General features: G+C 44.2%; 1 protein-coding gene across 1 annotated transcript; it reads right to left on the reverse strand.

The window, feature by feature from the left end:
• Positions 1-493: 493 nt before the first annotated feature.
• On the reverse strand, positions 494-27,460 carry Micos10 (mitochondrial contact site and cristae organizing system subunit 10). Its single transcript, XM_090335695.1, has 4 exons — positions 27,302-27,460; positions 4,038-4,085; positions 3,209-3,318; positions 494-740 (listed from the first exon to the last, which is right to left on the reverse strand). The coding sequence occupies exons 1-4, from the start codon at positions 27,363-27,365 to the stop codon at positions 726-728; spliced, it is 237 nt and encodes a 78-aa protein (XP_090191821.1). The 5' UTR covers positions 27,366-27,460; the 3' UTR covers positions 494-725.
• Between the last annotated feature and the right edge of the window lie 44,433 nt (positions 27,461-71,893).

A 71,893-nucleotide genomic window follows, 5' to 3' on the forward strand; every position in this document is an offset into this window, starting at 1 on the left:
GGTACAGGCCTGAACCCACAAGAGGGGTATCACAAACGGCCCAGTCTTTAAGCCTCAGCTACTACATGCAGATACAACTACTCTGAAATGTGGCCTTCATTAGAGTAGGTAGGCCACATGCTTTCCCCATCACCAAGAGATCCACCCGACCCCTGCCCTGAGCTGGTGCTCACCCCCTGGGACTGTGCCAAGCCCCCATGAGAGTTAGGGCTCAACATCAGTGTTTCAGGAGCACACAGCTGCGTGAGCCCAATGTGACAGGCCTGCCCTGCCAGGTCTGCCAGAGGAAAGACAGTGAAATAGAGGCTCCAGGTGCTAGCCATTGCCATCAGACACCAGTAGCAGCTGGTGACCTCTGGAGCCATGCTAGGAACTGAGAGTTAGGAGTGGGGCTGAGAGGAGGGAATAGCTGAGGAGACTGTGACCGGTCTGTGCCGACAGGGTCCTGCCGAGGTTCAGATATGACAGGAAGGAAACAAAGGCAATGCCGGGCTTCCCATTTTTGCTTAGTTTATTTCTCTGAAGACCACCTCCTTACAATTTCCAGAGATAAAATACAAAACGAGAAACAGACTTGGTTTCAAATACACAAATGGTGTGCTGGAGTTAAAACATAGCCAACAGCATGATGACAGAGGGATGTCAGCTCGCTCCGGGGCACTTCAGTATTCCTGAGGAACAAACTCAACTCTTCCTCCTGCGAGGGTGTTCTCTTCTCCGTGCAGTCACTGCTCCTGCTCCTGAGAGGCAAGGGTACCCGGGTTAGAGAGGCTCCTGGAGCCCAGCCTGACCGCACCTCCTGCTGTGAAGTGCCTCACCAGTGGACAGCGTCTACCCACCTAGCTCCCCAGTTTCCAGGGAGAGGGTGGGAAAGGCTCCCAAGCAGGTCAAGCAGTCCCCACAGCCATATTCCTGAAACCAGCTAAGATCACAGGCGAGGACAGAGCCTCCCTTGACCCAGCAACCCACTAACCACATCGCCTCCCTCCTAATCACATCGCCTCCACAAGTCTCTCAGCAATTCAGTTTTCTCACTGCTGAATGAGGACAAGCAGGCCTCTCACACTGGGCTGGAGGGCCGGAGGGAGAAGCTGAAGCCCCTAGGATGTTCATTAGGACACAGCAGCTACCCTGAGGCTGGTGAAGCCTAGCGTGTGGTTTTCTCCCCCTCAGAGTAGAGATGACAACATCCCGGCACAGACTCAAGTTCAAATGAAGTTACAAGGCCATTCTGGAGCAATGTGCACAAGGCTGTAAAAAAAATGTAACAATATTTTCCACAGCAACTCCCAGCTATTAAATACATAATATGCACATAATCACCTCTGAGCCATTATCCATGACAACTCAGCACAGAACAATGGAAACACACTCAACAGAGAAAAGACCCCAGGGCTCTCTCCGAGCTCCTTTCTGTTCTCCTCAGGATTTGCCAGGAAAGAGTCGGGGTGAACTCCCAGCAGCCTGGTGCCATGCAGTCACTCCTGTCCCCACACTGCCCCACTGCTCACCTCAGCCCTGCCTCAGCACCGTCACCAGTGTCAATGTCTCCACACCCACGCTTCCAGCACATACACTGACTGGGTGCTGGGCAGCAGATTCTAAAGTAGAGGCTGTGCAGCTGTGGTGGGACATGTCTCTTGAGAGTTGGTGACCCTGTGGCTATAGCTCTTGACCAAATTAGGGCATGCATTTGTGCTACATTTTCTGCTCTACTTGTTACTATGATAGAACAATGGACAGACAAGTCAATCACTTTTTTTTTTGGGGGGGGGGGGGGCTGGTCAACTATAATAACCAATGTCTCTACTCACACAGCACCTTACAATTTAAACACATTTTTACATCGAGTCCTGACCACAACCTTACAGGGAGGCGTTGTCAATGTAGCTGAGGGTACAGCAGGTGGTCAACATGCCCAATAACCTGGCTACAATGCCCACATTCCTACCCCACAACAACAACAACCCATAGGAGAAATTACTGCCCTCAGTTTATGGACAGGAAAAGGAAGCACGAAGCAAAATAATCCTGGTGCCATAGGAAGCAAGTGGCAGGGCCTCCAGGCCCAGCTGGTAGAGATTCTAGCTCAAGGGAAACCTGGGAGTAGAATAGACTATGCATATAGTGACTGGAGTTCATGGGCTGCTATAAAGATTAGGCCTGACCAAGCCCAAGCCTCTACCACTCACACATAATGTATTACTCAATTCACTTTCTCACTCTGTTCTACAATGTCTTTTTTATTTTTTATTTTTTATTTATTTTTTTATTTTTTTGCCAGTCCTGGGCTTGGGCTCAGGGCTTGAGCACTGTCCTTGGACTCTCCCGGCCTATGTTCTACAATGTCTTAAGCCCAGGAATAGAGCAACAAATGTCACCTCAGTCCCTGAGCACCAGCCTCCCTTGAAGTGTCACTTAAGCCCATGGCAGCCAATAATGTCAAGCAAGGGAAAGGCTGCCACACATGGAAAGTTCAGGAAGAATGCAACACTCAGCAGTCCTTTTTCAACTAGTTTGCCTCATCAAAAATCTACCCATAGGGCTGGGAGTTTGGCCTAGAGGTAGAGTGCTTGCCTAGCATGTACGAAGACCCGGGTTCGATTCCTTGGTACCACATACATAGAAAAAAGCCGGAAATGATGCTGAGGCTCAAGTGGTAGAGCTCTAGCCTTGAGAAAGTCCAAGAACAGTGCTCAGGCCCTGAGCTCAAGCCCAGGACTGGCAAAAAAAAAAAAAATCTACCCATAGCCAAGGACATCGGCATAATCACACAGGACTTAACACTACCTTCTTCAGTTAAAGGGGGGCGGGGGTATAGAAGCATGGCTCAGTTAGTAGAGCACCAGCCAATGAGCAAAGCATCAGGTACCAGGTTCTAGCCCTTGTCTCACAACCACTTAAAAGGGCAAAATAAAGAATAACCATTGCATTCTAGCAGTCTTCAGGTTTAGCCTCAGTACATGAGCAACATTTACAGGACACTCTGAGGTCTGAAGCTAGAAATGCTTCTAGGATATTTCTACTACTTGGCTTGGTCTGTGCAGAAAATGTAATTCCAGCAGGCTGACACGTGTGGATGACTGCAGGCACAAAAACAATTCTATGAGCAGCTTCAATTCTTTGCACTCAGTTCTATATGTTACTCTAAACAATTTTTTAGGACCTTAGGAACGTTTTTCTCCTACAAGAGAGATTCTGTACGTACCTTGACATATTTTCCATGTAGAAGATATGGAGACTGGAAATCGTGCTGACAGTTGGAGTAGGCCATCCCAAATCCCATGCCAGAACCAAAGGCTAATGGCCACGTTCTTCCTGTGGACAAAATAACAAAGACGCGATAGGGAGGAATTAGAGGACCCTTAAGTATGTTTCCACAGAAGTCACTAGGCAGTGCTGCAAACTTCACTTGGCAACTGCTTATTAAGTGTCTCCATACTAAGTCTGAGGAAATGGTGCTTCAATTTAGTCTCTACCACTTTTAACCATCCTCTCAGCTAAACTATTTCTTAATTTTGCAGTAAGCTACTTGAATCTCAACCATTGTTATGAATGTCCTCAATATTTACATACTTTGGTTATTGCAAATCATGGGGTTTACAGCTCTCTAATCATGGAGCCTTTATCAGGTCCTTATGGCAACAGGTCAAAATGACCCCTTCAGTTCCTTCTCAATACACAAACTTTAGAAGTTTTTCTGCAAAATAAGAGACTGCCTGCTCTTTGATTAAAATAGCCAACTGGTCAAGAAGTATGTGTTTTTCTGACATACTTGTTTTTATTATCAGGAAGGCTCTAATTTTCAAGTTCCTTAGGGAAAAAAAAGGATAATTAATTAGAAATAGTTAAGCATGCAGCCTGTGCACAATGAATCATTGGAATAACGTCATATTTAAGGTACTGGGTACCGACTCAGTGCCCAGGGGAAACAATGAAGATACCCACCCCATTTTCTAGTGGTTGACTGAACCCCACGGTTCAGTCTAGAGGCGCCTAGCACAGACATTAGGCTAAAAAGTGGCAATGACACTTACTTTTAAAGAAGGTAAGTGAGAAAACAACTCCTAGTCCCAAACCAGTACCTGCAAAAACAGAGAAGAAATGCTAAGTTGCATAATTGTAATCTGACAAAAAGATAAAGTTAATATTTCTTAAGTGTGAACAGATGATTCCCCCTCGCCCACACACCCCAATAATCTGGCAGCTGACTTTTCCACTTCTTACCTTTCACATTGGAGCAGGCTTTGTACTTGTCTTTGGTCCCCCCACCCACAAAGGAAATAAGAGCTTCATTCTCTATCATTCTGTCTAGACAAGTCATAGGGTGCAAGGGTAGGGGTTAGAGAGCAAGCCAGGAACCTGTTCTAAACCCTCCTGCACTTTTGGCAAAGAGCTTTCTGCCTGCCCATCTCACGTAAGAATACCATGGCCCAAGCAGCAAGAAAATGACAGCAGACCTTCTTGTGCCACTCTGTGCTTTCAGTGCTAACCACCATTTGCAAGGAGATACAAAGGAGTGTTCCAAAACAGTTTTCAAGGCTGCACTATCACACACATCACTGTGAGTAGACAGTGTAAACAACACTCAAAAGCCCCAAATGTGGAAAGTAATCCCTTACCTGCCTCCACTACCTGTCACAGTACGTTGGGTCCTCCACTAAGGGCCTTCTATATGCTAGGCAAGTACTTTACCCTTGCTCTTCAGTCCTACCAACACCTCATTTTAAAACAAAGTTTACATAAAGTGTGGAGAAAGGACTAGTTTTTGTTGTAGGTGTTGCTTTAAAGACCAAATTCTCATTTTTATCAAGATGACAAGCCGTGGTATTTGACATGCTAACTCACAATTTCTACTAAGTTCATACACCACCTGCATTATCATTTAATTTTATTTTATTGTCAGGATGGTGTATAGATAGGTTACAGGTACAGCTGTAAGACAGTGAGTATCTTTTTTGGGGAGGGGGCAGGGTGGTCATGGAGCTTGAACTCTGGCCTGGGCGCTGTCCCTGAGCTCTTCAGCTCAAGGCTATCGCCCTAACCTTGAGCCACAATCCCACTTCCTGTTTTCTAGTGATTAATTAGATAAGAGTCTCTGGGCAGCTTTGTATTGTCCAGCTCGCTTTGAACCATGATCCCCAGATCTCAGCCTCCTGAGTAGCTAGGATTACAGGCATGAGCCACTGCACCCGCTGAGTACATTACTTCTTGAGCATCCTATTACCATGTCTTTCTCCTACTTTCCCTCTCCCCATACCTTCCCAAGCTGTAAAGTTCATTTCCAACATACTGTCTTGTGAATATTGATACTACATTGGTCATTCTTTGTCCTTTGTCTCATCTTGTTTTCCCCCATTTTATCATTTTCTTTGTGAGATTTTTGTCGTTGTTGTTGTTGTTATTGAGACCTGGTCCTTACCATATAGTCTAGGCTAGACTCAACTTTATTTTCCTGCCTCAACCACCTAAATGCTGGGATTTTAAAAAGGGGGTTCAAATTTGTGCTAATGAAACTTTAAGTTTCTTCTTGCTGGGCTGAGGATGTAGGAATAATTAGTAGCACCTGCCTACTGTGTGAATCCCTGGGGTTTGCTCCCTAGCAGTAAAAAAAAAAAAAAAAAAAAAAAGTAAATCTGGGAAGAAGGAGAGAAAGAGAGGGGGAGAAAGGAGGAAAGAGTGGGGGAAAGTAGGAAAGAGGGAGAAAGGAGGAGACAGAAGGAAGGGAGGGAGGGAGAGAGGGGGAGGGGGAGGGAGAGGGAGAGAGGGAGGGAGGGAGGGAGGGAGGGAGGGAGGGAGGGGGAGAGAGAGAGAGAGACAGACAGACAGACAGACAGAGAGAGAGAGAGACAGAGAGACAGAGAGAGACAGAGAGAGGTTCTTCTCTTTCTAAACATGGTTTCAGGATAACGCCCTGTAGAACTTCAACATACTCTTCAACTCCTCAATCAAGGTGACCTGTCAGCTAAAGAAAACTGCACCATGAACAAGCAAGCTAATCGACATTTTAATTGTTATTGTAAATGTGATATACACTGGAACTACTGTTACATTTTTCCCCCCCCTTTTTTTTTTTTTGGTGGTCCTGGGTCTTGAACTCTGAGCCTGAGCATTGTCCCAGAGCTCTTCAGCTTAAAGCTACCACCCTACTCCTTGAGCCACAATGCCACTTCTGGTTTTCTGGTGGTTAATTGGAGATAAGAGTCTCACTTGACTTTTTTAGTGGCCAGGCTGGCTTTGAACCTTGATTCTCAGCCTCCTGAGTAGCTGGGATTACAAGCATGAGCCAGTGCACGCCTGGCTTCCCCCCCACCCTCCGACTCCGGTGCTGGAGGTTGAATTCGGGGACTGGGCACTGTCCTTGAGCTTTCTCAAGGCTAATGCTTTACCACTTGAGCCATAGGTACCACTTTTGACCTTTTCTGTGTATGTGGTACTGAGGAATGGAATCCAGAAATTTGTACATGCTAGACTCTACCACTAAGCCACATTACCAGCCTCTAATCTACATTTTTTGATTCCAACAATCTATGTATAATACAGTTGGTATCAGTCTATAGAAAGTAGTAATGCTATTTACACCAATGATTTCTGATTTCACTTGTACCATACATATGTGGCCCTAGTAAGTACAAGTTTGTGTGTGTGAGGTAACACCAGTCAATGAGAGACCCAATAGCATCTCAATGTCTTAACAGCAAGGAAGCAGGACCAGGGTGGGAAAGCACATGGAGGAGTGGGGTGTGTGAAGGGGTGGGAGGGAAAGCACCCCAGCAAAGTCACAGCACCCAGCAGAGGCTTCTGTAGACTCAACAAGCAGCTGCAGAAAGACCAAAAACATGTGGTCCCTCCTCCCCAAACACCAAAAGGTTTTCATTAACACAGAGGAATGTTCATGGTACAGTATCTGCTTACAAGAAAAGCTCTGATAAAAAGAGAAACAAAGTAAGCAATCTACCCTGGGCATGTTTCTGGAAAGAATGCCCCTCCCTTGAGAAGAACTGAGGGGGTGCAGGGTTCAGGGGGTACTGTTATCAGGGGAGGAAACTGCTTCAGCTTTGTTTCCCTGGGGACCTGCCAGTGGAGAAGGCATACCAGTATGACTTTGTGCAGCCTAGGTTAACGCGTGCGTGCGTGCGTGCGTATCTTAGCTTTCATTTTTATATTTTTGGCAATACTGTGGTTTGAACTCAGGGCAGATGCTCTACTGCTTTGCCCCATACCTCTAACCTTTCGCCAAGGTCAGCCTGGAAGGTGTCGTGTCCCTATTTATACTTCCCACATAACTAGGATGATAGGTGTACCAATATGTCCAGGTTGTTATTGGTTGAAATGAGCTCTCAAAAACTTTTGGTTGGGCTGGGATTTTGGCCTAGTGGTGGAGTGCTTGCCTAGCATGCACAAAGACCAGGGTTCAATTCCTTGGTACCACATACATAGAAAAAAAAAAAAAAAAAAGCTGGAAGTAGTGCTGTTGCTCAAAGTGTAAGTATTAGAACTCTAGCCTTGAGAAAGCCCAAGGACAGCACTCAAACCCTGAGTTCAAATCCCAGGACAAAACAACAACAACAACAACAACAACAAAAATGTTTGGTCTAATCCTGGTGCAGTGGCTAACGCCTATAATCCTAGTTACTCAGGAGGCTTAGATCTGAAGATCACAGTTCAAAGCCAGCCCAAGCAATACAAAGCTATGAGACTCTTATCTCCAATTAATCATTGGAAAACAGAAGTGGGGCTGTGGCTCAGGGGTAGGGTGATGGCACTAAGGTCAGAGTTCAAGCCTCCATGACACCCCCCCCCCCAAAAAAAAATTGGTCTAGCCAGACACAACTGTAATCCTCCCTACTCAGGAGGCTGAGATCTAATGATAGTGGATCAAATCCAGTCCAGGAGAGAAATCTCCAACAGATTCTTATCTCTAATTAAAAAGATATGGAGCAGGCAAGGAGTCTGGCCTAGTGGTAGAGTGTTAGCACATGCACAGAGACCCAGGTTCAATTCTTCGGTACCACATACATAGAAAAAAAGCCAGAAGTGGTGCTGTGGTAGAGTTCTAGCCTCGAGAAAGCCCAAAGACAGTGCTCAGGCCCTGAGCTCAAGGCCCAGGACTGGCAAAAAAAAAAAAAAAAAAAAAACTATGGAGCTATGACTCAAGTGATAAGAGGATAGCCTAACTAGGGCTTAGTGGTACAGTGTTGCCTAGCATGCACAAAGCCCTGAGTTCAATTCTTCAGTACCAATAAACAGAAAAAGCTGGAAATGAAGCTTTGGCTCTAGTGGTAGAGTGCTAGCCTTGAGCAAAAGAAACTCAGTGCCCAGGCCCTGGGTTTAATCCCCAGGACTGGCACAAACCAAAAAAATCCTTCGGGCCCAAGCTGGCCTCAGACAATAGACAATCCTTCTAATCTCCACCTCCTGAGTAGCTAGAATTTCAAATGTAAGCCACCATGCTCAGTTCTCACCTGAGTTATTAACAGAAAATGTATTCTGGAATAGGAAAAAAAAAAATGTTAGGAGGCTGAATGTAGGGCTTAGCCATAGAAAACTTACCCGGTAAGCACTAGCCCTGAGTTCAAATCCCAGCACTGACAAAACAAAAATAAACTTTAGTATAGCTATATACAAATGTTTATATTTTATTTTTTGTTCATCATGGGGCTGGAACTCCAGGCGAGGGCACTGTCTCTAAGCTCTTCAGCTTAAGGCTACTACTGCCCTACCCCTGGAGCCACAGCCCCACTTCTCAAGTTTCCTAGTGGTTAATTGGAGATAAGAGTCACACAGATTTTCATATCAGGCTGGCTTTGAACTGTGATCCTCAGACTCAGCCTCCTGAGTAGCTAGGATTACTGGCATGAGTTACTGTACCCAGCCAATGTGTTTGTATTTTAAGCTAAGTATAATTTCAAGAGTCCAAAAGTTAAAATAAGATTAATTTATCTTATCTGTGTGTGTACGTACACACACTGGTATTGGGGCTTGAACTCAGGACCTAGGTGGTTTTTTTTTTTTGCCAGTCCTGGGCTTGGGCTCAGGGCCTGGGCACTGTCCCTGGATTTTCTCAAGGCTAGGGCTCTACCACTTGAGCCACAGCACCACTTCTGGCTTTTTGCTACGTATGTGGTACCGAGGAATCAAACCTGGGTCTTCATGCATGCTAGGCAAGCACTCTACCACTAGGCCAAACTCCCCGCCCCCCTAGGTGGTTTTTGATCAAGGCTAGATAGTACTTGACCACTTGAACTATACCGCCTCTTTGGACTTTGTGCTGGTGCACTGGCAATAAGAGTCTCAAAGCCTCCTAAGTAACTAAGATTACAAGTGTGAACCACTGGTGTCCAGGAAACATGGCAGTCTTATATTTGACTGTACTTCTACTCCTGGCAAGGTTAATTTATTAATAGAGAATAAAAATAAATTCAGGGCCAGGAGTCTGGCCAAGTGGTAAAGTGTTTGCCTCGCATGCATAAAGCCCTGGATTCAATTCTCCGGAACCTCATACACAGAAAAAGCTGTAAGTGGCGCCGTGGCTCAAGTGGTGGAGCACTAATCTTGAGCAAAAAGTGTCTAAGGACAGTGCCTAGGCCTTGAGTTCAAGCTCCAATAATGGCAAAACGAATAAATCAATAAAATAAACAAATTCAGTGTAGCCTGTGTGCAGTGTTCATGAAATCTGCAGAGGTGCCCCAAACCACCCAGACCAGCACACTCACCCCCACCTTGTAGACTCCCACAGGGGCAACCTACAGTCCTGTATTCTATTCTTGCTAAATGCCCTAGAGAGGAATATGCCTTTTACCTTTCATGCTGTATTTTTACTGGTACTTCTTTGTGTATAGATATTTAGATACTAAATAACTACTTGTCATGTGTTATACTATTTGTAGTATTCAATACAGTACCATGTTGTCCAGGTTTGTAGTTGGCAACAGTATACACTCAGTATTCCAGGTGTGCATTAGCACACCATCTTGGATTGTGTGGGTACTCTAACACTCACACTATGATGAAACAGCCTGAAGAGGAATTTCTGGGAAGATATTCCCTAATTACATGACATAGTTATGTGTATCCTATATAAACAGGAATTTTATTTAAAATTCATTACTTGACCTGGCGTGTAGCCTAGTGATAGAGTGAGTGCTTACCTAGCATGCACAAAGCCCTGGGTTCAATTCCTCAGTCCAGGTGTAGGGCACTAGCCTTGAGAAAGCTTAAGGACAGTGCCCAAGCCTTGAGTTCATGTCCCAGGACTGGCAAAAAAATAATAATAAAACATTACTTCATCAAGTATCACATACTGCTTTTGTTTTGCCAATCCTGGGGCTTGGACTCAGGGCCTAAGCACTGTCCTTGGACATTCCTCAAGGAATACTGAGGAAATGAAACCGGGTCTTCGTGCATGCTAAGCAAGCACTCTACTAGAAACCCATGCTCCCAGCCCCTCACATAATGTTTTGATGCCAAACTTTAAAATGGGGTATCTGAGGGGCTGGGAGTTTGGTAGAGTGCTTGTCTAGCATGCATAAAAACCTGGGTTCAATTTTTTGGTACCACATACACAGACTAAGCCAGAAGTGGTGCTGTGGCTCAAGTGGCAGAGCGCTAGCCTTGAGAAAATCCCAAGTATAGTGCAGTGTTCACGCCCTGAATTCAAGCTCCCAGACTGGCCAAAAAAAGGGGGGGATCTGAAAATCACTAGGTATCCCCATCCAATAATTTCCACTAAAAAAATCTTTTAAATTAGGGCCAGGAGTTTGGCCTAGTGGTAGAGTGTTTGCCTAGCAGGCATGAGGACCCGGGTTCGATTCCTCAGTACCACATACATAGAAAAAGCCAGAAATGGTGCTGAGGCTCTTGTGGTAGAGTTCTAACCTTGAGAAAGTCCAAAGACAGTGCTCAGGCCCTGAGCTCAAGCCCACAACTGGCAAAAAAAAAAAAAAAAAAAATCTTTTAAATCAAACCACCTTCTACGGAATCACACTTGCCCAAGCACAAATGCATATGACTTATAGGGAATAAGGTGGACTTAAGCCGATGGCTCACACTTGTACTCCTAGCTACTCAGGAGGCTGAGATCTGAGGATAGAGGTTCAAAGCCAGCCTGGGAACTAAAGACCATACAACTCTTATCTCAAATTATTGACTTCCTAGAAAACTGAAAGTGGAGCTGTGACTCAAGAGGTAAGTAAGTAGCCTTGAACTAAAGAGCTCAGGGACAACGCCCAGGCACAGAGTTCAAGCCCCAGGACCAACAACAACAAAAAAGGTGGGCTCAAGCCTGCCAGGCTTCTACAGCACTGTTTCCACAGCAACCACACAAGTTTAGCACCTATTCCTCGGAGGGTACTGACCTCTGGCGGGAATTATCCCTCCACTCCCAATCCTACCTGCGACTACCTCCCAAGAGAAATGAAGGAGGCAGTAAAGTAAGGTGCCCTCAAAACACGAACTGTGCTCCCTGTCAAACAGCCCACAATGTTCAGCAACCAGTGTGTTAACAAGTCTCCACAAAACCTACATGGCTTGTTCACATTCTCTTCCAGATTATTCCTACTACACACATCACAGGAACAGTTCTACTTAGTCCGAATGACTCAAGAACTCAGAAACCAGAGCCAATGCTATTGATCCTCCATGGCTAAGGATCTGCTATTGCTCAGTTTATAAAATGGCAGAGGGCTCAATTTCAAGGCAACTTGCCTCGCCCCTTGCAGCTGGAAGATGAGTAAGTCAGTAAATTGGTACTAGAAAATGAGGTAAAGGATTTGGACTGGCTTTCAGATTCCAAACCAGGCAACGGGATGAGGAGGCAGGCCAGTAAAAACATAATGGCTTACAATCAGAGCTTTTGCTCTTCTCCATCTGGAGGCAATTTTTTTGGCAACAAAATCAAAAGCCCAAAAGGAAAATATTTCAGCATTTTTCTTGTTACTCTGACTCCATGCTTGTCTCTTCTATTTTCCCCCAAGGACAGAGAGCTCTCTGATGCTCAGCTTTTCCTTGTAGGAGACCAAAACTGATGCTAAGCCTGCTAAGCCCATGGTTACAGCCTCACTCAATCAAAAAGATCATCTCTAGTGTTCAGATATATGCTCACTCACACCTACTAATGGCATGTATCTGCAACATAAAATTATAATCCATACCAACCATAGTCAAGAAATGTGCCCTGTGCTCTTCATTAGATGGTACTCTTATACCTTCAAGTCTTAGGAGTGTTTTTGTTATTTCCATGTTTTTAAGACACAACAAGACACTCTCTTCAGAAAAGAGTAATTCAGGGCCAGGAGTATAGCCTAGTGGTAGAGTGTTCGCCTAACATGCACAAAGCCCTGGGTTCAATTCTTCGGTACTACATACTCAGAAAAAGCCGAAAGTTACATATTGTGTATCCAAGGCACTGTGCCTGGCCCTGAATTTCAGTCCCCAGGACTGGCAAAAGAGAAGAAGAAAGGAACAGAGAAAGAAAGAAGTAATTCAAAAGATGATGTTTAGTTGCAATGTTTTACTTAAAGTTAGTTATCTCAGTTACTTAAGACAGATGCACAATGGGAGCCCTGATTAGTTTTACAGATTCAAGTTGTCACACGCTCAATTCTCTTTTAACAGGCAACATGTTGCTTCAAAGAAAGTCCCACCTGACCAGAGACATCAATTCTGCAGCTGTTTCCACTAAAGACTGGCACCTCTAGGCCAGTTTTAAACTTTATAACAATGAAACATGAAAGGTTTGTCTTACAGTAAAAACAAACCAACGTGGAAAGAGGAGTTTTCACTGCCTGTGGCCACTTTTTCTTGTTGTTGCACGACAAGCTCTTCTGGAGGAAAAAGCCAAAGGAAAAAGTACAAAGGATTTTTCACCTTCCCCTGGAAGCAAATATTTAACTATGAATACAGTTTATATAACTTTGCCTTCCCTATATCAAGCATGTTCTCAGAAATCCATGCTGTCTGCAATGACAAATACCCCTAAAGAAATGCCTGATTACAAGTCCATGTCTTCCTAATGGCAAAGTCTAGCTGTCAGGGGCAGGAGGGTAAAGAAAATCTACAACAGAGGACCATATGGAATTGACATCAGGCACAGGGCCCACTCTCTGTAGCCATCTCTTTTGGAAAAAAAAAGAGTATTGGCACAAATTCATACACACGCGTGTGCGCGCACGCGCGCGCGCACACACACACACACACACACACACACACACACACACACACACACACACACACACACACACACACACACACGCGCTCCCCTTTTCCTTCTTGGCAGTCCTGGGCTTGAACTCAGAGCCTGGGCACTGTCCCTGAGTTTCTTTTGCTCAAGACTAGCACTCTGCCACTTGAGCCACAGTGCCACTTCTGGCCTGTTTATGTGGTAGTAAGGAATCAAACCCAGGACTTTATGCATGCCAGGCAAGTTCCCTACCACTAAGCCACATTCCCAGCCTTTTTCTTTTTATTTTTCATTCTTTTTCTCTTCTTCTTTCCTCCTCCTCCTCCTCCTCCTCCTCCTCCTCCTCCTCCTCCTCCTCCTTCTTCTGGGCCAGGGCATTGTCCCTGAGCTTTTCAGTTCAAGGCTAGTGCTCCACTGCTTGAGACACACTACAACTTCCAGTTTTCTGGTGATTAACTGGAGATAAGAGTTTGTGGGGGGCGGGAGTTTGGCCTAGTAGTAGAGTGCTTGCCTAGCATGCACGAAGACCTGGGTTCGATTCCTCGGTACCCCACATATATAGCAAAAAGCCAGAAGTGGTGCTGAAGCTCAAGTGGTAGAGTGCTAGGGTTGAGAAAGTCCAAGGACAGTGCTCAGGCCACAAGCCCAAGCCCGGCAAAAAAAAAAAAAAGAGTCTCGTGGAATTTAGTGCCTGGGCTGGTTTTGAACCACAATCCTCAATCCTCAGATCTCAGCCTCCTGAGTAGCTAGGATTACAAAAGTAAGAAACCAGCAGCAGGTGACACAAATTCGTTCAAAAAGAAATGATCCCTGTCGGGAGTTTGGCCTAGTGGTAGAGTGCTTGCCTAGCATGCACAAAGACCTGGGTTCAATTCCTCAGTACCACATACATAGAAAAAGCCAGAAGTGTGCTGTGGCTCAAGTGGTAGAGCCCTAGCCTTGAGAAAGTCCAAGGACAGTGCTCAGGCCCTGAGCTCAAGCCCAGGACTGGCAAAAAAAAAAAAAAAAAAAAGGTTCAATACATCACTACCACATACACAGAAAAAGCTGGAAGTAGTACTGTGGCTCAAGTGGTAGAGCTCTATCCTTGAGAAAATCCAAGGACAGTGCTAGAAAACAGAAAGTGGCACTGTGGGTCCAAGGGTAGAGTGCTAGCCTTGAGCTGAAGAGTAAAGGGACAGCACCCAAGCCCAGAGTGCAAGCCCCACAACCAGAAGGAAAAACAGAAACAGAAAAAAAGAAGACCCTTCAATTTACCAACAACTTTTTTTTTTGGCTTGAACTCTGTCCTTGAGCTTTTGTGCTCAAAGCTAGCATGCTCTTCCACTTGAGCCATAGATCCACTTCTGGTGATCTTAGTAGTTAGAGATAAGAGTGACAGCTTTTCCTGCACACATCGCTTTGAACGGTGATCCTCAGATCTCAGTCTCCTGAGTAGCTAGGATTATAGGCATGAAGGCACTGGCACCCAACTCCCAACAATTTGCTATACAGTCATTATTAATTATATATACATGTGCTGAGTTTGCTTTTTTTTTTTTTACTGTGACTTTTGGAATTTTAATGAATTTGTTAAGGTGGGTGGCACTGGAGTTTGAACTCAGGGCTTCAAAATTACTATGCAGGTGGGCTATTGCACCAGCCACACTCATATTGTACCAGGGCTAAATTTTAATCCAAAAATTAACTCATGAGTTAACAGCAATTCTATTTTATTCTGTATAACACATCAAATATGCTTAAATAGCATACTGATGATCTGCCAATTTGTAAATGAGAAGTTGCAGGAATTTCTATGAAGTCTTTTAAAATATTAGTCTTGGGTAACATAAGCTTCTTCATTGTTAAATGAATCCTAGCTACTCTGGAGGCTGAGATCTGAGGATTGTAGTTCAAAGCCAGCCTGGGCACTAAAGTCAATGAGACTCTTATTTCCAATTAACCACTAGAAAACCAGAAGTGGCACTGTGGCTCCAGGGGTAGGGACTTGAGCTGAAGAACTCGGGGACAATGTCCAGGCCTAGAGTTCAAGCCCCAAGACTGACCAAAAATAAAGAAAAAAGAAACAAAGCTTACAAAACCCAGTGGAAAAGCTTCAGTATACATACCAGCAAGAAGACCCTGGGGGCCACCCTGGCTCCAGCCTTAAGCAGCAGGCTTTGAGACCCAGAGCAAGTCATCCTGAGCAGCTGGCTTTCTGACCCCTAGCCAATTATTTAACCTGGTCCACTTCAACCTGCTCAGACACACAGTGAACACAACTTTACATCATCCCTGTTTTAAGGAAATGTTAAGGCTCTAGTGCTCTAGTTCAATATTAAGTTCTGTCATTTCCCTGACAGAACTCCAAAAGCATCAAATGTACAATAGTTAATCCTGTCTTAAAAGCACAACTTACTGGCTTGAATAGGGGATCACAATGTGGGTGAGCCACAGCCAAATCCAAAACCCCATTCCCCTGCTCTGAGCAGTCAGCTGTATTTCACTGTTGTTAAGCATCTGTTTATTGGAATAAATCAGGTATAGAGGGGTGTGTGTGTGTGTGTTAAAAATAGGCGATTTCAGCGGGGCTAAATCCCGGGTGGCTCTCGCCTGTAATCCTAACTACTCAGGATTCTGAGTTCTGAGGATCATGGCTCAAAGCTAACCTGGGCACTAAAGTCCATGAGACCCCTCCCCCTCCCCCATTCCCACCCCCCAGTCCTGGGCTTTAACTCAGGGCCTGAGCAGTGTCCCTGGACTTTCTGAAGACTAGAGCTCTACCACTTGAGCCTCAGCACCACTTCGGGTGGTGCTGAGGAATCGAACCCAGGTCTTCGTGCATGCTAGACAAGCACTCTACCACTAGGCCAAACTCCCGGCCCCAGTCCATGAGACTCTTATCTCCAATTAACCACCAGAAAACTGAAGTGGCACTGCAGCCCAAGGAGTAGGGTGGTAGCCTTGAGCTGAAGAGCTGATGATGCCTAGGCCCAGAGTTCAAGTCCCATAACCGACAAAATAAATATTAATTTAAAAATTTGGGATTCTAGACCACTGTTGTAAATGCAATAAAGGTTTCCCTAGGGTTGTCTTATGTTTAATAGAGCTGTACTTATGCTTTGAAATAGATCAAATCTAATTGACCTCTCAATAACAAGACTGCTTTCCTGTTTAATCCTGTTTCTATCAATGCAATTACAACCATCAAATGCATCCATTATGACAGAACAAACAAGAATGTGCTTTTATAGAAAAATACACTTGGGACTGAGTTTAGTGAGAATTACATTTCCAAGAAACATTCCTGATTTATGAAAGATGCTCAGGGCCCAACTTATGAGGAAAAAAAAAAGTTACAAGTCAGTTCCAAAGTATGTTACTTAATCCTTTGAGGCAAAGACAGATTACTCCAGGTGTCTGGGCCGAGATGCCAAGTCATGTGAATTAACCAGGAAAGTGTGCCAGACCAAAGATCTGGGGATGGCAAATATAGCTGGCTAGTCAGCTTCTCAAAAGTCAATATTGCTGCAGGGCCTGTAGGAAACAGACTAAGAAGGTGGCTATTTTACAAGACCTTAACCTTCCTGTGGCCATCCAGACTTGACAGAGGCTGGAACATCTGTAGAAATTTCTGGGGTGACCATCAATTACCAGTATTCTGATCAGAACAAGCAAACCAGTCAGCAGAAGGAAGATAGGGCAGGCGAATGTGGAAGTCATTACTGGTGTACTGTGCTTCAAGTAAGGCTGGGCTCACAGAAGGGGCATTTTAAATGAGGGTGTACAGACATGACTCCACATTCAGAATCCTGACAGCCATACAACTTGCAAGAATGCATAAAACAAGAAACATGGATGTGGACATTTTACTGAAAATAACTAATTCCCATGTGGGCATAGTATGTAGGAAAATGAGAAGAAGCTTGAAGATTAGTTACTAAAGAGAGGTTGGAAAAGAAAGAGGCGGAATAAACACAATTAAAGGCTCACATGACATTTTGGGTAGCACCATTTATGGGTTTATTATGATTCTATCCCAGAGTTAAGTGATTTACAGCATACACATGCAGGACAGCACTCAAACCTTGGCTGACAGCAAAGTTATCACTATGTCCTATGCCAAGGGCTAAGCCTGGAGGCCAGCAAGGCAGGGGTTTTCCTGCAAAGCAGGACACCCTATCTTTCTGAAGTATCTCCCTATGCTGTGGGTACTTTGTAATAATGCAGCCCACATGGTTATTGATCAGCAATGGTAACAAAAGCCTGACATTACTTAGCATCAATGAGAAATCAATAAAGCAAGCCAAAAAATATTTCTGTATACTGGCTAAGGCCTAACTTCTACTCAAAATGGTATTTTCCAGCAACTTCCTTCAGTCTACACATCTCCACCATCTCTAGCTCCTCCTTATCCTGTCAGTAGCCAGATTTGCCTTCTTACAAAGGTTAAAGCACCTCTTAATACAATACTGTAGTTATCTACCCATCCTCTGATTCAAATGAAAAGTTTAATGGAAACAAACACTAAGAAATTTCATCTTTACACATATTAGCTTGATCATCATTTGTCAGCCTTGATTAAGTAGAAAGCACTAGGGAATTTTTCCTTGAGCATGGTACTGAGCAGTGGCACATGTAATGTTCACTTTGAAAACTGGGAAGAAGTGCGGCAGACGGGCTTGACTCCAGTGAAGAGGGCATGGTCATTCACCAGCTGTGCCCCAGTCCTAGGTAATTATATGCGTACAGTTCTTGTGGAAAAGAGGTGGAACTTTGAATGGAGGCCAGAGATAGAACACAGAGGAGGGGGCAAGGAAAACCTGTAATCCCACCCCTTGGGTGGTTTAGGCATAAGAATCGCTTAAGCCCATGTGTCCCAGGCCAGCCTGGGCAGTATAGTGAAACCCAACCTTAAAAAAATAAAAATAAAATAAAAGCAAGCATCCAGGTACAGTGGCTTCAACCTAAAATACTTGCTTCAAGTATTTTGGTCTAGTGGTAGACTAAAAAGGCAGGTGCTGGTGGGTTGGTGGTTCATGCCTGTAAATCCTAGCTACTCAGGAGGCTAAGATCTAAGAATCACAGTTTAAGCCAGACTGGGCTCAAAAGTCCATGAGATTTTTTTCCCCCCCCCAATTCTGGGGCTTGAACGCAGGGCTTGAGCAATGTCCTTGGGCTTTCTCAAAGCTAGAAGCTCTACCACTTGAGCCACAGCACCACTTCTGGATTTTTCTATGTATGTAGTACTAAGGAATCGAACCTGGGTCTTTGTGCATGCTAGGCAAGCACTCTAGCACTAGTCCAAACTACTGGGCCCCACCCCTGTGAGACTCTTATCTCTAATTAACCACCAGGAAACCAGAAGTGGTGCTATGGTTCAAGTGGTAGAGTACTGGCCTTGAGCTGAAGAGTCAGGGACAGAATCCAGACCTGAAGTTCAATCCCCACGACTGACAAAAAAAAAAAAGAGGAGCAGGAGAAGGAAAGAGCAAGAGCAAGCAAGCAAGCAAAAAGGAGGTGTGATTCAAACATAGAGCCCCTGCCTAGCAAGTTATGAGACCCTCAGTTCAAACCCTAGTTTCACACTTGGGTTGAGGTGGGACCATGAACAGATTAGCATCCCAGAGAAGAAACTGAGGGCCAGAGAGGCCAATAACTCATTTCCTTCCACTGTTGCACACTGGATTTCCAGCTAGAGGACATGACTACCCTACTTCCTTCATCCTTATAGCAGGAATTTGTTTCCACCCATCCAACTCAGCAGTGAAAACCTGTCCTCTATAGACACCTCTTACAGCAGTCCAGCACATCCAATCATCAGTTGCTATTTGAGGAGCCAAGTAGTATGTAGACCCTGCCTCCTGAACTGCATCCTACTTTATATACATATTCTAGAAACTCCCTCAAGTTACAGAGTACAAACTGTCATCTTTTAGTTAAGGATGGTCTCTGGAGCATACAGATAATCATTTCCATCTCCTCCTTCTCCTCTTCTTTCAGATGTGCTAGGGACGAAATCCCTAGCACCTAACCTCACCTAAAGCCTACCACGCCCCTAAGTAACAACCAGTGGTGTGGATGTCCAAGGCATGTGCTGAGTACATGAGATCCTGAGGAGTGAATAAACCCAGGAGGCAAAACAAAGAGGTCTAAAGAAATCCTCCTAAAGGAGGAGACCTCTCCAGGATCAGTTTCTAATGTACAGTGAGAATTCTGAGATAGATTAGTGCTCTTAGCTCTTCCCATCCCTACCCCTCACCCCCAAGGAATGAAAATTTACTTTCCAAATACAATTTTTCACAGAAAGCAAACATATAAAACATATCAATGTAGAGCTTCTCTTCTGGCTGGGGACTGGATCCCTGACTTTAAAAATCCATTTGCCCAGCCCTCCCTCTTGTTTTCCTCCATACCTTCTGCTGACTTCTAAAGGATCCTAAGGGACATGTGAAACCACACTCCACACCTTCTCAGAGCCTATTCAAATGGGCTGGCCAAGGGCCACAAAGATGGGACATTACATCTACCCTAGCAAGTCCTGATAACCTGTCCTATAGAAACTTCCTTTAATTCATGCCAATGCTTGAATTTTTTATTCCACAGCTGGTGGCAAGTTTGAAGAAACATCCACTTTATTGGCATGCTACATAACACAGCTGGATCAAAGTAATTTTTTAGCAGAAATTTCCCATTTGTGTATTATCTTCAATTAAGATCAAGGGCCAGAAGTTTGGCCTAGTGGAAGAATGCTTGCCTAGCATGCACAAAGACCCAGGTTTGATTCCTCCCTACCATATATGTAGAAAAAAGCTGGAAGTGGTGCTGTGGCTCAAGTGGTAGAGCTCTAGCCTTGAGAAAGCCAAGGACAGCATTCAAGCCCTGAGTTCATGCCCCAGGACTGGCAAGAAAAGAAAAGCTTGAGGTTAATAATGATGGGCCAGACCAGGCAGTGTTCTTCCCTAGAGTCGGTGTGATTTTGTTGTTTAGCACTCAGGTGTGCAAAAGGCATGGGCTTATCCATTACAGTGCTCTACAGCTGGATTCCTCGCCTTACAGTGACACCCCTGTCTGTGACAGGTGCAGGCCTTTTACAAACACTTCCCTCATACAGAAAATGAACCTCTCCATGTATTTCCACAAATCAGCACACCTGTGTTAAGAGCCTCCCTGAAACTCTCTACTTGTGCGTTGTAACAACATTGTTTGGCCAGTTCTCAACTTTCTGGAAAGGAGTCACAAGGTGCACACACTACTGGGAATAGTTTGTTAACACTATCATAATAAATGTCACTAAACAGAGACAACACCATTCACAAATCCATCCTAGTGACAAGCACTGGGCAGAGCCCAGCTAATGCCATCGTGAACAGTGCTTTGGGAGCTCTAGAGTCCCAGCATGCACCTCCACTGTGCATGGACTGGCTGGGCCCCAAGGTTCAGAGGAGGCTTTCTCTAGTATGCTGAGGCCAGTTCTCCAAGTATCGGCACTGCCACTTCTACATCCAGTGTTGGAGTTCTCCTTGTCCAGCATCCTTCTTAAAAAACAAGTTTTTAAAAAGTTCTTTGCTCACTTTTCATTCATTGTCTAATATATAAATACAAATATGATTTAAATAACTTTTGAGGCATAGTTTATGTGCAATAATAAACCCTACCATTTCAAGTATACGATTTGGCCTGGGGGGTCATGGCTCAGGTGGTAAGAATACTTCCAGGTTTTATGTTCAGGTCGATGATTCTTTCTGTGAGGTACATTTTGTCTCTACATGTATACCCAGTAATTCTATTAATTCTATTACACTTTCTTTTTCTTTCCTTTCCCTTTTTTTTTTTTTATGGGGAGGGGCTGTGGGGTGGGTCATTGGGCTTGAACTCTGGGCCTGGGCATTGTTCCTGAGGCTCTTCAGCTTAAGGCTACCGCCCCATGGCTAAGCCACAGCTCTACTTCCCCTTTTCTAGTCATTAACTGGAGATGAGTCTCAGGTTCTTTAGTGTCCAGGCTGGCTTTGAAACTCAATCCTCAGATCTCAGCCTCCTGAGTAGCTAAGATTACAGGTGTGAGCCATAACACCGGCTCTAGTACAATTTCTTGAAAAGATTTTTCTTATGCCATTAAATTACCTTTGCAGAACATAAATAGACTATATACTTATGGGACTATTTTCTGGATTATATAGTACTGATATATATATAATATATTGGGCTGGGAGTGTGGCCTAGTGGTAGAGTGCTTGCCTAGCATGCACAAAGACCTAGGTTCTATTCCTCAGTACCACATACATAGAAAAGCTGGAAGCGGTGCTGTGGCTCAAGTGATAGAGCTTTAGCATTGAGAAAGTCCAAGGATAGTGCTCAGGCCCTGAGTTCAAGCCCCAGAACTGGCAAAAATAAATAAATAATATATATAACATATATATAAATATTAATGTGTATATCCCTTCTACAATACCACATTATCTTGTAGCTTAAGTCTTAAAATTAGGTAATGTAAGTCCCCCAACTTAGGTTTTTTTTTTTTGGTTGGTTGGTTGTGGGATTTATACTTCCGGCCTGGACACTGTCTCTGAGTTCTTCAGCTCAAGGCTATCAATCTACCTCACTGAGACACAGCACCACTTCTCACTTTCTTGTGGTTATTTGGAGATAAGAGTCTCCTGTACCTTCAAGTCCAGGCTGGCTTTGAACCGAGATCCTCAGAGCTCAGTCTCCTGAGTAGCTAGGATTACAGGGGTGACCCACCAATGCCTGACCATATCTTTGTTCTTAAAAATACCTTTGACCAATGCTGGGCATGGTGGTTCACACCTGTAATCCTAGCTACTTAGGAGGCTGAGATCTGCGGACCAAGGTTCAAAGCCAGCCCCAGCAGTATAAACTGTGAGACTCTTATCTCCAATTAATCACTAGAAAAGGAGAAGTGGGGCTGTGGCTCCAGGGGTAGGGTGGTAGCTTTGAGCTGAAGAGCTCAGGGACAGCACTCTTGACTGGGGCTAGGAATTTGGCCTACTGTTGTGGTACAGTGCTTTTTAGCATATACGAAGGATGGGGTTCGATTTCTCCATATCACATACATAGAAAATAATACCATTGACTAAGCCAGGAGTGAGTGGCAGAGCAGAAGACCTGGGGTTCCTTCTGCATAAAAAAAGGTAATAGCTTCTCAATTTCTACATCTTTTTCTTGCTAGAAAAAAGATTCTAGAGCCATGCCCTGGTGGGTCATGCCTGTAATTCTACCTATTCAGGAGGCAGAGAGCTGAGATTGCAGTTCAAAGCTAGCCCAGGCAGCTAGAATTACAGAAGTGACCCGCTGACACCTGGCCCCACCTTTGTTCTTAAAAATACCTTCGACTGGGGCCTGGAGTTTGACCGAGTGGTAAAGTATTTGCCTAGCCTGCACAAAGACCCAGGTTTGATTCCTCAGTTACCACATACATAGAAAAAACTAGACGTGGTGCTGTGGCTCAAATGGTAGAGCTCTAGCCTGGAAAAAGCCCAAGGACAGTGCCCAGGCCCTGAGTTCATGTTCCAGGACTGGCAAAAAAAAAAAAAAAAGAGGTAAAGAAAACCTTTTGACCAATGCTGGGCCCATTGGCTCACACCTGTAATCCTAGCTGCTCAGGATGCTGAGATCTGAGGGATCACAGTTCAAAGCCAGCCCTGGCACTAACATCTGTGCAATTCTTATCTCCAATTAAACACCAGAAAACCAGAAGTGGTGATCTGGCTCAAATTGTAGAGCTCTAGCCTTGAGTTGAACATTCAGGGAAAGCACCCAGGCTCAGAGTTTAAGACTGCAACTGACCAAAAAAAAGTAGAGACAGAAGAGACAGACAGAGGGAGAGAGAGAAACAGACAGAGGGAGAGTAAGGGAAAGAGGGAGGGAGGGAGAGTGGGAGAGGGAGAGCGAGACAGAGAGGGAAAGAAAGACAGGACAGAGAGATTCTTGGGCTGGGAGCTTAGCCTAGTGGTAGAGTGCTTGCCCAGCATGCATAAAGCCCTGGGTTCAATTCTTCAGTACCACATACATGGAAAAAGCCACAAGTGCTGCTGTGACTCAAGTAGTAGAACAGTAGCTTTGAGAAAGCTCAAGGACAGTGACAGTGCCCAGACCCTGAGTTCAAGCCCCAGGGTTGGCAAAGAAAGAAAGAAAGAAAGAGAGAGAGAGAGAGAGAGAGAGAGAGAGAGAGAGAGAGAGAGAGAGAGAGAGAGCGAGAGAGACACAAAGAAAGAAAGAAAGAGAAAATCTATAAACTTCCTCATTGAGTTAAGGGATGATATATGCATGCATTAAACTTGGTGGTATAATAATGAGCATTCAATTAGCTTTCTGTTTTCCTCCGGCCTTTAAATAAACAGGATTCAATTTAGAAATGTACTACTATTTCACTAGGGGGTCAATGGCCCGCAGTAAAAATATTACTGCACCAAACAACTTTCATAAATATTTTCATTTTTACATAGAGTGAATACTGAAATTCACTTGCCAAAGAAAGCAAATCAGAATATTTACTAATAAACTGTTTTAGGCCACATTTTAGGAAAGCATAAAACCACAACCAGAACAAAAATCTAATGTTTTCAAATTCTGTATAGTGCCTAATTACATTATTCAGTAAGATTAACAGAAACTCCCTCTCCAGCAGGATCAGGGTTCAATTATTCATACTTCTGCCACAAATGGAGAACGATTTCCCACATTATTTAGAAATGGACAACACAAACCAAATATGGTTACCAACACAACAGAACATTTACTAACTTCAGGCTGGGAGTTGGGCCTAGTGATAGAGTGCTTGCCTAGCATGCATGAAGACCTAGATTGGATTCCTAGGTACCATACACATAGAAAAAGCCGGAAGTGGTGCTGTGGTTCAAGTGGTAGAGCATTAGCCTTAAGGAAAGCCCAAGGACAGTGTTCAGGCCCTGAGTTCAAGTCCAGGACTGGCCCAAAAAAAAAACAAACGACATTTATTAACTTCAAAGTCGAGCCAATAAACACCAAATCCTCTGAAGTGTTGCAGTTCTACCTGATGGGTATTGTGATGAAATGGAGCCAAATCAGTTCCAAGCAGGTACCAAGAGGCGATCATAGCCAGGCATGGTGGCTCAGGCCTGTAATCCTAGCTACTCAGGAGTCTGAGATCTAAGGATCACAGATCAAAATCCAGCCCTGTATGTGAGTCTCTAATCTCAAATTAACCAACAGAAAACCGGCAGAGGTGCTGTAGCTCCAGGGGTAGAGTGGTAGCCTTGAGCTGAAGAGCTCAGGGACAGGGATTAGGCCCTGAGTTCAAGCCCCAAAACCAGCAATGACAAAAAAGAGGCAATCATTGCTGAGCCATCAAGGCTCTGTGGTTAGGCATGTCTAACAGATGAACTGAGTCTTTAAAAAACAAATGCCACTGACATGCTCTCTTTTTCTGTCTTTGTCTGATGGCCTCTTTCACAATTTCAAGTAATGAGTACATTACATTTCTTTTTTGGAAACTGTCATCCCTTCCTTCAGTTTCCCTATCATGTCCACAATCAGACAAAATTTTTAATCAAAATGTGTGTGTGTGCACACAGCACATGTGGGCTTCAAGCAATGCCTCTTGCTACATTTGGATTCAAGTCCCACAAACGACCCCCACCCAAAAAAAGTGACTTATTCCTGACTGTAGGTACGACAGGACAGATTACCTTATACATAAAGAAAATAAACAGAGCTGGGGTTTGGCCTAGTGGTAGAGTGCTTGCCTAGCATACACAAAGACCTGGGTTTGATTCCTCAGTACCACATACATACAAAAAGCTAGAAGTGGTATTGTGGCTCAAGTGGTAGAGTGCTAGCCTGGAAAAAGCACAAGGGCAGTGCTCAGTCCCTGAATTCAAGCCCCAGGACTGGCAAAAAAAAAAAAAAAATAATAATAATAATAAACAGTACAGTCCTTTCTTTCAAATAAACAACACAGTTGTCCCCCCCCCCTCTCTTTTGTAGGTCACTGGCTTGAACTCTGGGCCTGGGCACTGTCCTTGAGCTCTTCAGCTCAAGGCTACCACCCTACCACTTGAACCACAGCACCGCTTCCAGTTTTCTCGTTGTCTCTCGAACTTTTGTGACTAGGTTAGCTTTGAACCATGATCCTCAGATCTCAGCCTCCTGAGTAGCTAGGATTACAAGCATGAGCCACTGGCGCCCAGCAGTATTTTCTTTCTGAAGAAAGAAAACCAGAATATTCCAAAAATCTGGTAAAAACTAAATAAATCCATGAAATTAGTAAAACCCATTAAATGACATACTCACATAAAGCTAATGGAACATGCCATTCATAAAATGTAATGTTCTTCATCCTTTTAATTTCCTGTAGTAAGGCTCTGGTACGAATGCTTAACCCAAACACCACCACTTGCTTAAATGCAGAAGTGTTCTTCATTTGATTACTTTAATACATTCCTAACACTACTTTATTAACATCTATTGACAGTAATTTATATCCCCCAATGAAATAAAATGCTGGTGGAAGGTCTGGTGCTGGAGGCTCAGGCCTGTCATCCTAGCTACTCAGGAGGCTGAGATCTGAGGATCAAAGTTCAAAGCCAGCCAGGGCACAAAAGGACCTGAGACTCTTATTGCCAATAAACTTCTAGAAAATGGGAAGTGGGGCTTGGCTCAAGGGGTAGGGTGGTAACCTTGAGCTGAAGAGCTCAGGGACAGTGCCCAGGCCCAGAGTTCAAGTCCCAAGATCCACCAAAAAAAAAAAAAGTCTCCCAGTCTTTAGTGCCTGGGCTGACTTTGAACTTTGAACCTCAATCCTCAGGTCTCTGCCTCCTGAATAGCTAGAATTACAGGACTGAGCTATTGTGCCCACTTCAATAAATTAATTTCATTTACTGATTTCACTCCAACAATTATACACTTCTAAAGGCTGAAAGTATAGCAATGAATAAATCAGAAAAAATTTCTGATTCATAGACCTTACAACTTTCTCAGTTATGTTTCATTCAAGGACATAATCCTATATCTTTTTTAAATATCCTAAAAACTATATGTATATATATATATATATATATATAAAATAGTTTTCTGACTGGGTGCCAGTGGTTCACAAATGTAATCCTAGCTACCAAGAGACTGAGAAGATCTGGGGATCACAGTTTAAAGACAGCCCTGGCAGGAAAGTTCATGAAACTCATCTTGTACTAACCACCAAAAAGCTGTGGCTCGATTGGCAGAACACTGGCCTTGAGCAAATAAGTTCAGGAACAGTACCCAAGCCGTAAGTGCAAGGCTTGATATATACCAAATTCAGGTAATCAAATTTAATACAGGAGAAAGAGCACAGGGCGTGGAGCCAGTAAACCTGGGTTAAATTCTTCACACTGTCATTTACTAGCAAGTGTGACCTGGGCAAATTCCTTCACCTGACTGTCCACAACGTGTAAAGGGATTATTAATGAGAAGCAGTTTATCAGGTAAGTAAGTTTCTCACACAGCCCAGACATTTAGAACAGGCTCAATAATTGAGTTTCCTCCTCTCTCCTCCACTCCTTACTGGAGCCCCAGGCAACCATAGAATGACTTCATAATGTGTCGCGTCACCCCCAAGACGTGTTTTAGGAAAAAAAAAAAAAAGACAACCTTAAATTACGATGAGAACTTTAAAGTAGCCGGGCTCTTCCTTCCCAGGGCCGATTCTCCCTGGAGATGGTCACCACTGTCTCCGATTTCAGGAGCCAGGCTACCCTGATTCCGACAGACGAGGTGACAAGTCCAGAATGACAGCACCTCACAGCGCAGCCCGGCAGGGGCCGCCTTACCGAGGTGGCTGTTTCAACTTGGGGGGGCAAAGTGACCTGCAGAGAAGGCGCCACGCTGCCCGCCCGGGGACGAGGAGGGTCCCGGGTGGCCCGGGGGCGGCGGCGGACATCCCTAGTGGGAGTCCGGGGGGCTGCGGCGGCGGCTCTCCCGTCACCGGCCACCCCGAGCCGCCTCCCCCGACAGCCGCCTCGGCGTCCCAGGGCCCTCGGGGCTCCGCGGCCCGGATCCCCACCACCCCTGTGACCTGTCGGCCAGGGGCGACGCGGCAGGCCGCAGGCTGACCCCGAGCGGGTCCCCGGCTCCGGACGCAGCGAGCCGAGGGTGAGAAGCCCCTACCTATCTTCACGACCGTATCCGCCAAGCACCGGTCCCACTTCTTGCCGAGGTCAGACTCCGACATGTTCCCCACCCGCAGCTCCAGCTCTTTTCCTCACGGCCGGCCCCCGCGCTTTGACTCCCGGCAAGTCTCGCGAGAGCCGGCCTTCCCTGCAGGCCCGGAAGGCCTGTTTCCTAGATCTCGCGAGATTACATGCTGGGCCCGTCCCTTCCGGTTTGGGTCGTCAAGGTGACAGGTTGCCTGGAGGCGCTTGGCGCCCCTGACCTTGAAGCTGCTTGCCAGCGGGGTAGGTGGAAGACACGAGATGTATTCATTCCTTCACTTCGTTATTCGCGTGTTGCCTCCTCATTCATTCCCTCATTCATTCCCTGGAGTTCCCGCCACAAATGGCAAAGCCATCAACGACCAAATCCAGTCGGTACCTTTTTTTCCCTCCGTCCTGGGGCCTGAGCTCAGGGACTGGGCACTGTCTCAAGGCTCGCACTCTTCCACTTGAGCCACAGGGCCACCTCTGGCTTCTTCTGTGTATGTGGTACTGGGGAATCGAACTAAGGGCTTCACGAAAGCCACATTCCCGGCCCCCAGCTCTTCATCTTAAAAGACAATGCCTTGGGTAGTGGATATGGCTGTGAGTGTTTGTTGAACTGACTTGAATCACTTTAAATCACTTAAACTGATCTTGTTGAATGAATGAGTGGATTGATTAGAAATCAGTTCCTGTTTCAGGGATACTGTCTGGTAGCAGTCTTGAGTGAAACGGAATGTTAACTTCACTAAATACCTATGACACATCACAATACCAAGCACTTCATATACTTGAAAGTCCTATTTTCATTTTCCCCAAGATTTGGAAACTGAGTCTCTGAGCAGGTAGGTAACATGGAAGATGTACAAAGCACTGCACTGTGTCGATTTAGACACTGACGGACAGAGGCATTTTTATTAGATTCAGGAGAGTTGTAAACTTTTGTAGGAGGTACAGAGCACATTATGAAAGCAATCAGAGGCAGATGGAATAGCATGAATCCTGGAGCCAAGCTGTCTGCATTCAGAGCTCAGCCTCCTCATTTCCTGGCCTGTATTATTTATGATGTTCTCATCATTGCTTTCCTAGTATAATGTTTTGGTTTTGCCCATCCTGGGTCTTGAACTCAGGGTTTGGGCTGTGGCCTTGAGCCTTTCAATGCTCGGAGCTAGAGCACAATGCTCTAAGCTAGCACTCTTCCACTTGAGCCACAATGCCACTTCCTGCTTTTTCTGTGTGTATGGTACTGAGGAATAGAACTCAAGGCGTTACCTAGGCTAGGCAAGTACCACTAAGCCACATTCTCAGCCCTTAATATAATATTTTGTTCTCTACTATATTCCAAGCTGTAAAGCATTATTTGACAGCACTTGCTTGATAAATATGTATCAGCTGAGCAGAAAAAAATCAACTAGGCACCAATGGTTCATGCTTACAGTTCAAAGTTATCCCAGGCAGAAAAGTCCATAAAACTTTTTTTTGGTGTGTGGGTCATGGGGATTGAACTCGGCCTGGGCGCTGTCCCTGAGCTCTTCAGCTCTAGACTACTGTCCTACCCTTTAGCCAAGCTCCACTTCCATTTTCTAGAGGTTAATTGGAGATAAGAGTCCCAGGTCCTTTTGTACCTAGGCTGACTATTGAACCTTGATCCTCAGATCTCAGTCTCCTGAGTAGCTAGGATTGCAGACATGAGCCACAGTGTCTGGCTTAAGTCCATGAAACTCTTATTTCCAGTTTAGCCATCTTGAGCTGTGGCTCAAGTAGTAAGAGTGCTAGACTTGAATAGAAAAGTTCACGACAGCATCTGGGCCCTGAGTTTAAGCCTCAGGCACACAATCAATCAATCAATCAATGAAAATGTTTAAATCGTTATCGTCTTTAGAGAACAAAATCAACACAAGTAAGGAAATACTGTTTTTTATTTTTTAAATCATTCATTAGTCAGGCACTGGTGGCTCAGGCCTGTATTCTAGCTACTAAGGAGGCTGACATCGAGGATCCTGGTTCAAAGCCAGCCTGGGCACTAAAGACTCCAAGAATCATCTCCAATAATCACTAGAGAAGGGAAAGTGGAGCTGTGGCTCCAGGGGTAGGGTGGTAGCCTTGAGCTAAAGAGCTCAGGAACAAAGCCCAGGCCCAGGGGTAGGGTGGTAAACTTGAGCTGAAGAGCTCAAGGACAGAGTTCAAGTCCCATGACCCCCCCCCCCACACACACACACACAAAGCCAGCCCAAGCATGAAAGTCTGGGAAACTCTTATTTCCAATTAACCATCTCAAAACAAGAAGTGGAACTGTGGTTCAGAGTGGTAGAGTACTAGACTTGAGCTGAAGAGTTCAGGGACAGCACCCAGACCCAGAGTTAAAGTGCCGTGACCAACAAAAAAAAAAATCATTATAATTCATATGTATTCACTATATTCATCATATATAGGACTACATTCATTGTAAACTCTTATTAATTTATTATTTTTTGCCAGTCCTGGGGCTTGAACACAGGGCTTAGGCACTTTCTCTGAGCTGCTTTTGTTCAAGGTCAGCATTCTATTAGTTGAGCCACAGAAGCACTTCTGGCTTTTTCTGTTTATGTGGTACTGAGGAATCAAACTCAGGGCTTCATGCTTGCTAGACAAGCACTCTACTACCAAGACACATTTCCAGCCCTAGACTTAAATTTCAGAATGGTTAAAGAGCCTGGGGCTGGTGGTTCATACTGTAATCCTAGCTACTCAAGAGGCTGAGAGCTGAGGATTGAGGTTCAAAGCCAGCCAATAGGAAAGTCCATGAGACTCATTTCAAATTACTCATTAAAAAAAAGAAAGGAAGTGGCACTATAGCTCAAAGTGGTAGAGAACTACCTTTGCTCAAGCCCTGAGTTCCAATCCCAGAACTAGCACACACACACACACACACACACACACACACACACACACACACACACACACAGAGTGCTGAAAGGTCTTTACCCTAGAGTAACAAACATGGAAAGATGGAACATTTGAAAGAACTCTCTGCTACTGGATTGGAGTTCAAAATGTCAGTATGATTTCATACTTTTAACATAAGATGGATATAAAATAGATATATGGGACAAAAACATGAGAAAGGGTAGCAATGTTTGTGAAGTAATGTACCTTCTATCTAGTGAATATAATGTAACCCTTCTATTAATTACAATAAAATATTTTAAAAATAGATATAGAAGCCAGGTGTGATTGTAAATACCTATAATCCCAGACTCAGAGGACGGAGATCTGGAGATCACAAATTCAAAACCAGTTTGGGTTACCTAGAAAGATCTAGGCCAGATTGGCTACATAGTGAGATCTTGTCTCAAAAATAAAATAGAAGTGGGTTATCAATGGCTCACATGTTTAAATCCTCACTACTTAGGAGGTTGAAATCCAGATTTTGAGTAGCAAAGTCTGCAAGACTCTTTCTTTAAAATAACCAAAGCCCCACAAACAACAAAAATAAATAAATAAATAAATAAATAAAATAACCAGTAAAAGTCATGCTTGAGGTATAGCTTAATTGTTGAGTGCCAGCTGAGCAAACAAGCTGAGAAAGCATAACGCTCTGAGCTCAAATCCCAGTATCAGTAAAATTTTAAAAAATATGTAGATGCAGATGAATGAATACAAAAAAATGTGATATATATATATGTGTGTGTGTGTGTGTGTGTGTGTGTGTGTGTGTATGTGTGTGTGGAATTCTACATAGCCAACAGACAAAATAACATAATGGCATTAGCTGGGAAGTGGATGAAGCTAGAGCAAATCATGTTGAGTGAGATAAGTCAAGACCAAAGGAACAAAAGGCACATGGTATCCTTAATATGTGGATATTAGATCCAAACAGTACAAGAGCGAAGACTCAATATTTGGGTACCCAATGTTATGGACATGGTCTTGGAGATATAAACATAACTACATAGACATAAAAATCTATGATATACTCTATAGACAATGTTTTATTACATAGATTAATATGTATCTATGACATACAAACCCTCAGCTTAATTTTAATTATGTTCTAAAACCTAAGTGCCAGTGATTTTATATAGAGATTCCCTTCTTGAATACTTGCTTGTTAAACATGACATTTGAAATATGATGTAAAAATCAATGTTAACAAATTTTTTAATTTAAAAATATGCAGATATACACACACTCAGGTTTGCATATGTGAATATATATATATATATGTATGTATGTATTTCCTAATCTATATGTACAGGGTTGAAAGCAATGAGCAAGCCAAAATCTTGGCCTATAAATACCACTCTGTATGAAAAGGACCATGGCTCCTTGGAAAAATGAGACTCTAGGACAGGGGCAGGCCAGGAACAAGATGAGAGTGGAACACTTTGTATAGTAAAATAAGGAAACCTTGTGACAGACATAACTGGCTAAGGTAGGGCTTGAATCCTCACTGGAGCTCAGTGTAAGTCGTGACCATTTTCATGAGTTCTCTTTTATTTAGTCAATCTTGGAGCTTGAACGCAAGACTAACAGTCAAATCTTTTTCACCCAAGGCTAGTGCTCAACTACTTTAAGCCACAGCACCATTCCTAGTTTTTGTTTTGTTTTGTCTTGTTTGTTTGTTTGCTTTTGATTGTGGAGCTTGAACTCTGGGCCTGGGCTTGCCACTGAGCTCTTCAGCTCCAGGCTACCGCCCTACCCCTTGAACCACAGCTCCAGGCCACTTCCCCACTCCTAGTTTTATTGTGGGTAACTAGAGATAAGAGTTTCATATGGGTTGGGAATGTGGATTAGTAGTAGAGTACTTGCCTAGCAGGCAAGAAGCCCTGGGTTCCATTCCTCTGTACCTCTTAAACAAAAAGCTGGAAGTGGCATTCTGTGACTCAAGTGATAGAGTGCTAGCTTTGAGCAAAAGTAGCTCAGTGACAGTGCCCAGGCCCTGATTTTAAGCTCCAGGAGTGGCAGACAGGGCGGGGGAGGGGGGAAAGGGGGGAGAGACACAGAGAGAAAGAGAGAGAGAAACATGGACTTTCCTGCTCCAAACTGTGATTCTTAGATCTCAGTCTCCTGAGTAGCTAGGATTACAGATGGAAGCCAGAGGCGAAACCCAGATAAGTGATTCTCTTAATTGGCATAAATTTTACAAAGAAGTTGGTTCAAGGTAAAGACAGACTCGTGATAACATTTTACAACAAGAGAACCAGCATCTTATTTTTCTTAAAAAAAAAAATAATCTAGGGCTGGGAGTTTGGCCTAGTGGTAGAGTGCTTGCCTAGCATGCACAAAGACCCAGGTTCGATTCCTCGGTACCACATACATAGAAAAAAAACTGGAAATGGTGCTGAGGCTCAAGTGGTAGAGCTTTAGCCTTGAGAAAGTCCAAGGATAGTGCTTAGGCCCTGAGCTCAAGTCCAGGACTGGCAATAATAATAATAATAATAATCTATCAGGGGGCTAGTGGTTCATAGCAAACTCTAAGATATATGGAAATACATCCCGACAGTAAAGTCACCCTTACCCTACTCTGGTTCTTATTGTTAATCTTCTGTCCCACTGGGACCCTCCAGCCACCAAGATAGGGCCATGTGAGAGCCAAGAACATCAACTGAGCAATGCTTTGTACTTGTCATGACTCTTGTTACAGATGTAAAAATGAACAGAAAAATAGGTCCTACATTAATTTTTTCATCAGTTATCCATAGGCTCATTGTTTAGTTGACTAGGTTATAAAATCAGCTTCATTAACAAGACAGAACAAATTATTTTACATCAGCATAACACCTGCACAAATAAAGATCTTTGAATTCCAATGATTTTTTTCATAGTTTCTCTGCAATTAAAAACAAGCTCCTGGGGCTAGGAGTGTGGCTTAATGGTACAGTGCTTGCATAGCATACAAGAAGCCTTAGGTTCCAGTCCTCAGTACCACAGAAAGAGAAAAAGCTGGAAGTGGCACTGTGGAACACAGTCCAGGTCCTGAGTTCAAGCCCCAGAACTGGCAATAATGATAATGATGAATGAGACAGTATGACAGTATGAGTCTGATACAAATATTGCTGAATTACTTTGGATTTAAATATGTAAGTTTTAGAGCGAGAGTTAGTGAAAAGTACCATAGCCTGAGTATATGTTAGAAACTAGGCACAATCTCACATTTACCCACTACATGGCTTCTTGGCTACCAAAGTCAAGTTAACCTTTGATTTTTTTTTCACTTCAATGATAAGAACCAAATTATGTTGTGGCTGGCTATTTTACTTATCCATTCTGTTTAGTTAATTTAAAAATAGGCATAGGGCCTAGTGATAGAGTGCTTGCCTTGCATGCACAAAGCCCTGGATTTGATTCCTCAGTACCACATACACAGAAAAGGCCGGAAATAGTATCTCACTTTGTTATCTGATATATTGAATTTATTTGTATTTGGATATTTGAAATTTGATAGGGAAGGGGGGAAAACCAAGACGGGTGGGGGGCTTGGGGGGGGGGGAGAGAAATGGGTACCAAGACATGTGAAAGGGTATCAATGTATGTGAATTAATGCACCTTCTATCTGGCAAATATCATGTAACCCTTTTACTAATTACAATAAAAAAAAAAGAAAAAAGAAAAGGCCGGAAGTAGTGCTGTAGCTCAAATGGTAGAGTGCTAGCCTTGAGAAAGCCCAAAGGACAGTGCCCAGGCCCTGAGTTCAAGCCCTAGGACTGGCAAAAAACAAAAAAGAAGAGGTAAATATGAACAATTTTTAGGGAAATGCAATGTTTGGTTTAAAGGGATTCCTTTTGCTAGGCACCAGTGGCTCACCCCTGTAATTCTAGCTACTCAGGAGGCTGAGATCTGAGGACCCCAGTTCAAAGACAGGCTGGGAAAAAAGTCCGTAAGTCTCTTATCTCCAATTAACCACCAAAAAAACCCTGGGGGGATGGAAGGAACTAGGAATTAGGCTTTAAGGATAAAGTTCTTGCCTAGCATGCTGGAAGCCCTGGGTTTCATTCCACAACACTACATAAAAAGTGGTGCCATTTCTCAAGTGGTAGAGTGCTAGCCTTGAGCTAAAAAGAAGCTCAGGGACAGTGCCCAAGCCCAGAGTTCAAGATGCAGGAATGGCAAAAACAAACAAAGCAACCTGGAAATAGAACTGTGGCTCATATTGTAGAATGCTAGCTTGAGCAGAAAAACCTCAGGGATAGTGCTCACGCCCTGAGTTCAAGCCCCAGAGCTGGCATGCACACACACTACATCACTACACTAATGAAAAACATTTATTTTTATATTTGGTACTGGAGTTTTGAACTCAGGCCTTGCCCTTGTATTCCATCACTTAAACAATGCTACCAGATCTAGAAAACAAATTGAGGGCTGGGATTGTGGCCTACTTGTAGAGTGTTTGCCTAATATGCAGGAAGCCTTTAATTCAATTCTTCAGTACTACATAAATAGAAAAAAATCTGGAAGTGGTGCTATGGCTCAAGTTGTAGAGTACTAGTTTTGAGAAAGCCCAAAGACAGTACTCAGGCCTGAGTTCAAATCCCAGAATTGGCAAAAAAAAAAAAAAAAAAAAAGTAGAGACACACACACACACACACACACACACACATATATATATATATATATATATATATATATATATATATATCTCCACTATTGGGGGCCTGAATTGAGGGCCTAGCTATTATCCCTTAGTTTTTTTTTTTTGCTGAAGGATTGTGCTCTACCACTTGAGCCACAGCTCCACTTCTGGTTTTTTGGTAGTTAACTGGAGATAAGAGTCCCACAACCTTTTTCAGACTGGCCTTAAACCTTGCTCTCAGCTTCCTATGTAACTAAAATTACAAGGACGAACCACTGGCACCCAAAAAAAAGAAAAGTCTACACAGGGGACCCAAGGGACCGGTAAAAAACAATCTTGGTAAAAAATAGGTTAAGTGGCTGTTTTTTTCATTGTTCTCTCTGTCTTGAAAATAATAGGTGAGTATATTAATGCTGAACTGACAAAGTCACATCATCAAGAGGTTGATGGGAATCTCTGAAACTCTACACAAACATTTGTGAGGAAATTTTTTTCCTTGCTGGTCAGGTGATGAACCCAGGGCCTCATGAATGCTAGGCAAACATGGCACCCCTGAGCTACAAGCCTAGCCTTATGTATAGTTGTGCACCATATATATGTGTGTATGTATGTATATATATGTGTATATATGTATAGTTGCGCACCATATATATATATATATATATATATATATATATATATTACTGAGGACTAGAACCCAGGTCTTTGTGCATGCTAGGCAAACACTCTACCACTAGGCCAAACTCCCAAAGGTATGCGTCTGTTTTGTTCCTTTCCATTTGAATCTTTTCTCAAATCCTCAGAGGGATCCAGGATCTTAAGACTGATACACATTGATCTTGAGCCAATTGCAGGCCTAAGAGAGGAAATCAATCCCCCAGCAGAGGGCAGTGGTGCCCATACCCCTGCCCCCACCCCACCCCCCCCTTTAACCTTGATATTGGTTATCAAGCACTCTAGAGGTTGAGTCAAGTAGGCCTGACTGAGACCACACTGATCTAGCTCTGCTGCTGCTGCCTTAGTTTTGAAAATCCCATGACCAACCCTTAAGCACTAGCTCCGGGGAAGTCCACCTTATCCTGTCCACTTCCTGTAAGGGCTTGGGAAATTCTTCCCAGGGTTATGTATCTTTCTGAACCTCAGTACTCCCTTGTCAACACCAGATTCTCTGGCTTTGCTCAGTGATAATGTTTAGACCTCCCAGATTTTAAACATTGATTCAGAGGTCCTACTTGGAAAATATGTTCAACGAAAAGTTTATCCCTGGTCTATAAAGAATAAACACCTGGCTCCTTAATAGCATTCAAAGTCTAAGAAAAGATCCACACTCTCGTCAACTCTTGCATTACTCCCATGTTGAATTGACTCCTTCTTGGTCAAAACTAGTCCAGCAAGCTCTAGAAAAGCTGGCCATCTTTCCCGTCTTTCAGTTCCTTTGTCCCCCGTGGCGCCTTCTCTGGCCAATAAGAAACAGTGGAACATGAAACCAAGTGTCCAGAGAGACTAAGGAAGCAATCCATACAGATGATCACATGAGTCTTGCAGGCACACAGATATGCATATGCAAAGACCCTGGGATCTGGACCATCTACAGGTACAGGGTAGCTTTGAGCAGAAGAGTTCAGGGACAACATCCAGGCCCAGAGTTCAAGCCCCACAATTGACCAAAAAAAAAAAAAAAAAAGGGAAGCAATGAAAACAGCTCAGGTTCTGGTTACAGAGTTTGCCCTCTGCAAGTTCTATACATGTGGATTCAATTGATACTTTTAATCATGGACTGAAAGAAGTGAGTTGGTGGCTAGATATGTAGCTCCATGGTAAAGCACTTATCTAGCATGTGCAAAGCCCCAGAACCACACACAAAAAAATTATCTTTGTGCTGAGCATGTATTTTTTTTCCTGCTCACACTTCCTAAACAATGCAGTACAATAACTAGTTACAAAGCATTCATATAAGGTACTTAGAGAAGGATGCAGAAGAATATATTAGGTTTCAGTAAGCATTACACTGTTTAAGGGACTTCAGCATTCCTGCCTTTCCGTGTTCTCAGTGACACCTGAAAATTATTGCCCATGAACACGGAGAGGGTGGTAGCTCTGATGGGCTACTTGGGTAGTTGGATATAGGGCTTTTGTTGTTTTGTGCCGGTCCAGGGACTTGAACTCAAGGCCTGGGCACTGTTCCTGAACTACATTTGCTCAAAGCTACCACCGTACCACTCAAGCCATTTTTGGTAGTTTATTGGAAACAAGTATTTCACACATGTTCTTGTCCAGGCTGGCTTCATACCACAGTGTTCAGATCTTAGCCCCTTAATTAGCTAGGATTATAGGTATGAGCCACTGGTGCCTGGGATGTGGGGCTTTGAGATGAGAAAAACAAAGAAAAAGGAGAGTGAAATTCTAAGATTTGGGCTGCCAATAAATAGGAACCTAGAACTGACACGAATATGGGAAAATCCGGGGGAAAGACATTTGGATGGGAGCTAAGATCTCTTTGGAGATGTTATTAACAGACCTGTATATATGCTACTTTAGTATATGTGTGTTTCCTCAACTCCCCGACCCACCTCCCCAACCACTTAAGTACTTCCTCAAAGCAGAGCCCAGGCCATCACAGCCAGTAGCAGCCCCTGCTGCGATTGCAAGGTGTCCTCCATCTTTCCCAGCTTATAATGGGAACTTGTAATGGGAACTTTAAAAAATGCTCCAGGGGCCTGGGTGAAAATGTTCAGTGGTTCCACTCCCCACTTCCGAGCTCAGTAACTCCTAAACCAGGGGTGGGAAGGCTGGCCTACCCTAAGGAATCCAAAGAGACCAGGAAACACAGTTCAGAAGAGCAGAGTTGAACTTGTACCACCAAATGACAAAAACAAGGCAGAATCAATGGATAAATTCCATCTCCTTCCAAGAGGCAGAAAAGATATCTTTTTCCCAAGATGTATCACGAAGGAATCTAGGCTCCATGGAGCCCCCCCCCGCCTCTGCACATCCTTGCCGGGAGAAGGAGCAACTTAGCTATGTACTTCTTGGCAATGTGGGTAGCTCCAGAATAGATCACCTGTGTTTGCTTTTTCTTATTCCCTGCCTCATTTCCTATTTTCCCCTTTGTCAGCTTTGCCTCAGCCTTGGATTTCTTCTAAGAATCCCAAGCTAAATCAACAGTCAGTGCTGAAGATAAGAATGGGGAGTTCAGGGCTGGGAATTTGGCCTAGTGGTTAAAGTGCTTGCCTAGCATGCATGAAGACCCAGGTTCGATTCCTTGGTACCACATACATAGAAAAAAGCCGGAAGTGGTGCTGAGGCTCAAGTGGTAGAGCTCTAGCCTTGAGAAAGTTCAAGGACAGTGCTCAGGCCCTGAGCTCAAGCCCAGGACTGGCAAAAAAAAAAAAAAGAGTGGGGAGTTCAGCCACCTGCCAGTGTTTCACCACTGTAATCTTAGCCACTCTGGAAGTTAAGATCCAAAAGATCAAGATTCAAAATCTGCCTGGGCAGCAGTAAAAAAGACTTCATCTCCATGAGTCTCCATCTCCAAAATAATCAGCAAAAGGCCAGACTGGAGATGTGGGTTAAGTGGCAGAGTACCAGTAGACAAACAAGGTGTCCAAGAGCTGTATTTACTGAGTGAAAGCTCTGGTATCCACGGGCGGGGGGTGGGGGAAGGATCTTATAGTTATTCCTCCTTATCCATAGGAAATTGGCTATAGGCCTCTCCTTCAAGTACCAAAACCACATTTCTTACATAAAATGCTGCATTATTTGCATGACACCTACTCATCTTTTCTTTCTTTGTGTTTGCTATACTGGAGTTTGAACTCAGAGTCTGGACATTATCCCTTAACTTTCTCATTCAAGCTGGCATTCTACCCACTTGAGCCATAGGGGACTGTGGCCTTTGGGTGGTTGCTTGGACATTAGAGTCTCATGGACTTTTCTGCCTGGGCTGGCTTGCAATGGTGATCCTCAGATCTCAGCCTTATGAGTAGCTAGGATTACAGGTGTGAGCCATTAGCCCTGGCTCTCATGTATTTTCAGTAATCTTTGGATTTCCTTCAATGCCAAATTTTTTATTTTATTTTATTTTGTCAGCGGTAGGGCTTGAACTCTGGGCCTGGGCACTGCCCCTGCCCTCTTCAGCTCAAGGCTAGCATTCTACCACTTGAGCCACAGCACCACTTCTGGTTTTCTTGTGGTTTCTTGGAGATGAGTCTCACAGACTTTAGTGCTGGGCTGACTTTGAACTGTGATCCTCAGATCTCAGCCTCCTGAGTAGCTAGGATTATAGACTTGAGCCACTGACGCTCAGCTACAATGAAAATTCTGTGTAAATCATTACACTATATTGTTTAGGGGATTGTGATTTAGGGGATTTTTTTTTGCCAGTCCCAGAACTTGAACTCAGGGCCTGAGCACTGTCCTTGGGCTTTCTCAAGACTAGAGCTCTACTACTTGAGGTGCAGCACCACTTCTGCATTTTCTTTTTTCGTTTCTTTTTTTTGGGGGGGGCGGTGGGGAGTCATGAGGCTTGAACTCAGCCTGGGCCCAGTCCCTGAGCTCTTCAGTTCAAGGCTACCACCCCACCCTTGAGCCAAGCTCCACTTCCCATTTTCTAGAGGTCAACTGGAGATAAGACTCCAGGTCCTTTTGTGCCCGGCCTGGCTTTGTACCTTGATCCTCAGATCTCAGCCTCCTGAGTAGCTAGGATAACAGGCATGAGCCACCATGCCTGGCTCACTTCCGGCTTTTTCTATGAATATGGTACCAAGGAATTGAACCCGGACCTTTGTGCATGCTAGGCAAGCATTCTACCACTAGGCCAAACCCAGTCCGCTTCTGGCTTTTTCTGTGTATGTGGTACCAAATAATCAAACTCAGATCTTCATGCATGCTAGGCAAGCACTCTTACCACTAGGCCAAATTCCTGGCCCAGAGGATTAAAAAAAAATTCTGTTTTTTTGCTAGCCTTGGAGCTTGAACTCAGAACCTGGGTATGATGCCTGAGCTTCCTTTTTGCTCCTTTAGGGCTCTACAACTTGAGCCACAGCTCCACTTTCAGGCTGCTTCGGTAACTGGAGAAAAGAGTTTCATAGGCTTCTTTTTTTTTTTTTTTTTTTTTTGCTGGTCTGGCTTTTAACTATGATCCCCAGATTTCAATCTTCCAAGTAGCTAGGATTACAGGGCATGAGCCACTGATGCCAGTAAATTGTGACAAATTTTTTCTAAGGCCTGTACATGTTCAGTACACAGAGCAATTATTTATTTGAGTATGTTTAATCTGAACTTATTTAACCCATGGATGAAGAACCCACAGATACAGAATGCCAAGTGTAGAAACTGTTCAGAGTGCCCCCGGCTGGAATGTAGGTAGAGGAGAAAGGAAGAGCTAGGACTGAGTTTTGTGGCACTCTAACATTTAGAAACTAGAGAGATGAGGATGAGTCAGAGGAGGAGAAGGAGACTGACCAATCATAGCTGAGAAGAAAACCAAGAAAGGCTGGTTTCCTGGAAGCCAAATTAAGAAAACATTTCAGGCAAACTTGATTAACTAGGTCACATAAATGAACATGGAGAATTGACCACTACATTTAGCATTAAGAAAGTTTTATTTGTGACCCTAACAGGAAAGTTTTCTGTGTAGTGGTTAAAACCAAAACCCCAAGACAGCAGGCTTGGAGAGAGGGCAGGATGACAGGGTTTGGTTTGGAGAGACTGAGTACATGTAATATTTTCTCTTTTGTGCTAGTCCTGGGGCTTGAACTTAGGGCCTATGTGCTGTCCCTTACTGAGCTGTTTTTGCACAAGGTTAGCACTCTTACCACTTGAGCCACAGCTCCACTTCCATTTTTGTTTTGGGGGGCTTTGGGATATTTTTTGGGTAGTTAATTGGAGATTCGAATTTCCCAGACTTTCTTGCCTGATTCTGCTTTGAATCACAAACCTCAGCTCTCAGCCTCTTGAGTAGCTAGGATTACAGGCCTGAGCCAGCAGCCCCCAGCTAACTTTTTGGACTTTTTCTCTAAAAAGGAACAAAGAAAAAGGAGCAAGGGCTTGAGAATGGGTGCTAGCAACCACAGGCTCTGATTTAGTGTGGGAGAAGTGACTCGTGTTTGCCTGTGGAAGAAAATGATTCAGCAGTAAACAGAAGTGACAGTCTCAGAGACAGAGGCAACTCACATCGACTGTAGCTTGGAAATGGCCAGAAGAAACACTAAGGATGGATGGAGATTTCCCAGGATCTCAAAGCAGAAGGTTTCTGGAAAAGGAAAAATGAAATTCTGGACATCTGGAATTTCCTCTCCATGGTTGCCTGAGTCTCTAGGGCCCAACTTTGAAAGTTGAACATTTACTTTTTGATGTGGTTTGAACCCCTGAGCCCACGCTAGGTTCCCAAGAGTATTTAATTAAATGGGAATCTGGTGTGCATCTGTGACTAATTAATGCTGATCAAAATCAATTAAATAGTAGATGTCAGTGCTGTTACCTGGTTCCTTACCAATAATTGCAAAAGGATGAAAGTAATTATCAAATCCTGACCTTCTGTGGGGAACCAAGTTCATGTTAAAATAATGAAAGACCAGTGAAGAGCAGATTTTATGAATTTAAAAATATAACTTGGGCTGAAGGAGGAGACCTTAGTGATAGAGTACTTGCCTAGAGTGCATTAGGTCTGGGTTCTGGGTTCTATCTCTAGTACTGCAAAAAATAAATGAAAGATAAATATATATATATAATAAAAATAAAAGATTAAAATATACCTATTGAAGCAATGAAATGCCAAATATAAGGGCCAAATATTGCTTTTCTCAGCCTAGAAGGGTTCCATCTCCAAGAGGAAAAATGAGACATCCACAATATAACAATGAAGAAACCTTTTTGTTTTTAGTGGTGTTTGGATTTGAACTCAAGGCCTTGTGGTTGCTAGAAAGAAACTACTGGTTGATCCACATCTCAGGTCCTTATTTTGGAATAGGACCTTGAATTTTTGCCTGGGTTAGCTTGGACCAGATTCCTTCCATTTGTGTTTCTCCCTAGGATAACAGGTATATTTCACCTGCCTAGATTTATTAGCTGAGATTGGGTATGGGTAGGAGAGAAGGGTTGTCTCTGAATCTTTTTGCCTAGGTTGGCTTTGACCTGATAATCTCCATATCTTTACCTGCTGAGTAAATGAGACTACAGATGTGAACTACTGTGTTTGACTTGTAGCAACCTTTTTTTTTTTTTTTTTTTGGTCTGTCATGAGGCTATAACTCAGGGTCTAGGGCACTGACCCAAAGCACTTTTGCTCAAGATTAGCACTCTACCACTTTGAACCACAGCTTCACTTCTGGTTTTTGAGTGGTTAGTTGGAGATAAGAGTCTCCCTGGGACTTTTCTGCCTGAGCTGGCTTCAAACAACCATCCTCAGATCTCATCCCTTAGTAGGCTTACAAGCTAGGATTACCAAGAAATTTATGAACAGGAGTAGCAGGGTGGAAGAAAGAGGAGGTATTCTGGAAAGATTACCAGAAACAAATTAGAGATATTTGGTGACTTTTTTTTTTTTTTTGTCGGTCATGGGGTTTGAACTCTGGGCCTGGGTGCTGCCCCTGAGCTCTTCAGCTCTGCCCTTTGAGCAACAGAGCCACTTCCAGTTTTCTAGTGGTTAATTGGAGATGAGAGTCTCATGGTCTTTAGTGCCTGGGCTGGCTTTGAACCATGATCCTCAGGTCTCAGCCTCCTGAGTAGCTAGAATTACAAGGTGTGAGCCACCGCATCTGGCTATTTGGTGGCTTTTATTTTTATTTTTATTTTTGTCAGTCGTGGGGCTTGAGCCCTGTCCAGAGCTCTTCAACTCAATGTTAGTGCTGTACCACTTGAGTCACATGCCACTCATTTGGTGACTTTAATCTTATCTCTGTACAAGCTGGAATATGCTATGCCAGCCTATTTAAATGGATAGCCTAGGGGGTGGGACAGCCTGATGTCTTTCATTGCTTAGTCCATGAATGACAACTCTTCATGAAAGTCTGAGCTGTGGGTTTTTTGTGTAAAGTATAGTTACAGAAAGTACTCTCCCCCTTCCTCCCCCCCTTTTGGTTGTGGGGCTTGAACTCTGGGCCTGGGAGCTGTCCCTGATCTCTTCAGCTCAAGGCTGCTGCCTCTACCCTGGGAGCCACAGGGTCACTTCCAGTTTTCTGATGGTTACTTAGAGATAAAGAGTCTCAAGGTCTTTAGTGTCCAGGCTGGCTTTGAACCGTGATCCTCAGATCCTCTTGAGTAGCTAGGATTACAGGAGTGAGCCACCACGCCTGGCCAGAAAATACTCTTTAAGGTTACTGGGAGGGTGCCTTGAGGGATTTTTTTTTTCTGTGTTGGGCCAGTACTGAGGCTTGAACTCAGGGCCTCATGTTCTTCCTTGGCTTTTTACCTCAAGGTTGGTGTTCTACCATTTCATCTACTCCTACTCCTCTAGTTCTGGCATTTTGCTGGCTAATTGAAGATAAAAATCTTTCAGATTTTCCTGCCCAGGCTGGCTTCAAATTGTAATCCTCAGACTCCTGAGTAGCTAGGGTTACAGGACGAAGTCACAAGCATGCCAGTAGCTGATTTTTTTTGGGGGGGGAGGGGGTTCATGGAGGCTTGAACTATGGGCCTGGGTCCCTGAATTTTTCAGTTCAAGGCTACTGCCCTACCCCTTGAGCTACATTGCCACTTCCAGTTTTCTAGTGGTCAATTGGAGATAAGAGTCTCTCAAACTTTAGTGCCTGGGCTGGCTTTGAACTGTGATCCTCAGATCTCAGCCTCCTGAATAGGATTACAGGGGTGAGCTACCACACCCAGCAGTAGCGTGAAATATTCTGTATGGCATGGTGGTGGGATTTTTTTTTTCTTTTCTATCAGTCTTGGGACTTGAACTCAAGGCCTAGGCCCTTGTCCCTGAGCTTTTTTTTTTTTTTTCCTTAAGGTTAGCACTTCACCCCTGTGAGCCACAGCACCACTTCTAGTTTTCAGATGGTTAAGTGCAAATAAGAGTTTCTCTGATTTTCCTGCCTGGGCTGGCTTTAAACAGTGATCCTCAGATCTCATCCTCTGAGTAGCTGAGTAGTTAGGATCACAGGAATGAGCCACTAGTGCCAGGCAGTGGTAGATTTTGTACTTAGACATTCATCAAAGCCACAGAAGATACAATATAAGAATGAACCCTACGGAGCCAGGAGTGTGACTTAGTGCTTGAGTGTTCTCCTAGCATCCACAAAGTCCTGCCTTGCTACTTCATACACAGAAAAAGCCTGAAGTGGGGTTGTGGCTCAAGTGATAGAGCACTAGTCTTGAGAAAGCTCAAGGAGAGTGCCCAGGCCCAGGCCCAGTCCCTGAGTTTAAGCCCCAGAACGGAGGGGTAAAAAGAATCCTCTATGAATTGTGGGCACTGTGACATAGCCATGTGAATATTCACTGCAGCAGAACGGCACATACCACTCTTTGAGATGTTGACAATGGGGAAGTTATGTTTGTGGGAAAGGAATGCAGTGCATTCCTGGAACATCCCCATATTTTCTTCTCAATTTTGCTGGAAATATAAAAGTGCTCTAAAGAAAGTAGTTTTTTTTCCCCTTCTTTCCTTCCTACCTTCCTCTCTTTCCTTCTTTTGTCTGGCCAGTCCTGGGTCTTAAACTCAGGGCCTAGACACTGTCATGAGCTTTTGTGCTTAAGGTAGAGCTATACCACTTTGAGCTACAGTGTCACTTCAGCTTTTTGGTGATGAATTAAGAGATAAGAGTCCCATAAAGTTTCCTGTTTAGGCTGGCTTCAAACCATGATCCTCATATCTCAACCTTTTGAATAACTACGATTAAGGCATAAGCCACCAGTGCCCAGCTAGTCTTTTTTTTTTATTTTTTGCTGGTACTGGGGCTTAAACTCAGGGCTTAGGCACTATTCTTGGGCTTTCTCAAGGCTAGCACTCTACCACTTGAGCCACAGCACTACTTCAGGCTTTTTCTGTGTATATGGTACCGAGGAATTGAGCCTGGGTCTTCCTGCATGCTAGGCAAGCACTCTACCACTAGGCCAAACTCTTGGCCCCTACTCTTATTTTTTAATGGTCATTGGCATGAGTCCAGGAGTGGATTTATTGATAAAGAAGCCATTCACCTAGAGGTGCTGAGATCTTGAGAACATCTCGAAAAGATAAAATTCTGAGGGATAACAAAGCAGGGATGAACAACCCAATGCAGCAGTGGTAGTCACTAGACACTATGTTGAAAATGAACTAGACAACTTATGGGTGCAGATGAGAAAAACAGAGAGCAGGGGGAAGAGTGGCACTGTCCAAGACAAGTGTACTCATTACCTGACTTACAGAACTAGAACCCCTCTGCACCCATCACCTTTATAAGAATTTTAAAAAGTGCTATGGGGGAAAAAAGGCAAGCTGGCAGAGTAACATGTCTGTAATCATAGCTGTTCCCGAGGCTATGGTCTGAGTATCCCAGTTCAAAGCTAGCCCCAGCAGAAACAAAATCTATGGGAGTCTTATCTCCAATTTGTCAGCAGAGAGAAGTGCAGTTGTGGCTCAAGCGGTAGAGCACCAGCCTTGAGTAAAGGAGCCAAGGAACATCCCTCAGGCCTTTAGTTCAAGCCTGGGCTCCAGCACAAAAACAAGGAAGGAACCAAGGCAGAAAGGAAAAATCATTTCATTGGTTAAGGGTTCAGAAGAAAGTTTAACCAGCAAAGTCACAAGGACTAAAGACTAAAGAGGAAAGGGAAAGAGGGGAGCAAGAGTTGGACAGCGCATGCGCACAGAGCTTCCACCAAGGGGCGGGGAGGTTCAGATTGCCCCAGCACTGCAGCTAAGGTAAGATGAATGGGAATTTTCCAAAGCGTGGGTAAAGAGTAGGAAGAGGTCACCAGTTCTCTGCAGATGTGGTATCCATCACCACTGTGGTGAGAGCAGAAACTAGGAGGCAGGAAGTTCAAGACCAATAGAGAAAATTGGCTCATTCTTCAGTGGAAAAGGAAGAAAAATGACTCCCTCCATCACACCCACGTGCAAAGTGGGCCCCAGGGGGAATGAAGACGGAAACAAGCAAGGTAAAGTCATTTGTGAGAAAAGAACAGAGTCAGAGGCTCTGCTGGGGGTAGGGTGGAGCTCACACAAAACCCACAAGGAACAAATCCCTAAGGGAAGGACATGTTCTAATTTGGTGACATTGGAATTAAGGAATTTTATTCATCTAATGGTATTGATGACAGCCCCTCCCACCCCAGGGTTTGAATTGAGGACCTTTCATTTGCTAGGCATATCTTTTACCCACTTGAACCACTTCTCTAGGCCCATTTTTCTTTGGGTTATTTTTCTGATTGTGTTATATATAATTTTTTTGCCTGGGCTACACTCAGACACAGATTCTCCTACCTATGCCTCTCACACAGCTGGGATTATGGATATATACTACCATGCCTAGTTTGTTAAGATGAGGGTCTCCCTAACTATTTATCAGGGTTGTCCTTGAACTCAAATCCTCCTGATGTCAGTCTCCTGAGTAGCTAGCATTATAAACAGGAGCCACTATGCCCAGCTGACAGATGATAGATTAAAAGAAGATACGTGGCTCACACCTTGTAATCGTAAACCACTCAAGAGGCTGAGAGCTGGGGATCGAGGTTCAAAGCTAGTTCAGGCAGGAATCTATAAGACTCTGATGTCCCATTAACTATCAGAGGTAGTAGTATAACTTAAATGGTAGAACACCAGCCTTGAGTAAAACAGCCAAGCGAGAGCATAAGGCCCTGAGCTCAAGCCCCAGCAAGGCAAAATGAATAAATTAATGAACACAATAAAATGATGATGATGATAATGATAATGATGCAAGCTCCTTGGCCACTTTTGATCAGGAACAAACAGCTTCTTCCTGTTGGCTGACGATCTCAGGAACTCCGGTAAAGGGCCAGATTCCTATCCTGTTCTCCAAGAAGCTCAGAATAGAACCAGTCTCTCAAGCTTCTCTTGGAACCAGAGCTAAGAGACCACACGACCACTTTTTCCTGTCCGCTGCTTTCTTTTGAGGTGGAAAGCAGTCCCTTGGAATAATTTAGCCAGGGACAGGGAAGGAAAAAAACAGCAAAAAAAAAAAATGTTTGAAAAGGGAGTTATACAAGCACTTGCAGGAAAATCCCATTGAGGGGAGTAAGTGCTGATTCAAAAGAGGAGGAAATATGAAATTTGATAGTGTTCCAAACTTTCCCTGGTCCTGAATTCCCTCCCTCCCATCATACATTTTTTTCCCAAGCATTTAATTTATTTTTTTAGACAAAGGACAGGTTAAAAACCAGACCACGTAGAAAGTGGGTGCTATTCTCTTATTATATCCCAACCAGCTCCCTTAAGTAATAAAGTGGAAAGGAAAGGCAGGCTTGAGTAAAAAGCCTGGTGAGTCCCCTGGGGAAGGATCACCATTCTGGATTACTAATGGAGACCATTTTCCAGGGCTGCTTTGATCTTTTGCCCTATCCAGAGAGCCAGGACTCCAAGGCAAACGGCTCTTCCACAGGCCCAAGCAGCTGTCTTCCCATTAGGGCGTGTGCCTGCTGCAGAGGCCTCTCTTCCCGTCCAGCTCTGCTGTTGCCCAGCTCCTGAGCCCCTTGGCCTTGGCCTCCAGGAGTCCTGCCTCCTTTTACTCCTCCCTAACTTCCAAAACAAGAGCTGACTTTGCGGCTGAAAAGGAGTAAGTGTGAAGCGGAGACTCTCCATGGGTCTTTGTTGAGGGTTTGTTTTGGCCAAGTGGCTTGGTAGAGAGAAATTGCATTGCTTGGTTATTTTTAAACTTGGATTTCTGGAATTTGATTTGGAAAAATAAAATAAAGCAAGACAGAGAGCTAAGTTATGGGAGGTCAGTGGATCTGGGCAGAGAGAGAGAGAGAGAGAGAGAGAGAGAGAGAGAGAGAGAGAGAGAGAGAGAGGGAGAAAGGAGAGAGTCATGCAGATGTACAGGCATGTGCATGCATGTGTGCCCCCTCCCCCCCACATATGTATGCTGGATATACCGTAGGGATTGGGAGTTCAGGAACTTTGTACCATCAGAGGACAGAGGAGCAGAGAGTTCTGACTCAATTCTGTAGAATTTTCCTGTGGTGTCCTGGGCAGGAACATGGTGCCCTCATGGATCTCTCTTCTGGTATTTGAACTTGCCCCATGCCAGGTTTTGGACTCACTCCGCAGGGACTCAAGGTAGCTTTGGTTCCTTGTATTGTGGATCTCACAGTTTACATGCAAAAATGGAGTTGTAGCATATGGACAACATAAGCTTGCTAGGGAAAGACACAGAGGCTGTGGACAAGCAAAAATTTTGTCTTTGTATGTACTTTGAGTAGTGGTGCTTAAACTTAGGGTCTTGGGGCCTTCCTTGGCTTTTTCTTTCTGAAGCTTGAATTTGGGGCTAGGCACTGTCCCTCAGCTTCTTGTTGCTCAAGGCTAGCACTCTACCACTTGAGCCACAGTGCCACTTCCAGCTTTTTCTGCTTATGTGGTACTGAGAAATTGAACTCAGGGCTTCATACATGCTAGGCAAGCACTCTACCAATAAGTCACATTCCCAGCGCTGCTTCTTGATGGTGAGAAGTCTCATAGACTTTCCTCTCTGGGCTGGCTCTAAACTGCCATCCTCAGATCTCAGTCTCCTGGGTAGCTAGGATTACAGATATGAGCCACCAGCACTAGGTGGCAACAGGGGCTTTGAAGGTGTTCGTACTTGATTCCCAGGTGCTGCCACATCTCTGATAATCTGGGCTACCTAAACACATTTGCTTACCTTCTCTGCATCACCTACAAAGTGGGCACTCTTTTTTATTCATCCTTTGCTTACAAAAGCTAACGTTTAAGCTGGGTGAGCCAGCAGCTGGTAGCTCATGTCTTTAATCCTAACTACTTAGGATGCTGACCGCTGGAGGATCATGGTTCAAAGTCAGCCTAGGCAGAAAATGACTTCATCTCTAATTAACTAGCCAAAAGCTGGGCTGGAGGCATGGCTCAAGTGCTAGAATACTAGCTAAGCAAGTATTGCCCTAAATTCAAATGTGGGTAGTAGCATACACACACACACACACACACACACACACACACACACACACACACACGAGTGTGCGTGCACATACATACAAAAAACACATTTATTGAGTTCATGCTAGGTGGCAAGCACTGTTCTAAGTATCTCACTTATGTTAATTCAAGGGGCCACCTTTCAAAAAAGATAAAATTTTGGTTCTCCTGTGGGGATAAAATGAACTTGCACCAAAGGGGTGACATAATCTGGCAAGTCTGAAGGAGGCCAGCCTTGAGGAAAAAAAACAAGGCAGAGTGTGGATGGCTCTGAGTTCAAGTCCCCTTGCAAGCTAAGCAAGTAATCTATGACTGAGCTATGCCTGTAACCCTTAACTTTCATTTTTAGCAATCATTCCACTTTTTTTTCCACAGCAACTAACTTCGATTTCTCAAACTGGAATATGAGGAGCTAGCTAATTAAAAAATTGAGACATGTCTGCCTAAACTAAGTATTGTAGCTGACTGGCAATACTGACAACTTTCTACAACCACATACTTCTTACACCTTTGAAAAATGTTCATTAACATAACCCAAAGTATAGCCTTTACATATGGCATATAAGTAGGAAATATAAACTTAAAATTATGCTTAGTAAACAATGTCTCGAAGTTCTAACCTACTTAAAAAGTAAGATGGGGGCCCAAGTGTGACCTAGTGGTAGAGTGCTTGCCTAGCATGCCCAAAGCCCTCAGTACTACATACACAGAACAAGCTGAAAGTGGTGCTGTGTCTTAAGTGGTAGAGTGCTAGCCTTGAGAAGCTCAGGGATAGTGCCCAGGCCCTGAGTTTAAGACCCAGGATTGGCAAAAAAGGAGGAGGAGGAAGAAGAGGAGGAGGAGGAGGAAATGAGTGTGTTTCAGAAATTGTTTACTATCAGTGATGCCTAAAGGAGTAATACCTAAATTAAATGAGCGAATTTGATATCAGCTCAAGGCTTTAAGTCATCTAAAGATCTTGGGAACTGGATTGGAGGCAGAGGGCCTGCCTAGTAAATGTGAGGTCCGGGCTGGGAGTTTGGCCTAGTGGTAGAGTGCCTGCCTAGCATGCACAAAGACCGGGGTTGGATTCCTCGGTACCACATACACTGGAAAAGCCGGAAGTGGTGCTGAGGCTCAAGTGGCAGAGCGCTAGCCTAGAGAAAGTCCAAGTACAGTGCTCAGGTCTTGAGTTCAAGCCCTAGGACTGCCAAAATAAGAGAAAAAAAAAGTGAGATACCGAGTTCAAACTCCTTCTACAGACACTCTCTCCCCATTCTTCTATGCTTGGGAAGATGAGGACAATACATTCAGTTCTCTCCTTTTTCCAGTGTTTCTAGTTTTTCCCCATTCCTGAGGCTTGAACTCAGGGCCCGAACACTGTCCTTGGGCTTTCTCAAGGCTAGCGCTCTACCGCTTGGGCCACAGCACCACCTCCAGCTTTTCTATGTATGTGGTACTGAGGAATTGAACTCGGTTCTTTGTGCATGCTGGGAAAGCACTCTACCACTAGGCCAAACTCCTAGCCTCCAGTGTATCTATTTGTTTGTTTTCCTTCACTTGTGGTACTTCAACTCTGGGCCTTGGCGCTGTCCTTGAGCTCAAGGTTAGCACTCTACCACATTGAGCCACATCCCGTTTTCTGGTGGTTAATTGGAGACAAGAATCTCAGGCTTGGCTTTGAACTGTGATCTTCAGACCTCACTCCTGAGTAGCTAGGATTACAGATGTGAGCCACCAGCACCTGGCTAAGCAGAAATGCTTTTTGTGTTCTATTTCAAGATTTACTGTCTCAATAAAGAAGGGGCTTAACCACTGAGCAGGCAGAACCTAGTGGCTCAAGCTTATTTAGGATCGAAAGCTCAAAGTTCAAAAACAAAACAAAACTTATCTTTTTTTTTTTTTGCCAATCTTGGGCTTAAGCTCAAGGTCTGAGCACTGTCCTTGGACTTTCTCAAGGCTAGAGCTCTACCACTTGAGCCTCAGCACCACTTCTGGCTTTTGTCTATATATGTGGTACCAAGGAACTGAACCCTGGTCTTTGTGCATGCTTGGCAAGCACTCTAGCACTAGGCCAAACTCCTGGCCCCTAAAACGCAACTATCTTATCTCCAAGTAACTGCCAAAAAGCTGGAAGTGAAGCTGTGGCTCAAATGACAGGGCTATATTGTCAATAAGACTTTACCAAAAACAGATTTATAGGGCCTGGGAATGTGGCTTAATGGTAAAGCGCTTGCCTGGCATGGATGAAGCCCTGTAGTGGGCCAGAATTCATTGGTGGACCATAGTTTTATACCCCTACTCAATGGGAATAGCTTCTGCCTGCCCAGAAATTGTACAACAGGTGTTCAGAGTTTTGCCCCCTCAGGCTGGGTTTTCTACGCTTCTCCCCACCCCTAACTTCCTCTTGTTTTCTATGAGCCTTTCTATTCTCTTAATGAATTTTCCTTTTGGCTTCAAGTGGAGTCAAATTCTGTTGCTTGTGACCTGACTGATGGCAGCACTTACTCAATTTCATGTAATTCCATGTGGCTTTTAGGAAAGTTAGAGGGGAGAGTAGGATAGGCTTGGCCCTTCATTCTCACTGTTGCTGAAACAGCTCAAAGCCAATTACAGTCAACAGCAGTCATTACTGTCACCTTGATTTATGATGTATTCCTGTGTTTAAGTGTTTCCTGCTATACAGCTTAAACTTCTTGTACCGCTTGCTTAGAGGATTACTGGTTTCTTCAGTCAGGTCTGCTCTGAATACTAGCTTCTCCCAGTTCATTTTTATAGCTAGCTCTTCCTCCACCTTTTCCTCCTCCTCCTCCTCCCCACCTCCCATCAGCTGTCTGGCTGTTACAATTATGTGTTTCCTGTTTACAAAGAGATATGGAATATATGTTAGATTCCTCTCCTCATGCTTTGCTGTTTCCTTCTGCCTGACAAGATGGATTTCCCTTGGCCCTGAAATTTTATTTGTACTTGCAAGTACTTGATTTGATGTTTGCAGATGAATGATGATAGGAGATCACTTCAGGTGCTCGGTTCATGTTATTCATCTGTGTTTTACTTATTTAGACACTCCATCTTGTTCCAAAGAGGATTTACTAGATGTGTACCAGGTGATTTTTCTTTTTAAACCAAAAGGTATATGATGAAGTTGTGGCTTAGGGAAAACAAAAACTAGTAAAGGGAAAAAAAAAGTGAATTAAGAGGTAAAGTAGAGCTAAAGTCGCTACAACATCTGTGGCTTCAAGTTTTGCACAGATGTTAGAGTTGTACTGTAAATTTTGTGCTGAGTTTCTTGACTGACAAAAACAAATGGGAAAACTTTTTTTTTTCTTTCTTTTTTTTTTGTGAGTCCTGGGCTTGAGTTCAGGGCCTGAGCACTGCCCTTGGACTTTCTCAAGGCTAGAGCTCTACCACCTGAGCCTCAGAACCACTTCCAGCTTTTTTCTATGTATGTGGTACCAAGGAATCAAACCCGGGTCTTTGTGCATGCTAGGCAAGCACTCTACCACTAGGCCAAACTCCCGGCCCAGGAAAACTTTTTTTTCCTTTTACTATTTTTTTTTGTGCCAGTCCTAGGTCTTGAACTCAGGGCCTGGGCATTGTCCCTGAGCTTCTTTTGCTCAAGGCCAGCACTCTACCACAGCCACAGCACCATTTCGGGCTTTTTCTGTGTATGTGACACTGAGGAATTGAACCCAGAGCTTCATGTATGCTAGGCAAGCACTCTACCACTAAGCCACATTCCCAGCCCAATGAGTACATTTCTTTTTGTTTTCTCTTTCTTTCCTTCTTTCTTTCATTGATTATGGAGCTTGAACTGTGAGCCTGAGCATTGTCCCTGAGCTCTTCAGCTCAAGTCTAGCGCTCTACCACTTGAGCCATAGTACCACTTCTGGTTTTCTGGAGGGTAATTGGAGATAAGTGTTTCAGGGACTTTTTGTGCCTGGGCTGGCTTTGAACTGTGATCCTCAGATCTGTCTCCTAAGTAACTAGAGTTATAGGCACGAACCACTGCCATCTGGCCAATGAGTACATTTCTTTTTGAAGTGTTAGCCCTCTCTTTTTTTTTTTTTCTTTTTTGAACTAGGGCTTGAACTCCTGAGTAGCAGAAGCCACTGGGCTTTTTTTTTTTTTTTTTTTTTTTTTTTTTTTTTTTTTTTTGTCGTAGGGCTTGGACTCTGGGCCTGGGCATGTCCTTGAGATCTTCAGCTCAAGACTATTGCCCTACCCCTTGAGACACAGTGCTACTTCTGGTTTTGTAATGGTTAATTGGATATAAGAGTCTCATGGACTTTAGTGCCTGGGTGGGCTGGCTTTAAACTGCGATCTTCAGATTTCAACCCCCTGAGTAGCTAGGATTATAGTTGTGAGCCACCATGCCTGGCTTGGGCTCCTTTTTTTTTTTATACTTGCTTAACAGAGAATCCTTTGTGTCTTACTTTCTGCAGAAGCTTCTACAGCCAAGATGGAAGAAGGCCACGGTTAGAATGAGGAGAGATAAAAAGAGATCTGGAAGGTTTTAGAAGGCTAGTCAGATGTAGAATGCATCAGAATTTCTTCAGAGGCTGCTGTGAAGACACTGGGGAAGGTAGGTGTGCCTGAGAATGTGTTGGATTCCAACACTGTCGGCCAGCTGGTACTCAGAGCTGGTCCAGTGCTTGCTGCCTCTCAGGCATGGGAAGGGAGGTCTGACATAGCACATTGCAGGGACCCCGGGAGAGCATCAGGCATGGGGCACAGGTAGCATATAGGTTAACAGCATCCTCAAAGCCTGAGACAGGGCCATGCTATCTATCTCCCCAGGTTATAGAGGGGGAACTGGAGGCCTAGAAATTGTGACTCATGTGTGAGGCTCTGCAGACATCCTGTCTTCAAGTTACCTGTGGCTCATGGAGCTGGTAAGCTGTAATGGCTTAAGCCCAAGAGTCTGGAAGTAGAGGGTCCTGATAAACATTACATTTTATGACTATGTGAAAGCTGAATGCAAGCCAGACTGAATTCACTTACATATCCATTCCTATTCTATTGATTTCTTTTCATCTGACTAAAAAAAAAAGTAATAAAGTAATAAATGTAGGGCCAAGAGTGTGGCCTAGTGGTAGAGTACTTGCCTAGTATGTACAAAGCCCTTGGTTTAATTCCTCTATACCATAGAAAAAAGCCAGAAGTGTTTCGGCTCAAGTGGCAGAGTGTAGCTTTGTGGAAAAGTGCTCAGGACAGTATCCAAGACCCATTATTCAAAGCTCCAGGACCGACAAAATTTTTAAAAAATAAACTGGGTGCTGGTGGCTCCTGCCTATAGTCCTGGCCTGGGAATTGAACCTCTAAGAATCTTACCTCCAATTAACCACCAGAAAACTGAAGTGGTGCTGAGGCTCAAGTGGTAGAGCGATAGCCTTGAGCTGAAGAGCTCAGGGACAATGCCCAGACCCAGAGTTCAAGCCCCATGACTGACCAAAAAATAATAAATAAATATGAGGCTGGGAACATAGCCTAGTGGTAGAGTGCTTGCCTACCATGCACAAAGCCCTGGTTCGATTCCTCGGTACCACATACACAGAAAAAGCTGGAAGTGGTGCTGTGGTTCAAGTGGTAGAGTGGTAGCCTTGAACAAAGAGAGTACAAGGACAGTGCCCAAGCCCTGAGTTCAAGCCCCAGGACTGGCAAAAATAATAAATAAATAAATAAATGTAAGCTGGATATAGTAGCTCATGCCTGTAAATCTAGCTACTCCGGAGACTGAGATCTTAAGTATCTCTATTCTATATGCATGCACCTGTGTGCTAATGCTATGGCTTGAATTCAGAGCCTGAGCTCTACAAGTCTGGGAGTGTGGCTTAGTGCTAAGAGTGCTTGCCTTGCATGCATGAAGCCCTGGCTTCAATTCTTCAGCACCATATAAACAGAAAAAGCTGGAAGAGGCACTGTGGCTCAAGTGGTAGAGTGCTAGCCTTGAGCAAAAGAAGCTCAGGGACAGTGCCCATGCCCTGAGTTCAAGCCCAGGACTGGCCAAAAAGAAAACAGAAAGACTAGCACTGTACTAATCCCAGACTGGCTTTGTACCAGAGTCTTCTTATCTCTGCCTCTGAGGAACTAGGCTTATAAGTGTGAACCACCATAGATGGCCCCTCTGATGCAACTGTCTGTATAATGGTATTGAGAAGTAGTGAAACCTTGAAGAGATGTTTTGATCATAGGTGATGTACATTCATAAAGGGATTTCTTTAGTTTCTACCAGAGTTGGTTATTATAACCACAATATATTACTTTTAAAATGTGTGATTCATCAGGTACTGGTGGCTCGTGCCTATAACTCTAGCTACTCAGGAAGCTGAGATCTGAAGATGTGATTAATAAACCAGTCTGGGCAGAAAAGCCCCTGAGACTTTTATTCTCCAATTAACCACCTAAAAAAGCAGCTGTGGCTTTTGGTGGAGCTCCGTAGATTTATCTCAGGTGGAAAAAGCTTAGAATCTGCATCCAGGCTCTGAGTTCAAACCTCAGAATCAGTACAAAGAGTCTCCCTTCTCTGCCTGTCACCACCACTAGTCTCTCTGGTGCATTGGGGCCAGTGGCCAGATCTGACATGTGGAACCCATTATGAACTGAACCACCATACGGAACTTAACCAGCGGCTAAGCAGAAGCCGAGGCCATGCTCTTGGAGTTCTTGACCATGGGCCTAAGCAAACTCTTTCCTTTATAAATTACTTAGTCTCGGGCATTCTGTTAGAGCAAGGGGAAATGATTTCAGAAAGTACCTTTCTTCCATTGTTCTGTTGGGCAGTACACATTTCCCTCTGTTTCTTCATGCCTTCATTCCTGTAGGGCAGGCTGTCCCCTGAGGCTCAGTGTTGTTTTGGATGGAAGGTCTAAATTCACTTAATTCTAGGGTGCACAATCAGGAGCCCCTTAGACACCTCAAACAAACTCTCCATCAGCTTTCTGACAATCGAATAGCACATTCAGTTACATCTGCTTAGCTTAGTTCTTATGTCTATTTTTCATGTCAGCCAAATCCAGTCAGGAAGTGACTTTTTTTTTTTTTTTTGCCAGTCCTGGGGCTTGAACTCAGGGTCTGGACACTGTACTTGGATTTTCTCAAGGCTAGAGTTTTACCACTTGAGCCACAGCACCATTTCCAGCTCTTTTCTATGTTTGTGATACTGAGGAATCAAACCCTGATTTTTGTGCATGCTAGGCAAGCACTCTATCACTAGGCCAAACTCCCAGTCTCCTTGGACACTTTTTGCTCAAGGCTAGCACCCTGCCACTTGAGCCACGGCATCACTTCCGGCTTTTTCTGAGTGTGTGGTACAGAGGAATCCAACCAGGGCTTCGTGCATGCTAGGTAAGCACTCTACCACTAGACTACTCACCTGAACAATAAAAAGTGACTTCTTATTGTTCTCTCCAAACCCCAACAGTCTTAGAGGAGAGAAACCTAAAGGAACTTACAATCCAATGTGAGAACTGCACCTACCAACAAATAAAGAACATCATTTACATCAACAAGAAATAGAAATAACACATAATTCATCTTTTGAGACCAGCAATGAAGTGATGAGATTTTTTTTAAAAAAAGCACACACACACACACACACACACAAACATATACACACACAAACCCAAATTGTGTTCTTACGATCTGTAGCTAAAATATTTACATGGGGCCCCGATGATAGTCAAGCAGTAGTTTACAGAGCACAGCCTGTTCAAACCAAACAGTGTTTCTGATTTTGGAAAGTCGTCAAGGAATCAGTGTTTACTTAGACAACTCAGGCCCCAAGCGGCTCTTGTGTAGACTGGATTTAATCCAAGGAGAAGACATGGCCCCAGAACATTCCTCCTTCTCCCAGGACCTCTGGGACACAAAGTGCTCAGCTCTCCAGAGCCCTCTAGAGGGCATCCAGTTCAGCCTCTGGATCAGTTGTCCAGTGCTTAAGCAGGCCTAGGTAGGCCAAGATCTGTTTTAGAACTGGCCTCCCTGTCTTCCAATGCAGTGAATAAACCTGTGTGTGAATGCCTCATTCATTTAGCTCCCCAAGAGAGAAGAGGCTTCAAAGATTTGAGGTTTAATATGTGGCTGTGTTGAATTAGACTGGAACAAAATGTAGGAAGATGGGCTTGCTGTGAGAAAGATCAGAGAACCCAGGGAGGCCAAGTCTGAGCATCTAGAAAATAAGACTTGCTACTTAAACTAAAAGCAAGAAAACAGGCCCCAACATTATTGGAAAACAATGGAAGTACAAGTGTGAACAATAGAACACAAAAGACATATGCCATGGCTGAGTGGCTGAATGTGGTGGTTCCTGCCTGTAATCTCATCTACTTGGAAGATGGAAACTGGAAAGATCAGGATTCCAGGCCAAAATCTTGAGGGGCTATCTGAAAAGTAACTAAAGAAGAAAGATTGAGGCTTGGTTCAAGCAGTAGAGTGCTTGCTTAGCATATATGAGTCTAAACCACAGTACAATATAGCACATGCCACCATATCTAAATGTTCAATAAAAGCTAGCAATATGTGTTCTCCTTGAGTACAAACAGGAGGATCTCAGACAAGGCAGGGACAAACATAAAGACAGACCTGATCCCCAAAATAACCAATGCAAAAAAACCCAAAGACTCATTGAGTGGCTCAAATGGTACTCTACCATTTGACTTTACCATTAACTGCTTTAGCAAGCATAATACTGTTTTTTTTTTCCTATGTATGTGGTAGCAAGCATGATATTCTGAGTTCAATATTATATACACATATAAACAAAACCAGTACTCAAATATTGTTCTTTCTTCACTCTTCCTTATCAATTTTCACTTTTAGATAGCTTATCATTTTCTCTGATCTTTGAGTTTTCCAAGAGAACAAAGATGGGATATATAGATAGAGCAAAATCCTAGGACAGATAAATCATTGTCTAGCCAATTCATTAATAACAAGGGGCTGGGGATATTTTGTTGAGTAGAATTCTAAAAGTTGCATACCTGGGACCAGGACTACCACTTACACATGCAAGTGAGCACTTGAAGAAAGACCCCTGCAACTGGGGAATTGAATGCTTAATTTGAATTGTTTTTAAAAGTTCAGTGTCATGGTGGGTAGACTGTTAGTGGCTCCCTCCTAGAATCCTAGCTACTCAAGAAGCTAAGATCTGAGGATCATGGCTCAAAACCAGCCCAGGGACTGAGAATGTGGCTTAGTGATAGAGTACTTGCCTAGGATCTGAGACTTTTATCTCCAATTAACCTCTAGAAAATAGGAAGTGGGTCTTGGCTCCAGGATAGGGCGGTAGCCTTGAGCTGAAGAGCTCAGGGACAGGTCTAGGCCAAGTTCAAGCCCCATAACCCACAAAAATAAATACATAAAATTAAATAAATAAAATTAAATAAATAAATAAAGCCAGCCCAGGTAAGGTCGTCTAGGAGACTCTTCACATCACTTACCCATCCAAAAGCCAGAAGTGAAGCTGTGGCTCAAGTGGTAGAGTACTAGCTTTGAGCAAAGAACTAAAGGACAGGGTTTGGAGCATGGCCTACTGGTAGCGTGCTTGCCTAGCATGCACAAAGCCCTGGATTCAATTGCTCAGAACCACATTCTCAAAAGCTGGAAGTGGTACTGTGGCTCAAGTGATAGAGCATTAGCCTTGAGAAAACTCAAGGACAATGCCTAGGCCCCGAGTTTAAGCCCCAGGATTGTCAAAACAAAACAAAACAACAACAACAACAAAACTAAACTAAAGGACAGGACCTAGTCCTTGAATTAGCTCATGCCTACCCACATGCACACACATGAATCACGCTGGTAATGGTTGCCATATTGGGCAGAAGAGCTCTAGATTAGGGCACAGCATTATCAGATAGACAGAAGTAGGTATGAATCATACCTAGTACTTGCTTGGGCAGGAAAGGCTATGATTTGCAAGCAGATGGATCTCCCAGGTTTGAGCATATGCTAAAGGAAATTTATCTAGTTAGCAAATTAAAACAATGCCTGCTTTACACAAAAACTGTGTGATTCCTAAAGAGTGTCTTTGGGCCGGGAGTTTGGCCTAGTGGTGGAGTGCTTGCCTAGCAAGCACTTGGGCTTCATTCCTCAGTACCACATACATAGAAAAATCGGAAATGGTGCTGTGGTTCAAATGGTAGAGTGCTAGCCTTCAGGAAAGCCCAAGGCCTTGTAGTCAAGCCCCATGACTGGCAAAAAAAAAAAAAAAAGAGTGCCTTCAATTTTTAAATAATCTATAAATTGCAAAACAGAATTATAGGAAGATTAGTAATGGGAAGAAAAATATCCTGCATCTCGTCAGATGCATACATGCATGTATGTATGTATGTATGTATTGTATTTATGTATTTACTTCCCCTCCACCCCAGACTTGGGGCTTGAACTCAAGGCCTGGACACTGTCCTTGAGCTGCTTTTGCTCAAGGCTAGTGCTCTACCACTTGAGCCACAGCATTACTCCTAGCCTTTTCCGTTTATGTAGTACTGAGGAATGGAACCCAGTGCATGCTAGGCAAGCACTCTTATCACCAAGACACATTCCCAGCCCCACCTTTCATTTACACAAGCATGTGTATATTCCACAGGCATGTCACAACTTAACATCTCAGCCAGGTTCTGATGGTTGACACCTGTAATCCCAGCTAATAGAAGGCAGAGATCTGAGGATGAGAGTTTGAAGCTAACCTGGGACTCTTCTTTCCAATTAATCAGCAAGAAAGCCAGAAGTGGAACTGGGGCTCAAGTGTTACAGTGCCAGCCTGAAGTGAAAAACTCAGGGATACTTCCAAAGTGCTGCAGTAGTTCAAGCTGTAGTAGTGGCATGAAAGAGAGGAAAGAGAATAAAGAGAAGAGGAAAGGGTTAAGTGCACAAAAAGGAAAGGATCCCAGAGCTCACCAAATGTATTGCCTGACATCGCTTCCTCATGCAGGGAACAGCTAAATTCTGCTTTTCTGGACAAGGGCTTGCTGAGTCAGGGGTTCAAAGAGATTAGCATGAGGATTCGAGTAGCACAGGTCATCTGCTCCAGATGGTGATGCCCCAGAGATGCTTCCCTCCCCATCATTGGCCTGGGAATCAAGGTCAAGGGGCAGGAAATCAAAGCTCAGTTCCCTGACGTCCCAATCCCAGCCTCTCTAGCAGGCCAAGCCATCTAGAGAACATCAGCTTTGTTCCACCCTTGGCCTCTACCGTGGTCTCAGCAAGTCTCAGAGGCCAAGGATGTGAACGGGATAATCCCAGCATCTGTGCACCACCATCATTTCTTCTTTTGGCTGCACTCCCTCAGCCTTGAGCCCAGGGGCCAGAGCTTCTTTCAGCACAAACGACCCACTTGCCAGGCCTTTGTTCTGCCTCACCAGAAGAAAGGGAGGATGAGTATTAAAAGAACAGATTTTTATGTTCCATATTTACCCCAGATGACATTGCCTTCTTGGTCCCTAAAATAGCTCCAGTTTGCCTGGGTGGAACGTTCTTGTTCTTTTTCATCTCACGATTTTGCGATTGTTTATGGAGATCACCAGAGCGATATTATCAAAGGAGGTCAGAACAAAAGTCCAAACCCTTGTTATTATTGGTTTTTCCTTCTGTACTTTTAAAACATGATTTTTTTTGCACTCCCAAACAATTTCCTGGAAGTGCTTGGAGTTCTAAGCTACAACTGGGCCAGCATCTTGTGTGTGTGTGTGTGTGTGTTTGTGTGTGTGTTGGTCCTGGGACTTGAACTCAAGGTCTGGGCACTGTCCCTGAGATTCTTTTGCTCAAGGCTAGTGCTCTACCACTTGAGCCACAGCTGCACTTCCAGCTTTTTGGTGGTTAAATGGAGATAAGAGTCTCATGAACTTTCCTGATTGTGTTAGCTTCAAAGAGCCATCCTCCTCAGATTTCAGCTTCCTGGATAAATAGGATTGCAGACGTCAGCTATCAGCATCCAGCCCAGCTTCCCCTTTTATTTATTTCTTTTCTTTATTCTTTCTTTTTTTGCCAGTCCTATGGCTTAAACTCAGGGCCTGGGCACTGTCTCTGAGCTCCTTTTGCCAAAGGCTAGCACTCTACCACTTGAACTATAGTGACACTTCCAGTTTTCTCCGTTGATTTGGAACTCAGGACTTCATGCACACTAGGCAAGCCTTCTATCATTAAGCCACATCCCCAGACCCCAGCATCTCTTTTTGATGGATTCTATGCAGTTAAAATTATGGAGGTGGTCCACACCTGGGGTAGGGAGGAAGCCGAAGAGAGGAAGCAGTTGGGAGAGAAAAAAAAAAAAGTATTTGGATTGGCTTTCCAAGTTGAACACTACCAGAAAGTCCCTTCCTTTCAGATAAAACTTGAGTCAAAATTGCAGGGTGTTGAAAGAGGTACTAAATAAACCAAGAGTTGAAAGGACCTTTACTGTTTGGCCCAAGGAATATGATGACAGAATTCAACAAATAAATACAGCTGGCATGGGATAAGCCTTTAGCAAATAATTACCTTGGTGATTATTTTTTCATAACCATCTCCTGGCCCACAGCCTTTATTGTAGCATTCTTATACACTGATGGTGGGGCGATAAACTTTTACCACTTACTTTTTTTTTTTTTTGGCCAGTCCTGGGCTTGAGCTCAGGGCCTGAGCACTGTCCTTGGACTTTCTCAAGGCTAGAGTTCTACCACTTGAGCTTCCGCACCACTTCTGGCTTTTTTTTTCTATGTATGTGGTGCCAAAGAATTGAACCCGGGTCTTGGTGCATGCTAGGCAAGCACTCTACCACTCGCCCAAACTCCCGGCCCCACCACTTACTTTTTAAAGTGGGTTTTTTTTTTGGTCGGGTGTGGGGCTTAAACTCTGGGTCTGGGTGTTGTCGCTGAGCTCTTCAGCTCAAGGCTACTGCCATACCCCTTGAGTCACCATACCACTTCTGGTTTTCTAGAAGTTAATTGGAAATGAGAGTTTCACAGTCTTTAGTGCCTGGGCTTGCTTTGAACTGTGATCCTCAGATCACAGGCCAGGACTGCGCCTGGCTTCCCTGAGCTTCTTTTGCTCAAGGCTAGCACTCTTACCACTTGAGCCACAGTGTCACTTCCAGCTTTTCCAGAGTAGTTCATTGGAGATAAGTCTCAGAAACTTTCCTGGTGGGCTGGCTTTGAACTTTGATCCTCAGTTCTCAGCCTCCTGAGTTGCTAGGATTATGGGCATGAGCCACCAGTGCCCAGCTGTAAATGTTACTCTTAATAGGTTGGGCTGGGAATGTGGCTTAGTGGTAAAAGAGCATACATGAAGCCCTGGGTTCAATTCCTTAGTACCACATAAACAGAAAAGGCCAGAAGTGATGCTGTGGCTCAATTGGTAGAGGATAAGCCTTGAGCACAGAGACCTCAAGGACAGTGCCTAGGCCATGAGTTCAAGTCCCAGGACTAGCAAAAAGAAAAAAGAAAAAAATTAGATTGTTATGCCTTTTAAAATAATCTGATAGTCCTTATTTGCAGAAATAGAATCTTATTCTAGAAACCTCCTAGCACAAAGTGAATTAAGACTAGCTCATTGATCGCTACAGCTATAAAAAGATGACAAGTGAATAGCAGGGTACATACAGCCAATAAATATTTAGGCTTTGAATCATGCTGTTCAATGGAAAATGACCTATGGAACTTGTGGGCAAGGATGGGAAGGGTGAACTGGATCAAAGTAAAGGAAAGGGTGACACTGTCACTCAGCATCACTACCTATGAGATGGTAACTCCTCTGTACACCACCTTAATAATAACAACAAAATTCTATTTAAAATATTTAGGCTTTGTGCTTATTTGAAGTAGAAAAGTCAGACATGCAAAGTTAATCATAATAGCCAAGTATAGCTGGGTGCTGGTGGCTCACATTTATAATCCTAGGTACTCAGGAGGCTGAGATCTGAGGATTGTGGTTTGAAGGTAGCCAGGGCAGGAAAGTCTATGAGACTTTTATCTCCAATTAACCACCACAAAAATGAAAGTGGGGGGCTGGGTGTGTGGCCTACTGGTAGAGTACTTGCCTAGCATGCATAAAGCACAGGGTTCAATTTCTTGGTACCACATACACAGAAAAAGCCAGACGTGATGCTGTAGCTCAAGTGGTAGAGCACTAGCCTTGAGAAAGCCCAAGGATAGGCCCTGAGTTCAAGCCTCAGAACTGGCATTAAAAACAACAACAACTGGAAGTGGCACTGTGGCTCAAAGTATAGAATGCTAGCCTTAATCACAAAAACTCAGAGAGAGCAACCAGGCCCTAAAGTTCAAGTATCAGTATCACATAGATACAGAATATGCAATTATTCCTGTAAGAAATGTATAATACATGGTTTATGGTTGGAGTAGTTGAATAGGGAAGGAGTGGAGGAAGGAAGAAGTTCCTTATAGCATGATCCCAAGAGTCTTCTACTCCATCCATAAACATTTAGGCCGATAGCCAGAGAAAGACTCTTACTTTGAGTGCCTGGAAATGATATTCACATAAAAATGAGATTACAGGGTGTTATTACGTACAACGTCACTAGCTTGTGGGAAGTGGTAGAAGTTTTCCAGAAATATGTAGCAACAGATGTGCCACAGAGTAAATTATATAGAACTTTAGTGTCTTACATCATTACAACCATGCCTAAAGCATCTAAACACCTCTTCGTTTGGGGCCAAGTGAAGGAGTAAGAAAATATGCAGGATTTAGATCAGGTAAACCTGAAATCAAATCACATCAGGCTCACTAGTGATAAAGCTGCATTCCCAGTCTAGCCTCCCCACTGTTCCTTGAAATCCCAATAGAACCTCCCTACTTGTATGGGGTTCCTACTTAGATTTACCATTTCACTTTCTTCAGTGGGAAGGTCTCTTATGAAGAGGTTGGTTTTATTTTATTTTATTTTATTTTTTTCAGTTGTAGGCCTTGCACTCTGGGCCTGGGCACTGTCCCTGAGCCCTTCAGCTCAAGGTTAGAACTCTACCACTTGAAGCCCCAGTGCCATGTCTGGTATTCTGGTGGTTAATTGGAGATAAGAGTCTCATGGACTTCCTTGTTCAGGCTGGCTTTGAACTGTGATCCTCAGATCTTAGCCTCCTAAGTAGCTAGGATTACATGCATGAGCCACCAGCCCCAGGCTTATTTCATTTTATTTTATTTTATTTTTCATATATTTTTATTGTAATTAATAGAAGGGTTACATGATATTTGCCAGATAGAAGGTGCATTAATTCACATACTATTTCATTTTATTATACTGGATGTAAGTTTCAGTAGAAAGGAGACCACTATCTGGTTCAGGCAGAAAAGAATTTATAGGGAGGGATGGGGGACATACTGCCGGCCTGCACAAGATGGAAGAATGCAGGATTGCAAGGGAAGGGAAGGGAAAGGAAAGGCTGAAAGGGTCCAGGGGCAAAACAAGGGCTAGGAGATGGATATATATAGAGAGAGGAGAGGGCAGGGAGGGGTGTGACCGCAGGGACCTCCTGCTGTCCCCAGGTGAGCCAGTTACCTGTTTTAGGAATGCTGGGACAGGGTTTCTAGGGAAGGGGGCACAATGTGCACCCAAGAATAACAATGGGGAAGGAGCCATTTTTCCCTGGCAAATCTAATACTGGGGCTTAAACTCTGGGCCTTGTACTTGTTGGGCAGTAGAGTCATACCTCTGATTGTTTCTTATTTTTTTTCCTGGGCTTTCACCTAGACCTTGATCCTTCTATTTCACCCTTCCTGCCCTAGCTGAGATGACATGTTCAGCTTTTGTGGGGCTGTCCTGGGAAAGAGCAGAGATTACTGACTCAGAGACACTCAGCCTGAGATATTCGTAAAGTCCAGTCCAACCCAGGGTGGGAGGGGAGTGGAAGCGGGGAGCTGGCCAGCCAGTTTAGTATACTGAATATGAATTCTCCCAGATGTGCATATAAAAGTCAACAGCTGGCCCACATGTGAGAGGCATTCCTTACAGCTCTGATCAAGACCCCCAAATGGACGGGATATAAACACTTCCGGTCTAGCAGATGGTTGTGAGGTATCTATCAGAAAATGAAAAAGCAAAAACACCTGAGACAATGTTTATAGCCTCAGAGTAAAGTACCCTTCAGACATGGAAGCCTCGGGCTGTGTTAAAAAGCAGTGGCTTGCAGTGGTCTATGCACATCTCCCCTGCCCCCTTTCTGGTCACACATTCTTTCAAGATGCTGAGGGGTAGAAAATGTTGAGCTAAACTGTCTAGTGAAGCCTGCCTCCGCTACCAAGCACAGCCTTCTGTCTTCTGGAGAAATCAGCACGCTTTGTTTGCCTGTACTCAGTTCTACTTAAGGTTCCGGTGATGAGAACTGAGACCTCAAAAGAGCCTGCTTCATTCACTTGTGTAGACTTACTGAACTGTGCATGATAGTGCATGTCTGTAATCCCAGCACTCGAGGTAGAGGCAGGGGTGTTGGGAATTCCAGGTCAGTGTATAGAAAGACACTGGGGGCTGGGCCAGGAGTTTGGCCTAGTGGTAGAGTGCTTGCCTAGCATGCATGAAGACCAGGGTTCAAATCCTTGATACCACATACATAGAAAAAAAAGCTGGAAGTGGTGCTAAGGCTCAAGTGGTAGAGCTCTAGCCTTGAGAAAGCCCAAGGACAGTGCTCAGGCCCTGAGCTCAGGCCCAGGACAGCCCCCCCCCCAAAAAAAAAGACACTGGGGCCAGGAGTGTGGCCTAGCAGTAGAGTATTGCCTAGCATGCAGAAAGTCCTGAGTTCCATTCCAGGAGGGAAAACACTGGAAGTGGTGCTGTAGCTCAAGTGGTAGAGTGCTAGCTTTGACTAAAAATGCTCAGGGATAGTGCCCAAGTCCTGAGTTCCCAGAATTCCTTTCTTCCTTCTTTCACCTCCCTGCCTCCCCCCCCCTCCCTCTCTCTCTCGCTCTCCCCTTAGGTCCTCATTTTTGTCCGCTGGGAATTGAAGCCTTAATCATGGATGGGACCAAGAGACTGGAGGAGATAAACTGTCAAAGTGAAAAGAGGACGTGACCTGCCGCAGAGTCCAGAGGAGCCATGTCATTTAGAAGAAAATTAGTCTGCAGAGAACAAGGAAAAGGAGTCCCTCTACAGGTGGAATTAAGACCAAGAAAGTCATGTGATGTCAAGGAAGTCACTGGAAAGGAGTGTGTCAGGAAGGAACAAGTCACTAGTACCAAATCCAGCTGGGGAAAGGGACAAGAAAGGTCTTGATGGGGAGGTTATGTGTGACCTTAGAGCTATGTCAGGACAGAAGTGAGGAAGAGAATGAAAGGTTAAGAACTGGAGGGAGAATGACAATTCTGCAGCATTCCGAAGGCAGGAATCAGGGAGGCTAAAAGAAGTGTGTGTGTGTGTGTGTGTGTGTGTGTGTGTGTGTGTGTGTGTGTGTGTGTGTTTCAGTCCTGGGGCTTGAACTCAGAACTCAGGACCTGCACACTGTTTTTGAGCTTTCCCAAAGCTAGCCCTCTACCACTTGAGCCTCAGCATTATTTCTGGCTTTTTCTGTGTATATGGTATGGAGGAATCCAAATTAGGGTTTCATGCATGCTAGGCAAGCACTCTACCACTAATCTACACTTCTGGCCACTTTGTTGTTGTGGTTGGTAATGTGGCTTGAACTCAGGGCCTGGGCACTATCCCTCAGCTTTTTTTTTTAAGCCTGGCTAACTTTTCTTTTCTTTTTGAGTGGTCCTGGGTGTGTGAAATTGGGGTTTTGAACTGTAGCACGTGAGCCATGCTCTTAGCCCTGACTTTTCTTTCTTTTCCTTTTTTTTTTTTTTGTTGGTCCTGAGGCTTGAACTCTGGTCCTGGGCACTGTCCCTGAGCTCTTCATCTCTACCCCTTGAGCCACAGCATCACTCTGGTTTTCTAGAAGTTAATTGGAGATAAGAGTCTTATGGTCGGGGCCAGGAGTTTGGCCTAGTGGTTAAAATGCTTGCCTAGCATGCATGAAGACCCAGGTTCAATTCCTCGCTACCACATACATAGAAAAAAGCCAGAAGTGGTGCTGAGCCTCAAGTGGTAGAGCTCTAGTCTTGAGAAAGTCCAAGGACAGGGCTCAGGCCCTGAGCTCAAGCCCAGGACTGGCAAAAAAAAAAAAAAAAAAAAAAAGAGTCTTATGGTCTTTAAAGCCTGGGCTGGCTCCGAACATTCTCAGATCTCAGCCTCCTGAGGATTCCAGGCATGAGCCACCACATCCAGTGTTATATTTTTTGGTCGTGGGGCTTGTTTTCTGGGCCTGGGCACTGTCTCTGAGCTCTTCAGCTCAAGGCTACCAATCTACCTCTGGGCCTGGATGTTGTCCCTGAGCTCTCCAGATCAAGGCTAGGATCCTCCCCTTGGAGCCATAGCACCACTTCCAGTTTTCTGGTGGTTAATTGACAATAAGAGTCTCACTGTCTTTAGTGCCCGGGCTGGCTTTGGACCATGATCCTCAGATCTCAGCCTCCTGGGCTGAGTAACTAGGATTACAGGCGTGAGCCACTGTACCTGGCTCTTTTTTTTTTTTTTTGTCAGTTCTGGGGCTTGAACTCAGGGCCTGAGCACTTTCCTTGGACTTTCCTCAAGGCTAATGCTCTACCACTTGAGCCACAGCACCACTTCCAGCTTTCTCTGTGTATGTGGTACCAAGGAGTAGAACCCACGGCTTCATGCATGCTAGGCAAGAACTCTACCACTAGGCCATGGCCCCTTTTTTTTTTTTTTTTTTTAAGTGAGTCAGGTATGATGATGCATACCTATACTCCCAGCTACTAGGAAGTAAAGATAGGAGAATTGAAATCTGAGGCTGAGGCAAAAGAACAAGATCCTAGTTAAAAAACAAGAAGCTAGACGCTGGTGGCTCACACCTATAATCCTGTAATCTCTGGAGGCTGAGATCTAAGGATCTGGTTCAGAGCCAGCTCAAGCATGAAAGACCTTGAGACTCATCAATTCTCCTCTAGAAAACTAGAACTGTCACTGTGGCTCAAGTGGTAGAGCGGTAGCCTTGAGCTGAAGAGCTCAGGGACAGTGCCTAGGCCCAGAGTTTAAGCCCCATAACACACACACACACACACACACACACACACACACACACACACACACACACAGAAAGCAGAGGAACTGTGGGATGTGTCTCACTTATGTGCTTGTCTCACTTATGTGAGGCCTAGGGTTTGAACCCAGTATAGCAAATAAGTGGTTTAGGAACTGGAGAAACATATCTCTCCCCCGCTAACCCCATGCAGGAAGCAAACTCAGGTCTGTTAATTGGAAGTGATCTAGAAGCTACACAATCCTTAGCCTCCTGATAAAATTGTGCATTTATTTTATTTATTTTTATTTTTAATTTTTTTTTGCCAGTCCTGGGCTTGGGCTCAGGGCCTGAGCACTGTCCTTGGGTTTTCTCAAGGCTAGAGCTCTACCACTTGAATCACAGCACTATTTCTGGCTTTTTTTTTTTTTCTCTGAATGTGGTACTAAGGAATCGAACCCAGGTCTTTGTGCATGCTAGGCAAGCATTCTACCACTAGGCCAAACTTCCAGTCAGTTGTGCATTTATTAACCACACAGTTCCAGGTGGGAGAATTTAATTGCAGAAGGAACAACAGAAAGCCTGCGGGGGGCCACCTTTAGATAAGGGCTGTGGAACCAGGTCAGTGTAAGCTGACAAGCTGCACAGGGAGACCAGAGAGACTGGGGCATCCACTCCTTTGAGTACCTTTAGGTCATTGCTCCTTTCTCTGGCTGATGCTATGATAGGGTTCAGAGCTTCCTGCTATACCACTGCAGCTGAGAAAATACTTTAGGACACCTGCTCTCTGTGTACATTGCCATATGATGAGCCAGGATGTGCTAAGAATGATGAATCAGAAAGACCAAAGGTGAGGATGAATTCATCCATTTATCTGTGTGACCTTAGGTAAGTCATTTCATCTCCCCTTCCTTTGTTTTTCTTTTGTAGAATAGTAATGATTCAAGTCTCCATCTTTAAAGTTTCTACTGAGTCTTTTTTTTTTTTTTTCAGTTGTGAAGTTTGAACTTAGGGCCTGAGTGCTGTCCCTGAGCTTTTTTCACTCAAGCCTAGCACTCTACCACTTTGAGCCACAGCACCACTTCCCCTTTTCTGGTTTTTAATTGGAGATAAGAGTATCAGGGACTTACTTGCTTTGGACAGGCTTTGAAACGTGATTCTCAGATGAGCAGCTAGGATGACAGTTGTAAGCCACTCGCACCCAGTCACTTTTAATTTCCTAGAAATATCCAAATGTTCGGCCGGAGCGAGCGGGGCCAGAAAGAGAAGGGGGGGCCAAAAAAAAAAAAAGAAATATCCAAATGTTCATATTCAGCTGGGCTTCACTGGGACTGGGCAAGTTAGTTCAAAAGGGAGGGGATTTGCAGGGAAGTAAATATAATTATCATTACTCAGTTGAATAAGAGAAGATAAATGAAAATCTAACAGGGTCGAAGGTTTGCAGTTTGAAGAAATGCTTGTGGACTTAAGATCAGATCTGAAGTCTTTCAGATAGTTTTTCTGAGACAAAGAATAAATCAGTGAATCTATAAACCCTGGGAAGCCGGTGTCTGGGGAGTGAAGGAGGAAAATCATCGGAAGGGAAGAGATTAATATGGCAGAATAATATGCTAATATATGTTGAAGTCATAGAGGATGGTATGGGAGGGGACGTGAAGGACAGTTTAGGAAGTAATGGCTGGTAGAAGTTCCAATAGGAACTTCAAGGGGATTAGGGGCTCTTAAAGACAGGAGGGGAAACTACTAAACTACTACTTACAGGTGTCTGTCTTCCTGCCCATCTTCAGCCCTCCAGAGGACAGTAGTAAGTGATTGGTCTGGAGGGTGGACTCTGACTATGGACAGCCAATCTGTGAACTGATTTGTGATGAGTTGGACCAATTAGTTTTAGACTTTGGAATGTGAACTATGAAACACAACACATTGTCAGAAACTGATGCAGGACACTAGGGAGATTCCCACGCCCCCCTCACCCCCTGTGGGTTGTAACTAAGAGGAAATAGGGCTAGAAGCAAGTTAAGGAGCCTAGTTGGGAGACCAAGAGTAGTAGAGGTGAAAAAGAAGGGGTAGGGCCAACTTGGTTGTTTCTAGACCTCTTAGAAGGTAACTTGTTTCAAAGGTTTGTAAGCAAAGAAGTAACTTGATTAGAATTAGGGTTGAATGTGGGCTCTGTTCCCAGACTGCCCTGCATTGCTGTGTTTGAGGACTAGTTACTTAACCCCTCATTTTTTAGTTTTCCTCATCTATAAAGGGAATAATGTCCTATGGGACATTATTGAATTAAATGAGAAACTATAGCCAATATAATTTGAACAGGACTTCCTTCCTTCCTTTCTTTCTTTCTTTCTTTTTTTTTGTGGGTCATGAGTTTTGTGGGTCAAAGGGCTTGAACTTAGCCTGGACACTGTCCCTGAGCTCTTCAGTTCAAGGCTACCACCCTACCCTGGAGCCAAGCCCAAGTCTCCATTTTCTAGAGGTTAATTGGAGATAAGAGTCTTGGGTCCTTTTGTGCCCAGTCTGGCTTTGAACCTTGATCCTCAGATCTCAGTTTCCTGAGTAGCTAGGATTATTATAGGCTTAAGCCACTGTTCCTGGCATGACTTCCTTTCAATATAGGTATATATATTTTTTGTCTGTCCAGGGGCTTGAACTCAGAGCCTGAGTGTTGTCCTTGAGCTCAAGGCTAGCACACTACCACTTTGAGCCATAATGCCACTTCTGGTTTTCTATTTTCTTTCTTTCTTTCTTTCTTTTTTTTTTTTGTGGGTAATGGGGCTTGAACTCAGCCTGAGCATTGTTCTTGAGCTCTTCAGTTCAAGGCTACCGACCTACCCTTGAGGCAAGCCCCATTTCACCTTTTCTAGAGGTTAATTGGAGATGAGAGTCTCAGGTCCTTTTGTGCCCAGGCTGGCATTGAACCTTGATCCTCAGATCTCAGCCTCCATGGCTAGGATGACAGGTTGAGTCACTGTGCTCGCTCCCTACTACCATTTTTCTGATGGTTAATTGGAGGTAAGAGTCTCATGGACTTTTCAGTCTGTGCTGACTCTGAACAATGGTTATCATATTTCAGCTTCCTGAGGAGCAAGGATTACAGGCCTGAGCCACCAGCACCCAGCCTGTTCTGTTTTTGTTGTTGTTGTTATTGTTGTTTGAAACAGGGTCAAGCTTTGAAGTTGTGATGCTCCTGCCTCAGCTGCCCTAGTGCTGGGATTACAGGTGTGTTGCTCTCCAACAACGTGGGTATGAGCGGGGCACCCAGGGCCAGCCTGAAGTCCCATGGAGCCAAGCGAGATGGCAAGTGTTGATAACCCAGCCCTCCCCCAATTACCAGGGAGAAAACAACACTGAGCCAGGAGCTGTGTCAGCCATAAAAGTGCAGTGGATTTCTTTTTATTGCATCCGGTACTTAGTTATATACTGTGGGGGAAAGAGGAGATCAGGAAGTAAAAAAGGACAAGTAGAAAGAGGGCCAAGGTGCTATCACTAAGGGTCAGGGCAAACTTTTAGATACTGGGCGGGACCGGTGCAGGAAAACGTGCACGGGCTGGGGGGTTCAGTTGAGTCACGTACACAGAAATACATCAAGAAGTATTCGAGGAATGCCTGGTTAAAGCCCTTTAATGGCCACTGAGCAGAAATGATGAACCGGCCCCAGAGACGGCGATCAGGCCCCCACACAGGTGTGACCTACTATACCTAGATTCTTTTCAATCTCAATTTCTTTCTTTTCCTTTTTGTCAGTTGTGGGGCTTGAACTCTGGGCCTGGCCTGAGTGTTGTCCTTGAGCTCTTCTGCTCAAGGCTACTGCTCTACCCCTTGAGCCACAGTGCCACTTCCGGTTTTCTGGTGGTTAATTGGAGATAAGAGTTTCTTGGACTTTAGTGTCTAGGATGCCTTTGAACTGCAGTCCTAAGATCTTAGCCTTCTAAGAAGCCAGGATTACAGGGTAAGCCACCAATG

This window comes from Megascapheus bottae, chromosome 6, assembly GCF_031878675.1.
Source record: "Megascapheus bottae isolate mThoBot1 chromosome 6, mThoBot2.hap1, whole genome shotgun sequence".
NCBI classification, from domain to species: Eukaryota; Metazoa; Chordata; class Mammalia; order Rodentia; family Geomyidae; genus Megascapheus; species Megascapheus bottae.

What these genes read in the sequence shown, in the direction of transcription:
- Micos10 (XM_090335695.1), bottom strand. Translation starts at nt 27,365, where the DNA reads ATGTCGGAGTCTGACCTCGGCAAGAAGTGGGACCGGTGCTTGGCGGAT. An exon ending in GGATACGGTCGTGAAGATAG is followed by an intron (nt 4,086 to 27,301) that starts GTAGGGGCTTCT and finishes CTGTTTTTGCAG; the next exon opens with GTACTGGTTTGGGACTAGGA. An exon ending in CTCACTTACCTTCTTTAAAA is followed by an intron (nt 3,319 to 4,037) that starts GTAAGTGTCATT and finishes TTTTGTCCACAG; the next exon opens with GAAGAACGTGGCCATTAGCC.